Source organism: Impatiens glandulifera, chromosome 5 (assembly GCF_907164915.1).
Source record: "Impatiens glandulifera chromosome 5, dImpGla2.1, whole genome shotgun sequence".
In the NCBI taxonomy this organism is placed as follows: domain Eukaryota; kingdom Viridiplantae; phylum Streptophyta; class Magnoliopsida; order Ericales; family Balsaminaceae; genus Impatiens; species Impatiens glandulifera.
This window is the reverse complement of record NC_061866.1, coordinates 658,380-730,468: the sequence shown is the minus strand read 5'-3', so window position 1 is coordinate 730,468 and position 72,089 is coordinate 658,380. Positions and strand designations below refer to the sequence as shown.

Genomic DNA, 72,089 nt, shown 5'->3' with positions numbered 1-72,089 from the left:
ACCAAACATTGAAGCTCTAGTTTGCAGCCACTTGGCAAGCAATTAAGAATGGGGATCATAGAAATAATCAAATAGAACTCATAATTTGAACTAATTAATTAGGAGCTACTTCTAAAATTACTTCATTATGACATAATTTGAAGTCATTTATTCAAAATAATATCAAACATTTGTTTTTAGTATCTATTTGAATACAATAATTTCGTAAGTTACATATTAATATTAATCCTAATATATGATATTTTTTTTTAAAAAACGGTTAAAACTATTTAATTAAAATTTCAAAAGTAGGAGAGTCTGAAATTAAAATTAGATAAACTCTAACTATGATTAAGGTTAATAATCTAAAGACCTTAAAAAAATTAATTATTAACATTCATACATTTTAAAAAAAACAGAGATTACATAGTAAAAAAAAAAAGACTACATTCAGATGTAGTCATCCGTTTTTAATGGGAGGTCTTCCTCCCTTTTTTTTTTTTTTCATTCCTCTGACAATAAAAAAAAAGATTATATTAAAGAGAATGATAAATATTATTATTTCTCATTTTAAATTAATATATAAATGTATATACTATGAAAAACTCTATCAAGCAAATCAACTTTTAGTCTAGTATATACATAGTTACATTAATTAAATTATTCTAATAAATTTAAATGATTATAATTTGTTATGAAATTTATGAACTATTATATATATATTTTGTTAAGCATTACTTATATTGTATTTAGATTATAATTTCTAGGTTAAAATTAAATTAAATTAAATTAAATATATTAAGGGATGAAATGGAAATTACTATTTTTATGTTAACTAGCATGATTGGTTGCAATAAAAGGGACAGCTGTGTATAGTTTTTTCCCACAATTATTAGTGAAAGATTAATTAACCAAGTGTTTAACTTTAACTGTCTGCAGCATACATGTGCTTAATAATTAATTCAACTCTATATAATTAAGGTTTTTAATTACTTTATGCATGCACGCTTTAATTAACTATTGCTCACGGTCACGGGTCTACTTGCAAAGTTTATTTAGCGGATAATTAATTATGTGTTATTTGTTTTTTAAATAATTCATGAATATTAAAAAATGACAACAAATTATTTAATCACAACAAATAAACCTGACATTAGAATTAGAAAGAAAAAATAAACAAAGGTCAAAAAACACGAGACGTAATGGTGTTGTACAAACTAATTATTGAGTTTTCATAGATTATCTAGAGATGATAACTCTCAACCGACTCAGCCAACTTCTCAGAAATGAATCTTAGAAGATATCATAATAATATTATGAATATTATGCATTTGAGGATTACGCTTATTCAAATAATAGTAAGAATTAAATATTTGCATCTCTTTAATTACTTCACCTTTTTTTCTTACAATATATATTTCATTTTTATCATTTATTCAACTACATTTATATATAAAATACAAAAAAATAATTTTGGGGATTAACTATATATGTATATATAACATTTACTATCAAAATAAAACCTAGAAAAAAAACATTTTTTGATTCAGAATCTAATAAACAAATCAAAATATGATTATAAAAATAAATCACCCATAAAATTATGGTCACGAGATTCAAAATTAAGATACAATCATCACAACTAATCAAAGCACAAAAACTAGCATACAATTCATACAAAAACATATGGAGAAACCATTGAGATCGATCATACAAATCATACCCACTTACTTAAAATAAGAGAGTTTAGTTAGTAGTGAATGTACCTCTCAAAAATAATTATAACCTAGACCTACGATCCCGCTTTAGTTTTGACATCCATCAAAGTTAAGAATGTCAAGCTCATATTTATGTATGATATATGAGAAATAATAGAGAAAGAGAATTTAAGAGAATGAGTGTGAATAGGAATGATGTAGTATAATTTGACTGAAAAAATAAATCTATCTTTTCTTCCCTTAGACATCTTTTAATTTATCCAATGATGTGATATCACGATTATTCCTTCCGCAATGAGAAATGATACAGAGGAAAATTTTTGACAAAAATTTGAAAGTAATGATTTATCTAGTTTTGAGTGAATTGAAAATTTTATAGGAGAATTCTTTTATATTTTTAATGCACTCAAAATTTAACACATCATTCAGGTCAAGTTTATTATCAAAAAAAATTCTGCTCTTATTGGTGAAAATCTTTAAATTTCATTTCAAAATAATCCACCTGTAGGAAAAGTAAACCCTTTTTTTCTTCTTATATTGCTTGGTTTTATAAAATTAATTTTCTCATTTAATATTTTCATCAAATTAATAACTTAATTTTTCATAGTCTCATTTATGACAGATTATTTAAATAAACAAGACATTGTTTATAATGTTGAAGATACATTTGGGGTTTAGATTAATTATTTTGAAAGGTAAGACGTTTTTTCATTAATCCTTGCCTCGTGATGATCTAAAAAAACCGGAAAAAAACTATTAATACAAATTAAGTTGTGACATATAAGTTGTTACAAGTTAAAAAAAAAAACAAACATCATTTGAATTATCTTTTATTTTAATGTAGCTAATTAATTTGTTGTTAGAAGTAAATTTATCAATTGGGTGTGTTACTTAGTATGTACCTAGGTTACTCCATTAACGGCTCCATTTGTTTGAACTAGCTAGCTAGATTAAATATCGTTATAGTAAATGACTAAATAAAAGCAGTTTGTTATTGGATTTAATTGCCGTTTGCTTTTCTTAGGTGGCTACGACGACATTGACACAAGGGAAATTCATAGTCATTGGCCAGTGGGTATTAATTAATAATTTAATATAATTTTCTGAGGTGGACTGTCGATTTGATGTCATTCATTTTCTACAATGAAATCACAAATTAAAATACACTTTCTCTATCTCTCCTTCCATTTGTCCACTATAAATACTCGTGATTTCCCCTACCCCTTCCAAACAAACAAGTAACCATGGTTGTGTCGTCTCCTATTCCAACAAGTACCATGTCGACCCGAACCAAAAAGACAAAAGCTTTGGGAATTCCCACCATTGATCTCTCTCTCGACAAACCCATGTTGTCGGAAAAGATAGTGGAAGCCCTAGAAGAATATGGGTTTTTTAAGGTAACTAACCATGGAGTCTCCAACGAGATAATATCGGGAATGGAAAAGGAAGCAGACGATTTCTTCTCCAAACCAGATTGGGATAAGCAACTTGCTGGACCAGCCAACCCTTTTGGATATGGCTGCAAGAACATTGGCTTTCATGGTGATAAGGGTGATCTCGAGTATCTTCTTCTCCATACTAAACCTAGTATGATCTTTGAGAGATCCAAATCCATCTCCCCAAACCCTTCAAAGTTCAGGTAATATTATTTATTTATTTCTTTCTTTCTTTATTTCATACACAAAATGGGTCAAATTGGACCGCCCTGTTTCTCCATGAAATGTGGGGAGGGGGGATAGACATGACTGAATGAATTGTCAACAGTTTTGGAAATGGGTTTTATTAGTAAGTGTAGTGGATTTAGTCAAATATTTCTAGATCAATTAGTCTTTTAGCTAAGTGGACGTAATAATAATATAATCATTAAATTTATACCCTTTTATTAATTCAACATTACTATTTTTCCTTTTAGTTTCTCGCCCGGCCGGCAGGCCATTCTGCCGTCCTATTTTATATTAGTAATAATTAATTTATCTCAATTTAATTTGCTCGTAGTTGATATATCCCTTTTTCGCTTCATTGAGATTCTTTTGTCCTAAAATAATGTCTTCTTGCGTATTGATTTATTTTATGCTAATGATAAGTTTTTATTTATATTCTTTTCTTTATATTTTTTTATGAAAAAAATATTAATATTTGTTTATTAAAAATATTTAGATAAATAACTTTTAAGAGTTTTGGTTAATAGATAATAAAATAATTTAAGACAAATAGTATTATATATAAGACTATTAATTTATATAACTAATATTATGGATCAAATTTAGCCAATTATGAAAAAAAAAAACCCTTCAAATGAGTTATCTGAAATTTTGAAAATTTGAAATTATTAAAGATATTTTTAATTAATAAATTAAATTAAATGGTTATAATGATATTATGATAATGATATATAATAGATTAGTTTTTTTTTTTAATTATACATGCTTTCTTAATAATAATAATAATAATAAAGAATCCCTCGTTTAACAAATATGAAAGCTGGAAATTTGTTGTTATTAGTTTAGTTTTTATTTATTTATTATTTTTAATATAAAATATTAAAAGAACATTATCATGACATTTTTTTTAACTTAAAGACTGCCAAGTAAGAATCAAGCATGCAATCTTTTATTCTTAAGAAAGTATCATTGCCATCGAAGTAGTTTAATGAGTTACTAATACAAATATTATGAAATTATACATTTTATTATTTTATATTTCTTGAGGACAAAAGGACAAATGAAATGTACTATTTGATTTTATTTTTTTTGTTAGGCAGAAATTATTTAAATGATTTTATAAATATATATATTGATATTATCATTATTTAATCAAATAATTTATAAACAAAAATATTAAAATATTTTATATTTATTCAAATATATATTTTTATTATATTAACTCTCTCTGATTCTTTTTAAAAAAAATAAAATCATATTTTCAAAATCTCTACCAAACAAGATAATTTAAATAAACCTTTGGTTTATTCAAATAAATCCAATTCAAACAAACCATGAGAAAATAAAAATAAAATAAAAAAGGTTAAATAAGAAAATCAGCTAGCACAAACATGACCCGAACACTCATTTTGAGGCTATTATTGACTTTCTTGCATCAATTATTTACTACTAATTAATTAATTAATTATTTAATTAATTAACAACCCATAGGACCACTAAATTAAACCCACGCATTATTATGCACCAATCTTCCTACTAGCTCTATAATAAATCTTTAATTTATATATTTTTTAAACCCTTTCTTAAAGTTTAAAATATACTGGCTAAATTATCCTAAATTAAAGTAGGGATCATATTGTGGTGAGAGATCGCTATAATTTTTTCATACCAAAAATAAAATCTCTTTAAAAATAAAATAAAATATAAACACAAATTTATTTAAATAAATAAACATATATCGGATAAAAAGCAGTCAAATAAAATACACGTGCAATGCAAATGGTTTCAACTTTGATGGAAGAAATTCCTAAATTAACACGGGATTGACTAAAGTATCGGAAACCCATATAGTCAAAGTTGAAATTTGTGACCAAAATTAGTTGCTGTAATTAAAATAATAATATAGTTATTATTTGGGATCTCAAAAAAAGGTTGTTATAATAAAAATTCACTTTCCAAGTCCATTCATAAGTTGAAAATAATTAGATATAGTCTAAGTTAGCTGGAATGACCTACTTGTCTTTTATTTCTTGCTTCTTAATAGTGACACTTTTAATTATATTCCACCAACTTCTTATGTTTTTTCTAATTAAATCTAATATACTCCATTTTGGTCACCCCTATTTGTTACGAGCTTAATGTTTTACTAACACCATGAATGTTGTTTATTGTTGATGCAGATATGTGGTGAATGATTACGTGGTGGCAGTGCGACAACTCGCATGTGACATTCTTGATCTAACCGCAAAGGGTCTTCGAGTAGATGATAAATCGGTGTTTAGTCGTTTAATAAGGGATGGTGAGAGTGACTCCGTTTTTAGACTCAATTATTACCCGTCACATAAGAAATGGTCCCCTCAGACAAAACTCGATCATCTAGATTGTCATCAACGACCTACGAATTCTCGTATTGGATTTGGTGAGCATTCCGATCCCCAGATCTTGACCATCCTCCGATCAAACGATGTAGAAGGGCTTGAGATATGTTCCCGTGATGGTTTGTGGGTACCGGTCCCTCCAAGTCCATCCGAGTTTTGCGTAATAGCTGGCGATTCTTTACAGGTCAGTACAAGTTAATTATCAAACTAACAATAAATTGATGAAACTATAATGTATAACTTAATTTCTTTACTAAAAAGTTTTTTTTTTTTTTTATTGCGTTTGTGAATTAATTAAGGCTATGACAAATGGAAGGATTCCGGCCCTAAGGCATAGAGTGATTGCAACAATTTCGACAAAACCTAGATTGTCAATGATGTATTTTGGGGCGCCACCTCTCGATGCATGGATTGCTCCTCTACCGGAGATGTCTTCATTAATTTACAAGCCTAGCCTTTACAAACCATTTACATGGGGCGAGTATAAGAGAGCTGCATACTCCTTAAGACTCGGAGATTCGCGTTTAGAACTTTTCGTCAATCGCAACGTCAAGGACAAAGTTGATGCGTTTTAATTTGATCCTTACAAAGCTAGGAGCATATCAAGGTGCATGGATTGATGGTCCTTTTCTAAAGGGAAATTAATTTGTACTATAATTATTATTATTATTGTATATGTAGGTTATGCTGATGAATTCAATACAGCTTGAGTTTTTTAAAATTTTCTATTTTTAAGAGTGCGATGAGCTTGTAGTGTGGTTTTTGATTTATCCAAATTATTTCCTAGCTAGTTTGTCACTTGTCCTAGGGGTAATAAAGGGATTATATATTTACATGTAATAGCTAGTAATTTTTAATTTTTAATGTTACTGAGTAGTATCATTTTTTTGTTATAAATTATTTAGTTGCAAAATGTTAAATTTAATTAGGTTAATTAATTTACAAGTAACTATCAGAATAAGCAAAACTATATATTAAATAACTTGATAATTGATATCTTTGGTCGGGTCTATCCCATTATTACATTAGCCCAATTTACCTGTACTTTTGGGCCTCAGTCCATTGTATGTATCTATCTATTTGAGTTAGATCGAGTTAGGTCTAATCAAAATTTTAATGGTATTTGGGTTAATTCCAATGGTTTGATTCCTCAGGATTGTTTCAATTTCTATGATAGAAAATTTAAAAAAAAATACTAAATACAACATCGTTAATTCCAATTTTCTATTTTTAAGAGTGCGATGAGCTTGGGTCAATTGATATATTTAAACGTTCAATACTAAAGAACCGATATAAGCGGTTAGTTAGTGAACTCTTTAATTTTATTGATGGACGATTTTTTTGAATTTAGAGAATTTTTATAATTAGTCATAATTAGATTAAATGATCAAAGTGATATTTTAAATATTTTGACAAGTAAATTATATATAAATTTTTACTATTGATAACTTTATGTGTTTTTGAAAAAAAAAAAAAAGCTTTTTTTGATTATTATGATATTATATAATATTTATATTTTAGTTTTATTAATTTTCTTTTGTAATTTATAAATTTTTGGTGTTGAATTATATTGAGATTTCATGGAAAATTTGAAGAAATAATGATTAACCCATATCTATATATATAATGATGCTTAATTTTTAAAGTGTCCGGATTGTCGGGTCGAGAGCTGTGGTTAATTTGGATATATGTGAGAGTAAATGAATATTTGGGTCGGATTGTGGGTTGACCCGCCCAATAAACTTAAAACGGCTAAAAATAAAATTAAAAATACTATAGGTATGGTTCAATCTTGCAACCTAACAAAACAAGTACAATTTTTTAACCAATTAGGCTAATAACACTTTATATTTTTAATTCAACCCAAAATTTGATAAACGCGTGATATTTTAACAATATAAGTTCAACTTTTTAATTAACTAATATATATATAATAATGCGTAATTTTTAAAGTGTCTGGATTGCCGGGTCAAGAGCTGTGGTTAATTTGGATATATGTGAGAGTAAATAGATACTTAGGTCGGATTGTGGGTTGCCCCCCATAAAAATTTATCGTAATATTTTTTCACGATTTTTTATGTTATTACTCGTGCAAATGCACAGGATACATGCTAGTTATTAATGATGTGACAAAATTAATTAAGATTTGATTACTATATTCCATTAGCATTTCTTTTATTTATACCCTATAATGTTCTATATATATATATATATATATATATATATATAATGATGCTTAATTTTTAAAGTATCCGGATTGTCGGGTCGAGAGCTGTGGTTAATTTGAATATATGTGAGAGTAAATGGATACTTGGGTCGGATTGTGGGTTGACCCGCCCATAAACTTAAAACGGCTAAAAATAAAATTAAAAATGCTATAGGTATGGTTCAATTTTGCAACCTAACAAAACAAGTACAACTTTTTAACCAATTAGGCTAATAACACTTTATATTTCTAATTCAATCCAAAATTTGATAAACGCGTGACATTTTAACAATATAAGTTCAACTTTTTAACTAACCAATCTATATATATATAATGATGCTTAATTTTTAAAGTGTCTGGATTGCCGGGTCAAGAGCTGTTGTTAATTTGGATATATGTGAGAGTAAATAGATACTTGGGTCGGATTGTGGGTTGCCTCCCATAAAAATTTTACCGTAATATTTTTTACACGATTTTTTATATTATTACTCGTGCAAATGCACGGAATACATGCTAGTTTATACTAAAACCACAAGTTCAGTTGAATTTGGTTGGTAGACTATTTGGAGTAACCACGTAACGTTGAGTGATCTCGGTGAATCGATACATTTACTTCACAACGTTATTATTATATTATTATGACAATATTAAAAATCTTTTTTAAAGAATCAATATGATCATATAAGCGATTAGTCAACTCATTAATTTTATTGATGTAAGAACTTTGTTTGAATTTAAAGAATTCTTGTAATCAATCATAATTAGATTAAATTATCAAAGTGATAATTTAAATGTTTTGACAAGTAAATTATATAATTTTTACTTTATGTTTTTGAAAAAATAATAGTTTTTATCATTATGATATTATATAATATTTAAATTTTAATTTAACTATTTTTCTTTTATAATTTATAATTTTTTGGTGTTGAATTATATTGAAATTTCATGGACAATTTGAAGAAAATAATAATTTAACGACTAAAACCACCGGTTCGGTTGAATTGTGTTGTTGGTCGAATCATATACTATATATCTTAATTATCTTTTGGTGGACAAATTAGAGTAATCGTATAACATTGAGTGATCTCGATAGATCAATACATTTAGTACAATAATAAAAAAATCTCTTCAAAAGAACTTATGTGGTCAATCAATGAAATCATTCATTTTAATTTGATTGATGTACAATCTTTTTGTTTGAATTCAGAGAATTCTTGTAATTAGTCATAATTAGATTAAATTATCGAAGTAATATTTTAAATATTTGGACAAGTAAATTATATAATATTTACTATCCATACCTTTGTGTGTTTTTGAAAAAAATAAATAGTTATGATTATTATGATCTTATATAATATTTAGATTTTAGTTTTATTAATTTTCTTTTGTAATTATAAATTTTTGGTGTTGGATTATATTAATATTTCATTGACAATTTGAAGAAAATAATAGTTTAACCAACATTGATCTAGAGACCATTGTTGGAATCAAAGTAATGCAATACCAATCATTTTTATTACTATCATTGATGAAAACAAAGATATATAAATAAAATGTATTAACAAAGTATCAAAACAAATACACCAACTATTATACAAAATTTCAATATTATATAATTTAAAAAACATATAAAAAAAAACATATAAATCTTGTAGGAGATATGTTCAATCTTCCACTTTATATTCATGATAGTATGAGTTACTTCCCATTTATATATATAGATCCACATTTTACACTCGATTTATAATTTAAATATGGGCATATTTTAATAAAAAAAATCACAATTAATCTAAACAAATTAAAATGATTCAAAATGAATTATATCTTTTAAATTAATTTATTTTTGTTATGCAAATTAAAAAATAAAAATGAAGTCAAACGTGGTCTAAGTGCAACAGACCATTTTAACCCTAAAACAAACAACTCCTTTTATAAAGATGTAAAAGGAAAAAAGCTTATTGTTATTTTATTTTATTTTGACAAGAACGTGGAAATGGACAAGAAAAGAACAAATAAGAGAAAGATTGTGGGAGCTTTAAAGGGGATAAAGAGGAGAACATAAAAAAGAGGAAGAAGGGGGAGGAGCTCATTGACAATAGATATTGTTTTCGATCAATTGGTAACTTTTACTGTATGTATTATGGTTGCTCAATTATTCGAAACTAAAATATAATCGGGTCTCAAATTCAAATTTGTTTGTGCCATTTTCTTTTATTACTTGGTTTATGATGAGTGGTATTGTTTTCATTTCATAACTCATTTAGTTACTAAACGGATGATTCTATGCGACCAATGCAAGTTGAATAAACTCTATTTTTTTTTACCTCCACATCTTCCAAATTTTTAGTATATAATATTATTCTCTCTATTATTAATTATATATTATAAAATATATATTTTATTGTATAATATAATATTCTCTTATGGTGTGTTTGATGATGGGGAATTGGAATTGGAATTGGCATTGGAATTCTAATTCCAATTCCATGAGAATTGGCATTGAATTACAATTCAATTCCTATGTTTGGAAAAATGATAGAATTGTAATTCAATTTCAATTCATATGTTTGGGAAAATGATAGAATTGTAATTCAATTCTAATTCCAATGTTTGTAAAATAAAATATCGGTTCAAAATGTTAACTTTTAAAATATGTTTTGACGTTTTGGCACGTTTAATACGTTTTTGATATCTTTTCACATTTTCACACGTTTTTCACGTTTTAACACGTTTATCATATTTTCACACATTTTTCACGTTTTTCACACGTTTTAACACGTTTTTCACGTTTTTCAAACGTTTTTCACGTTTTTCAAATGTTTTTCACATTTTCACATGTTTTTCACGTTTTTCACACGTTTTCACACGTTTTCACACGTTTTCACGTTTTTCACACATTACAACACGTTTTTCACACGTTATTCACGTTTTCACACATTATTCACACGTTTTTTACGTTTCCACGTTTTTCATACGTTTTAACACGTTTTTCACGTTTTTTACACGTTTTCACACATTTTTCACGTTTTCAAACGTTTTCACGTTTTTTACACGTTTTAACACGTTTTTCACGTTTTCACACGTTTTCACGTTTTTCACACATTACAACACGTTTTTCACGTTTTTCACACGTTTTTCACGTTTTTCACACATTATTCACACATTTTCCACGTTTTCACGTTTTCCACACGTTTTAACACGTTTTTCACGTTTTACACGTTTTTCACGTTTTTCACGTTTTTCACACGTTTTAACACGTTTTTCACGTTTTCAAACGTTTTCACGTTTTTTACACATTTTAACACGTTTTTCACACGTTTTTCACGTTTTCACACATTTTCACACGTTTTCACACGTTTTTCACGTTTTCACATTTTTCACACGTTTTAACACGTTTTTCACGTTTTTCACGTGTTAAACGTGTTAAAACGTGTTAAACGTGTTAAACGTGTTAAATGTGTTAAAAATGTGTCAAACGTGTCAAAAACGTAAAAAAACATGTGAAACATGTCAACATGTTAAAAACGTTTTAAATGTGTTAAAAACATGAAAACGTGTCAAAAACGTGTTAAACGTTCCAAACATGTAAAAAACGTGTTAAACATGCCAAAACGTGAAAAACATGTTAAACGTGTCAAAAATGTGGTAAACGTGTCAAAAACGTAAAAAAAATGTTAAATGTGTTAAAAACGTGAAAACATGTTAAACGTGTCAAAAACGTAAAAAAATGTGTTAAATGTGTCAAAAACGTGAAAACGTGTTAAACGGGTCAAAAACGTGTTAAACATATGAAAAACTTGTTAAACGTGCCAAAACGTATTAAACGTCTCAAAAATGTGGTAAACGTGTCAAAAACGTAAAAAAATGTGTTAAATGTGTCAAAAACGTGAAAACGTGTTAAACGTGTCAAAAACGTGTTAAAAATATGAAAAACTTGTTAAACGTGCCAAAACGTGAAAAACGTGTAAAACTTGTCAAAAATGTGGTAAACGTGTCAAAAACGTAAAAAAAACGTGTTAAATGTATCAAAAACGTGAAAACGCGTTAAACATGTCAAAAACGTAACAAAACGTGTTACATGTGTCAAAAACGTGAAAACGTGTTAAACGCGTCAAAAACGTGTTAAATATGTGAAAAACTTGTTAAACGTGCCAAAACGTGCAAAATGTGCCAAAACATAAAAAACGTGTAAAACGTGTCAAAAACGTGTTAAACGTGTTAAAAACGTGAAAATTATGTTAAACGTGTCAAAAACGTGTTAAACGTGTCAAAGACGTGAAAAACGTGTTAAATGTGTCAAAAACGTGTTAAACATGTCAAGGACGTGAAAAACGTGTTAAATGTGTCAAAACGCGTTAAACGTGACAAAAACGTGTTAAACGTGCCAAAAACGTGTTAAACGTGTTAAAAACGTGAAAATCATATTAAACGTGTCAAAAACGTGTTAGACGTGTCAAGAACGTGAAAAACGTGTTAAATGTGTCAAAAACGTGTTAAACGTGCCAAAAACGTATTAAACATGCCAAAAACGTGTTAAACGTGCCAAAATATGAAAATATGTTAAACGTGTAAAAAACGTGTTAAAAACGTGTAAAACGTATTTAATGTGTGAAAAACGTGTTGAACATGTCAAAAACATGAAAAACGTGTTAATTTGGAATTACAATTCCGACCTAAAAAGATAGGAATTGAGAACTATCAAATTACACTATATTGAATTCCATTGGAATTCTAATTCCAATTCCAATTCTTAATATTAAAGTGTCTAACAAACATAAGAATTGGAATTGGACCCTCCAATTCCAATTCCAATGCCAATTCCAGGGCTATCAATCACACCCTTATATTTATTTAAATCTTTTATATTTATTTCCTTATAATTAGTTAACTTTTTCTTTCACATCATATATAATAATATTTATTTTTTACCTCTCTTCATATTATATAATAATATATATATTACTTATTTCTTTCTCTATTATATATAATATAATAATATAATAATTTTTTCTCTCTCAATGTTATATCTAATATAATAATATATTAATTTTTTCTCTCACAATTAAATATTTTATTATTTTTTATCTTTAATATTAGTTAATATTAAGCTCATTTTCTATTTATTCTTATTCACTTTTATATCACTATAGTTTATATTTTAGCCGATTTCCATATTTAATAATTTAATTTTTTTTATCATAAATTGAACTTTAATTGTGAAAATCATCTTGGAGGTTAATTTTAATGCTCTTAAATTAATTAATTTTTATTTGTTTTATTCTTATATTTATCTTCGTAATTTCTTTTCATTTTAAAATATCTAATATATTTTTTTATTATAGAAATATAATACACAATATATCACAAATGTATTATATTAAAAATGGTATTTAGAGTACAATGACTTAATTGAAAATTTTGCCTTAAAAAATGCAAGGAGGAGTATTTTTGTTGAATTGAATACTAGTTAATTGATAAATTATTATGATATATTTTATCGTTTACAACTTATTATATTAATATTTTTGTTATATACTTTGAAATATTTTTTTATACTAGTTAATATTGTTATATATTTAATTATTTTTTTATAAAATGTACAATTATAAAATTTATTTTAATTTTATAGGACCACAAAATTTGAATTTGCATGAGTCCTCTCTAACTCTTAGGAGGGCCGGGCCTGATTCCGTGAAACGATTATATCTTTTGTTTGGAACTTATGTTTTGGCATAGTGGTAAGTTGGGATAGAGTATGTAACTACGAGCAAGAGGTCTCTGTCTCTAGCTAGTTATATTTCTAATCTTTTATTTTCTTCTTTACATTATTGTTGAAACATTTATTGTGCTTCTTATTTAGTGATCGGATATTGCCAATTTATTGTTTGGAAAATCTGACATGTTTATTTTTCAAGCCAAACTCAATGAACAAGAATGACAAAGAGACAACGATGATTATGAAACATTTCCTATTGAAATAAAGCGGGTTCGCTATAATTAATACATTTGAATGAGAGAATATTTACTAATAATCAAAATAATAAAATATATTATAATAAAAATTAATTATATAACAGTAAAGAGTACAAGGGTTTTGAGGGTTTGGGTGATGTGTATGGGGTTATGTGTAAAAAGGGTTTTGGGTAATGTGAGAGTTGATGGGTTGAATATTATATTTTAAATTAATATAAATTGTATTGTCCATTACTTCCTTTACTTATTTCTTCTATATAATTTAGACGACGGGAATATTAAAAAGATATTATTTTTATCCAATTCTCGATATTACAGTTTTTCACACATGGTATCAGAGCTACACTTGCTCTTCTCTTCTCCGATCATATCATCGACCATTCTCCTTCGAACAATTGGTTTCTATCTTCCAATTGACGAAATAGAAACATGTTTCGTCGTCTGCTCCAGGGACGGACACAGAATTTCGAATTAGGGTGGGCTTGAAAAAAATTTAAGGTGAACTTAAAATAATAACGAGAAAATTTTGAAAAAACAAATATATAAAAGTAAAGTTTTACCATTTTTTTAATAATTAGATAAAAAAACAATGAATTATATTAATTTTTTTTAAAGAAATTAAGGGTAATGTTATATTTCTACCGTAAAAATAAAATAAAATAAAAAATTCGGAGTGGGTTGAAGCCCACCCGAGCCCCTACATAGATTCGTCCATAGTCTGTTCCTACTTCTTCTCCCACTATTCCAGTATTATTTGGTCCTCACGGCCCTAGATCTTCTATTCTTCCTCCAATAGAAGACTCTTGCATTATTCCATCACCCATTCTCGAAAATTGTACAATTTAGGGACTTTTGATGGATCATTCATAACCTGTTACAAACTAATTGTAAGAATTACATGGCTTGGGAGAATTCAGTCCAGATATTTAATAATGTTAAATGAAAGGAGCGTTTCATCTTATACCCTGCTCCATCCTCCACAAATAGAAAGTTTGAGACTAGGAATAGAGAAAATCACCAATTCGTGTCTTTGATTTTCAATTCTATGAACACAAACATTGGAGAAAATTACTTCATTCACTCTTAAAACACGATACTCTTGTGTTGATAACAGTTCTAAATTTTTTCAAGTAGAATTAACTCTCCACTATCTAGAACAAGGAGATAACATAAATGCATAACAGTTCTTCAGTGTTCTTGACAAGAATTGGTAAGTAGTTGATTCGTACGAGGGTATCTAAGGGAGATGTCCTATATTTGTTGATCTGCACGAAAAGAATACAGAAATGCGACACATCTACACGTACTTAGTATTGAATCCAAATTTTGAACCTATTCGATCGCAAATCATGGCGATGAAACCCATACTAAGCATTGACGAATTATTTTCTAAAATCAGTCAAGAAGAGATTCGTCTCCAAGTAATGGTGAAACCTAAGGCCTCGGTCGTCATTGCCGAACCAAACGCTCTCATTTTTGAAAGCTTGGACAATTCTATTGCACTTTTGAGTAGAAACTCCAATTTCAATTCAAAACGGGAAATCACCCGTTTTTTGATCATTGTCGAAAGCTTGGGCATCTCAAGGATCAATGTTGAATTCTCCATGGAAAGCCCTCTGATTGGAAGTCCCACTCCGACTGACAATCGAAAGGAATCGCAACATCATATTCGTCGCCATTTGGAGAGATTGTATTCAGTCGCGAGCAAATGACTCAAATAAGAAAAATATTTAGGGATCTGTCTAGTTCGAGCTCTTTGTCCACTAATGACGCGTCTGGTTAGGCTATGTTTGGCACACGATCTAATGAAGTAACTAGTGAAGCCGGTAATAGACTATTTGGAAACTGCCCTAAATGTATGCAATTCATCATATTAAATAAAAATTCAGGAAGTTGGATAATTGATTCAGGTGCTTCTGATCACATGACTGAAAATAAATTTATTTTGTTAAATTATTATCCATGTTATGTTAATTCGGGATTAAAATTTCCAATGGATCATCAATTTATATTGTTGGTATCAAATCTTATATTTCAAAGAAATTATTTCTCAAGACAGTCTTTTATGTACCACGTCATGAGTGTAATCTCCTATTAGTACGAAAACTAATTAAAGATTTAAAGTTTCATATTAATATTTTACCAAACAGTTGTGATTTTCAAGTTACGGATTTAGAGACGACGGTTGGCAAAACTAAAATGTGTTCGGGTCTCTATAACATATGTGGCAGTCTTTGTTGGGTCACCTCATTTGGCTGGGCCTAACAAATTAATAAAGCCCATTAGGGCATATTTAATTAAGGAAAAAAACACAACAGTTTTTCAGTTGATTTTTTTCTCTCTTCCTCTTCCAGTAGTTATTCCTCCATTGAAACAACAATTCCTCCATTGAAGCAGCATGTTCTTCTTCTGATTTCCTTTATCTCTTCTCCATTTGGTTAGCCATATTTAGTGATGATGATAATGTATGTGAATGACAAGTTAGAATGAGGTTAATTGATAATTTTGATTAGATTACCTCTAGGCTTGTATTGAACAACATTGTATACCCATTTGATATAGTGAATGATTTAAGTGGCCGAAGTGTCCCGTAGTTTTTACCTAATTTGGGTTTTCCACGTAAAATCTTGGTGTCTTACTCTCTGTTTCTTTGATTGTTTGATTGTTTGATGCTCAATTGAATTGACTGCCTATTTGATTATACAAAAGGGAAAAAGAATTGTTAGGCCTTTGTTGTAGCTTGTCTATTTCTGAATTGCTAAACAGGTGCTATTATTCGATTTCTCCAACAAGTGGTATCAGAGCTGAGTTCGTTTGGTGATGATTCTTGTATAATTCAAATGGAAGAATCGTTGAGTAGTAATGGAACGATGATCAAACTCACAACTACCAATTACACAATTTGGAAGTCACGGATGGAGGACTTATTGTGTAATTATGATTATGAAGACACTATTTTGAGTGATAAAGGCAAACCAGAGGCTATGACAGATGCAGATTGGAAGAAGTTGAACAAGATGATGATAGTTCTCTAGAGCCACCTGATGATCAGCATATTAGAAGATCTAGTAGGCAGCGACAACCTTCTAGTAGGTATCCTCCCAATGAGTATGTGATGTTGACTGACGGGGGAGAACTAGAAACCTATCAAGAAGTATTGTCTCATGAAAACAAGAACAAGTGGTCGGTGACAATGCAAGAAGAGATAATTTCCTTGCAAGAGAACGAGACTTATGACTTGGTGAAACTTCCGAAAGGAAAGAAGACTTTGAAGAACAAGTGGGTATTCAAGTTGAAGCACCAAGAGAATAGCCCACAACCTCGATACAAAGCAAGACTGGTTGTGAAGGGCTTTGGACAGAAAAAAGGGATTGATTTTGAAGAGATCTTCTCACCGGTTGTGAAGAGGTCATCCATTAGAGTTGTGTTAGAATTGGCTGCTAGTCAAGATTTGGAAATTGAACAACTAGATGTGAAGACTGCATTTCTCCATGGTGACTTAGAGGAAGAGATCTATATGGAACAACTCGAGGGTTTCAAAGTTAAAGGTAAAGAAGATCTTGTCTGCAGGTTGAGGAAAAGCTTGTATGGGCTTAAGCAAGCGCCTAGACAATGGTACGTGAAATTTGACTCCTTCATGGAAGTAATTGGGTACAGTAAGACTACTTCTGATCATTGTGTTTTTATCAAGAGATACGGTGTTGATGATTATGTTATTCTTCTGCTCTATGTTGATGATATGCTGATTGTTGGGCAACATATTGCGAAAATTGAGAAGCTCAAAAGGGATTTGAATAAATCTTTTACGATGAAGGATTTGGGTTCAGTGAAGCAGATCATAGGCATGGAAATCACAAGAGACAGAAAGAACAGAACACTTTAGCTATTACAGGAGAAGTACATTGAGAATGTACTTGAGAGGTTTACAATGAAAAATGCAAAACCGGTTTCAGTTCCACTTGCAGGTCATTTCAAGTTAAGTTCTAAACAGTGTCCTACAAGTAAGAAAGAGAAAGATGAAATGAAGAATGTACCTTATGCCTCCGCAGTTGGTAGTCTTATGTATGCCATGGTATGTACAAGACCGGACATAGCACACACAGTTTGTGTTGTTAGTCGGTTTCTCTCCATCCCGGGAGAAGAACATTATCTGGCTGTTAAGTGGATTCTTAGATATCTTCGAGGCTCTTCGAAAGTACGTTTATGCTTCGGAAGTGATACTCCTATTTTGGAAGCTTTTACAGATTCTGATATGGTGGGTAATGTTGATTCAAGAAAATATGTATCAGGTTTTTTGGTTACCTTTGCAGGCGGTGCTGTTTCGTGGCGGTCAAGGTTACAAAAGTGTGTTGTTTTGTCTACTACAGAAGCTGAGTATATTGCAGCTACTGAGGCATGTAAAGAGGTGTTATGGATGAAGAAGTTCCTACAAGAGTTGGGCCAAAAGCAAGAGAAGTTCACTTTGTTTTGCGACAGTCAAAGTGCCATTCATATCTTAAAGAATTCAGTTTTTCATTCGAGATCCAAACACATCGATGTGAAATATCATTGGATACGTGATGTGTTTGAGGCAAAAGAGCTGAACTTGGAGAAGATTCATACAAGTGAGAATGGTGCCGATATGTTTACGAAATCCTTGCATAAGGACAAGTTTGAAGATTGTCGGGAGAGAGCGTGTTTATTAGAGCCCACGAAGTTGCGTTGACGGGGGAGATTTGTTGGGTCAGCTCATATGGTTGGGCCTAACAAATTAATAAAGCCCATTAGGGCATATTTAATTAAGGAAAAAAAACACAACAGTTTTTCAGTTGGTTTTTTTTCTCTCTTCCTCTTCCAGCAGTTCTTCCTCCATTGAAACAGCAATTCCTCCATTGAAGCAACATGTTCTTCTTCTGATTTCCTTTATCTCTTCTCCATTTGGTTAGCCATCTTTAGTGATGATGATAATGTATGTGAATGACGAGTTAGGATGAGGTTAATTGATAATTTTGATTAGATTACCTCTAGGCTTGTATTGAACAACATTGTATACCCATTTGATATAGTGGATGATTTAAGTGGCCGAAATGTCCCGTGGTTTTACCTAATTTGGGTTTTCCACGTAAAATCTTGGTGTCTTACTCTTTGTTTTTTTGATTGTTTGATTGGTTGATGCTCAATTGAATTGGCTGCCTATTTGATTATACAAAAGGGGAAAAAGAATTGTTAGGCCTTTTGCTAAACAGGTGCTATTATTCGATTTCTCCAACAGTCTTTCACTTCTACCTTATTGTTGTTTCAATATTTTAAATAACGCTAAAACCTAGAAGCATGACTATGAGCGAAATAATAATTGGTTAAAACTCAAACAATATACAAGTGATTTTCAAAAGTCAACTTTATAAGTAGAGACTGTTTTAAAACGGGCAATGGGGATAAAGCGTGAAAGCCTTCTTCGAGTATCACTAAACTACGAACTAAAATAAAATTATAGTCAATACGTTTGTATACGTATGCCAACTTTAATTGATTTTCAAAAATTAATTGACGATTCTGTTTCAAAATAAATAATCTTTTAAATTATTATGTTTAATTAATTTAAATTAAAATATTTTTTAAAAATTAAATTGTGATTTGATCCAAATTATTAAATTATTTAAAATTAAACCCCAAAATTAATTATATTAATTAATTTGAAAAAATTATCATGAATAAATGTCATCTTTTACAAATAAAATAATGTTATATTTTAAAATAAAATTATTTATACACAAACTTATATTATAATTATTGTACCTCAATCTTTTCATGGAACCCACTTAGATGGTTTTTCGGTTACAATAAGGTAAGATATATATATTTTTTTATCAAATATGAAATATATATATATATATATATATATATATATATATATATATATATATATATATATATATATATATTATATAAGATAAGAGACATAATAATAGTTGTATATATTATTTATGAGAAAATATTTATATAAAATTAATTAAGATAAAAAAATATATATTTATATAATGAAAAATATATATATATGCGATTAAATAATAATAAATTATTAATTATGTGAGAAATTAATTATCCTAATAGTTGCTTTTATATATATATATATATATGAGGAGTGATACAGAGAGAGAATTTGGTGGGGTAATGACTTGGCATCACCTTATATAATTTTGGTGGTAAGAAATTATTTGATTTTTTCAGCGAATAAGATTATGCCAAGTCATTCCCTCACTAAATTCTCTCATCAAATTCTCTCACCTAATCATTTCTCTATATATATATATAAGAGTAAATAAATGAGGTATACTATTTTTTTTAAAATTAAAATAGGACAAATTATTTTGATGATTCTCTAATTATCTTTAACCTCTATCTTTAAAATTATTTTTTAAAATAAATTATTCCTCAAATTTTAAAAAAGTTTATAAATAATCCTCAAACTTTTAAAAATTGCTGTTAGTGGCCCTTCTGTTAATTTTATCTGTAACACGTAACGTCTATAATTAAAAAAGTGCAAATAGAGAGATGATCATTGCTCGTCTTGTTTCGCATATGATCCCTACCAAGCTCATTATCTATTTATACTGTTTTTAATTAGAGTAGTTAGGTTTTTAAAAAAGACAATAATAAAAAAAATAAAAATAAATAAATTTATAGATTGATTATGGGTAACTTTTCTAAAATTTGAGGATCAATTTTAACCCCGATAAAACTGTACCATGGTCGACCGTTTGGTTCCATTTTCAAAAGTTTTTTTTTTTTAATTTTGGGATATTAAATTATTTTTTAAAAATTCTAAAAATAAATAGAAAATGTGAAAATATTTTGATAAGTGCTTGTTTGGAATTTATTTATAAACTCTAATATTTCTAAATAGATGTTCTTCATATACATTTTCCTCTAGTCATCTTCATGAAATACATGTACCAACATTTAATTGTTAGTTAAAATTTTAATTATGTAAAAAATGTTCATATCTAGAATCGGAAGACTAACTAGTTAAATGAAACGTTATATAATTAACCAATTTTTAAATGTCAAAATTTTATACAGAAGAGACCGTGTTAAAACGGGGACGGGAGGATGTAGCACGAAAACTATTTCTCGAGTATCACCAAACTACGAATTAAAATGAAACTCTAGTTAAAAATACGTTTGTATACATAAGATTTTCTTTTATTGATTTTAAACTAAAAATTAATTGGTTACTGTATCAAATAAATAATCTTTTTAATTAATTATTTTTTATTAAACTAAATAAAAAAATTTATAAAATTATATTTTAATTTGATTATTTCAAGTCTATAAGATTATTTAAAATTTGATCATAGACTAATTATTTTAAAATAATTTAAAAAGGTCAAGATATTCTCATAAAATCTTTTAAAAATAAGTTAAAAATTTTCGAGTTAAAAATTTTCGAATCTCAAATTTTTTCAAACCATAGGTTTTTTTGAGTTACACATTTATTCGCTTTACCAAGTGGTTATACTAGAGCCATTAGGAGCATTTGTTCTTACACTTTAGGTTCACCATATTGTGCATTACTTTTCCAATTGGTTAATTTGCTTTGATAATATCTCATCTTAAGACATTGATATATTTTATTGTATATTTATTAAAGTATATTAATTTGTTTCTTCCTCCCCTTGTTATTGTAAGAACTTGATTTCTTTTTACATAACACTTGAATTTATGCACATGTCCCCTCTTCTAGTCTAGCGACAATAAGAGATAAATACTAACCCGTCCGTCAGGCGACAAGTTTTGTGCATAGTTAAATGGTTAATGTGTTTGCGTGCTACATGTTTAATCCGTTGTCCCATTTTTGAATTTATGCACATATATAACTAAAAAACTTTAAAGTTCATCAACTATCATTTGATGAGTGTTATTGACTTCCACATACATGAACATCTCTCTTATTCTACTAAAGTATAGTCTTCCATCATATCACCGTTATTTTTCATCTTATTAGCTACTATTATATACAACTCTAGTAAAGTAGTAATTTATCGTTTCGTTCTTCTTCATCTCAAGTATTTTGAATTCTCCATATAGAGTATTCATAATTGAACTTTTTATCTTTTCATTACCTCCACACTTACTCTTATAAGTCTCAAATGATTTTGGAGGTACTTTTGTCCAATATTTGTTGGACGTCACTCACATTAAAATTCATAATCTCGCTAAATTTAATTTTGACTCCACTAGTTCTTAGATGGTCCACCTAAAATCTCATATCTATTAAATCTCACATACCCTTGGAACCTGAAATCTCATATCTATTAAATCTCACATACCCTTGGAACGAAGAAATTTTTTTAATAACTTGTTATAGTGATCATAGTAGTGACAACAAATTTAAGGATTCACATTATCGTGCCCTCAACTATTTCTTCCGTCATTTGCTCAAAGCTCAGCTTATCAAGAAAAGCGAATTTGTGATAAGTATCATAAAAGAGATATGAATTTTAAGCTGATTTTAGGCTATAATATCATTAAAGAAAAAAACCTTTATAAATAACTTTAATAAATAAATGTTAAGTGTCCATTAACTGTAAAGTCAAACTAACTGTTAAATATAAATTAAATTAATTTAATAATTTAAAAAAAAATTAAAAATTAAAAAATTAATAATAATAATTGATCGTAATATAAAATTGATGGCCCAAATTGAACATACAAGAAACTTCCATTGACTTCACAGGTATTTTGGTGGAAGGTTACAACCACTTTAGTGGTATTAATTGCTCATATATTTATGAAATAATTTGACATCATATCAAGTTTTCAATACCATTAATATTCAGTATTTTTTAATATATTTATATATTTTTAATAATAAATAATTTAATTTAATAATAAACTAATAATTATTATGTCTCTCAGTTTAGAATCAACAAGCAACTGTAGCTAAAATGGATTTCTTCAACTAATAAATCAATATTATTTAAAATCAATTTTTAATGAGATTATAAATATTTAATAATTTTTGCTTTTAAAATATTATTTCACCTAATATTGTAAAGATTGTTTTTATATAGATTATATTAGATTCGAAATTGTTTAAAATTAGTGTGATTTAATTAAAAAAGTTAGAAGTAATATGAGAAATTTAAAGTGAGAAATTTATCGTTAGATTTTGTGATTTGTCTAATAAGGTAGAATTATATCTAAGTAATATCTATGGCCGTGTTTGTTTGGAGTTATTTTAAAATCATAATAAAAAAAAAATCCCCTTACTCTCTTTTTCCTCTATTATATTATTTTATTTATTAATTAAAATATTAAATTTTTTTAATTGTTATTTTTTTTTATCATTCTATATTAATATTTTTTTTTTTAAATCTTCACCATTCTCAAATTTATCATCAATCATTAATTTTTCAAATAACTAGGATAATTATAGTAACCAAAATCTGAACCAGCCTATAAGTTTAGTTTGATTTTGTATTTTATATTTTATAATTTTATATTTTGAAACAATTTTTTTATACCATTAGTATTATTATTATTTTAATCATTAAAATATTATAATCACTTAATTTATGTATTAAAATATTATTAATTTATTTTTATTAAATTTTAAATATAAAATAACATTTTAATAATTTATTACAACAATTCTCAAATAATTTTATTTTTTTTATCAAAAACCAAATTTATAATGACGGAGTATTATTGCTTCGTCGAATCGAACTAAAGAATCCCTTAAATATGATGTAAAATGCTCTTATTCTATGTTGATAAGAGATTTCATAGATAATCAGAGTTAGAAGAAAGAGAAAGAACCTGACAAGTGTTTTTATTATAAATATTAAAAGAAATATTGTTATCTAAAAAATACAGTTATATAAAATAATTTAAATTTCTTTAAATTTAAAATAAATATAAAATATTTTAATATAAAAATCAAAATTTATTATAAATATGACTGATAAAATAAAAAAGATTGTTATAATATAAATAAAACATATAAACTATGGTTGTAAGGTGTCTAGTTCTCCTTATTTTAAATATATATATATATATATATATATATATATATATATATATATATATTATAATAAAAATAAATAAAATGTACTTTAGATATGTAATTTTATATTTAGTTATAAAATATGTAATTGTATTGATGTATTTATATATATATATATATATATATTTATAATAACTAAGTTTATATTTATTTATAGTTTAAATTTTATATTGATATTTTTTTATATTTTATTTTCTCATATATATTTTTTTTTTAATTTACTTTATTAAAGAGATAAATAAATTTTATTTATAGTTATTTATAATTTTCATATAATTAAAATATATTATATTATACAATTAAAATAATTATACTATAAAATGTATCTTTAAATAAATAAGTTTACACAAAAAATTTAACAATAAAATCATAACAAATATAATATTTTTAATTGTTTATAATTAATATGTAATAACTAAAATATCATTCTCTAATATTATTAATATTATGTAATATAAAAATAAAAATAACTAAAATATTATTATAATATTTATTATATATTTTTATTTACTAATTTTATAATAATATAAATACATTTAATAAACACAAATTTTCTATATTTAATATAATATTATGAAAGATTTAGTTGAAATATATATAAATTAATATTAATGATAAGAGGGAAAATGTAAATATACATGATGAATGAAAATTATATATATATATTACTTGAACATTCAAATTGATCTCACTCAATTTGGGTTGCACCGTCATCAATTGAAAATAAAATATTTGTCACGGGAGTTGATAAAAACTGATAAGTTATGTTAGGATATATTATTTATTTAAATAATATACTCAAATCGATTTACATTTTCAATGTATTAATCACTATCCTAAAATTAATTTTAAATATATTAAACTTTTGATTTTAATAATATATTTATAACTTTTAATTTGTTAAATATTATTATTCTATTATTATTATTATTTTATGTGTATGAAATGTGAGAAGAATTAGTGTTTATAAAAATAAAATATTTTTCTTAAATTATAGTTTATATTATTTTTTATTCAACTGAAAAACTTTAAATTTTTTTATTATTATTTATCCATTCTATATAATTTTATTTTAAACAATTATTTATTATTATTGCTTACATATTTGATGTTTATCTCTTTATTTAATAAAAAAAATTATTATGGTTTTGGTATTTTTACAATTAATTATTTTAAAATTAATTTTTAATATAAATTATTGAATATATATAATTAAATATACATATAAATTATCAAATCCATCCAGTTATTATATGGTTCAAGTAATCCCCAAATATAAGAAAATCATTTATAACATATATATATATATATATATATATATATATATATATATATATATATATATATGACTAAAACAAATATTAATAAAGTTAACCAAACCTAATATAAGATAAATTATAACTAAATAGTTTGCCATATTCTATTTTACTTCAAAGGACTAATCCAATAATTATAATTGGGTAAGATTTTTAAAAAGAATTTATAGTGAGCTTAAAAGGATAAAGAGAAAATTATAGATAAAATTAATAGATAAATGTGAGTTTTGTCATTTTTTAAATTATAAAAATAAATAATAAATTAAATTAGAAAATGATGTAATCATGTAACAATTTTTGTTTTTTTGTTTGGATTGACCCTAAACTCTAAACTCTATTCTAGACCGAGCCCGTCCGATTCCAAATCGAAAAAACCGAACCTAGACTCTAGGATTCCGCTCCTAAAGCCTGTTTGGTTCCACCTTTCAAAATCCAACATTATAAAATAATTTTAGAACCTCAATCTATTTTCAAATATTCCTTAAAGGTTATAAAATGATATTTAAATGTTTTTAGGATATTTTCTAGACAAATATTTTGTCTAAAATCCCGTTTGGAATTTATTTTTAAATTTTAACACTTTTCTGATATTTTCAGAGTTTTTATTTAGTTATATCAACGCAATCGCATGTACGCCCTTTTAAATAATTTTGTACAATTATTTACGTAATCTAAACATATTTTTGTTTAGGACTCCAGACTACTAACTAAAGAAAATAAATGTTATAAATAGATCTTGTAATAGCTAGAGTTTTGCCTTTAAAAATAAAATCGTCATTTGACGGGCGCGGATGACATAGCGCGAAAGCCCTTTCTCGATTGTAACAAAAAATTGAACCCCTTATAAAGACACTAGTATAAAGTACGTTTATATACGTACATTTTATTGTTTTTTCTAAAATTATTTGACAACTCTGTTTTCAAATAAATAATCTTTAAATTAATTATATTTGATTAATTTTAAACAGGTTTTAACCAAATTGTTATTTGGTCCCTAAATTAATAAAATTATTATTTTTACATGATCAATTTTAAAAGCTCCCAAATATTCTCAAAATCTTTTAAAATAATGTTTTCTTTTAAAAGATGTCTGACACGCAAACGAAGATTGAAACGCATCGAACCTCGAGTCATCCTGTGATTCTCCTATAATGTCACTTGTCATCTTGACATGTGCTAAGCTATAGAAAATGAAATTCCTAGTATTACAAGTGTAATTTTATAGTTCTCAATTCCACTCATTTTACGTCGAAATTGTAATTGTAATTCTAATTTTTTTTATGCTTTTTTAAACAAAATAACTTATTATTTTATCATTTAAACCATTATTAAAAATTTTAATTGATAATTATTTTTTTAATTTGGGATATTAAAATATTAAATCGATGTCTTTTTTCTTTTTTAATTTCGTAAGTTAATATTTTGAACTGATATATATTTTTTAATTTTAAAAAATAAGATAGTGTAAATTTATTTTGTTTTTGAATTTAGAAAATTAATTTTGAACTTGTAAATTTTTTTTACCCTTGAACTCTTTTAATTGGATATTGTGTCAAACAAATATTTTAATAAAATAAATAATATATATATAATTTTTTTTTAATTATATATTTTTTTTCAAACATTATAATTGAGATTTAATCATAATTTTATAGTTTTTTTAAATATAAAAATTGAATGGTAATTCAATGTCAATTTTTATGGAATTGAAATTGGAATTCGAATTATAATATTAACGCAATTACAATTCCAATTCCACCCCTCCAAATATATTCTTAATTAATTTTTTTAAACACAAAATGAATATGACAATTTAATGTCAATTTGTTTCAATTTGAATTCTATTTTTGATCAAATTTATCGCAAAGAAACAATTATATGTATAATTCTTTTATATATTTTATTAAGTTATTTTACATATATGAAAAAATATAAATTAATATTATATATATAAATATAAAAATGAATGATGACATAAGAGATAATATGATGACAGAATATATATATAAATATAACATAATTATAATGAGGAAAAATATATAAATATTTATATATAAATAAATAATAAAGAGAATAAATATATAATAATATATAAATTAATTATAAAAGATAATTTATGTTATTCTATGATTTATTATGGAGAGTGCGTGAATAAATTTATAATAAAAAACAATTATGATTTTAGTAATATTTTAATTTAGATTTGACTGAATAAAAGTGATTAACATTCAAATTGATCTCACTCAATTTGGGTTGCACCGTCATCAATTGAAAATAAAATATTTGTCACGGAGTCGATAAAAACTGATAAGTTATGTTAGGATATATTATTTATTTAAATAATATACTCAAATCGATATACATTTTCAATGTATTAATCACTATCCTAAAATTAATTGTAAATATATTAAACTTTTGTTTTTAATAATATATTTATAACTTTTAATTTGTTAAATATTATTATTATATTATTATTATTTTATGTGTTTGAAATGTGAGAAGAATTAGTATTTATAAAAATAAAATATTTTTCTTAAATTATAGTTTATATAATTTTTTATTCAACTGAAAAACTTTAAATTTTTTTATTATTATTTATCCATTCTATATAATTTTATTTTAAACAATTATTTATTATTATTGCTTACATATTTGATCTTTATCTCTTTATTTAATAAAAAAATTATTATGGTTTTGGTATTTTTACAATTAATTGTTTTAAAATTAATTTTTAATATAAATTATTGAATATATAGAATTAAATATACATATAAATTATCAAATCCACCCAGTTATTATATGGTATATATATATATATATATATATATATATATATATATATATATATATATATATATATATATATATATATATATATATATATATATATATATATATATATATATATACCATATATATATATGACTAAAACAAATATTAATAAAGTTAACCAAACCTAATATAAGATAAATTATAACTAAATAGTTTACCATATTCTATTTTACTTAAAAGGACTAATCCAATAATTATAACTGGGTAAGATTTTTAAAAAGAATTTATAGTGAGCTTAAAAGGATAAAGAGAAAATTGTAGATAAAATTAATAGATAAATGTGAGTTTTGTCATTTTTTAAATTATAAAAATAAATAATAAATTAAATTAGAAAATTATGTAATCATGTAACAATTTTTGTTTTTTTGTTTGGATTGACTGGATTTGAATTGAACCCTGATAATATAGATCGGATGTAAAATCTTTATTTATTTATTATGTCTTACTTTTGGTTTGATATGTATATGAAATTCAACTTATCCACTTAATCTATTAATTATGAATGCTTGTTTTAATTGAAAAGTACTGTGATGTGACGTCAAAGATATTGGTTAAAATTATATACATCATACATTAAATACGTTACAAAAGTTAATACAAATAAATATTAGTATGAAAATAAGGAATTAATTAAATAGTCCATTCTAGTCTAGTCTAGTGCTATCCAGGCATTGCATTGTATCATTTAAAAACTTGACATATATCAGCACATATCAAAAGATCACCAAAATCATGTCTAAAGATTTCGACAATAAATTTATTATTATTAAATGAAATTACTTTATTGAACTTAGAAAAAGAAAAGTAAACAAAGAAATTTTCATAAGTTAACTCAGTTCAATAACAATAGCTTATTACAAACAATAAAAAGACAAATGTTTTATCAAATGAGAAAAACATCAACTGGGGGGATCTTACGTGTTTTTTAATGTTTATCTTGAACCTTATATGTGATTTTGTGAATTGTTTTTCTTCTAGAAATTCCTTTCTAAATATATATTTAATAATTAATTAACCCACCAATGGATGCATGTGGATGTAAGGTGAGTTATCATTTATTATACATAATTTTTTTTTATAATTTTTTATGTTTGATGTATTAACTCTATCTTTACCGGAATGTTCTGGATAAATAGAGTTCTTTCTTGAATTAAATTAAAATAATAACCCCATTAATCAAATCAAACAAGCTCTAAATGTCATCTTGTGATTATAAATTCAAATCACATGCATTCCAAAATAACAACCTTAGACAATCTCTCTCTCTCTAGCTTTGTGCCTGAAAAAAGAGTACAAGTAACGACGACGTTTCCATGACAACAGTAGCCGCCGATAACGCGTACGTTACGTTCTTGGCGGGCGATGGCGATTACATCAAGGGTGTGGTTGGTCTGGCGAAGGGGTTAAGGAAAGTCAAGTCCGTCTATCCACTTGTGGTGGCGGTTCTTCCGGACGTTCCAGAAGAACACCGCCGTGAACTTGAACAACAAGGCTGCATCGTCCGTGAAATTGAGCCGGTATATCCGCCGGAACACCAGACCGAGTTCGCCATGGCCTATTACGTAATCAACTATTCCAAACTCCGGATTTGGAAGGTAACGTTCTGGTCCCACCTTGTCGGTTTGTCGGGTTACTTACTTACATGCATGTCTAATGTCTTAAACCAAATTAGAAAGTCCAACACGTGACGATTACTTGTTTTAATTTGTGGTTGTGCGTTAGTATTTAATTATTTGATATTTTTTTTATTCGATATATATATAGTTTGTGGAGTACAAGAAGATGATGTATCTAGACGCGGACATTCAAGTTTACGAGAATATAGACCATTTGTTTGACCTAGACGATGGTTACTTTTACGCCGTGAAGGATTGTTTCTGCGAGAAAACATGGTCTCACACTCCTCAGTATAAGATCGGTTACTGCCAGCAATGTCCAGATAAGGTACCCTGGCCAACCTCTGACTGCCCCCCGCCGCCCCCTATCTACTTCAATGCCGGCATGTTCGTCTGCCACCCTAGCATCTCCACCTACCATGATCTCTTGCGCACCGTCCAGATCATCCCTCCCACTCCCTTCGCGGAGCAGGTGTATATTTATTTAAATTTAAATTTAAATCCGGGTATAAGAACTAGAACTCATAACCTAATTGGGATCAATACGCACTATTGCAGGATTTCCTGAATATATATTTCAAGGATATTTACAAGGAGATACCCCTGGTTTATAACCTGGTTATGGCTATGGTGTGGCGTCACCCGGAGAACGTGGATCTTGAGAAAGTGAAAGTGGTGCACTATTGTGCGGCGGTACGTACGTGATTGAATGGAAACGGTTGTGTTTTCTGCATCATATTATATGTATAAAAGTGATTAATTTGTGATCAAATTATATATAACAGGGTTCGAAGCCATGGAGATATACAGGAAAGGGAGAGAATATGCAGAGGGAGGATATAAAGATGCTGGTCAAGAAATGGTGGGACATTTACAACGACGATACCTTGGATTACAATTACAACAAACCGCTGCTACTTCCAGTACTACAACCTCTAACGATCGACCCAGCCGATTATGTCGTCACTACTCCGTCAGCAGCTTGAATTTACAAATTTATACCATTTCGAAAGACCAATAAATAATTAAGAAAAATAAACTATTGACATGTCAATTTGGTTAGAAATGTGAAATAAACTTTTATGTTAAAAATAATGCATTTATATACTTATATTTATATAATAAAAATAATATAATTATATGATTTAATTTTTAGGCTATCTCCAACTCAAATACTTATTCTCAAACACAAAATACAATAAACATCCCATCAAACAATAATGGGAAGAATGCCAATTTTACACATCAAGTTGTAAGAAGGTGTCAAATTTACTTATTAAGTATCAAAATAAATTTCATTAATATGTATGAACTGTTGGGCCTTTGGGTCCAGCCCAATTAGGCATTTAATAAAACAAGCAAAACCCTAAGAATGCTGCTCATTCTATCACTTCTAGAGAGAAACCATTCTGCAAAGAAGAGAAGAAACAGAGGAGAAGAAACAGAGGAAGAAGAAGAGAAGGAGGCAGTAGATCTCTTACATTTTCACCTTCAGGTTTCAATCTCTTGTTATCTTATATCTAGACTAGCTTAAGTCTGAATGAATCTGGTTTTCTCTGTTTGTATGCCTCAACTTTAGGTTTGAAGTTGAGAAGAACATTTGTATCTGTTTCTTGCTTATAGTGAAATTTGCTGGTTGGCCGTGGTTTTTTACCCTCCAGGTTGAGAGGGTTTTTCACGTAAATCTGATGTTGTTTTGTTCTGTGTTTGATCTTCTGTTTTAGACTTGGATAACCTGTGCATTTACCCATCTCACATTGCTAGATTACAGTATAAAAGTAATCTTCATTTCAAAATTCCCAACAAGTGGTATCAAAGTTGTTAGGTTTATTTTGAAGAGTGCTTTTGTAGGTTGAGATGGAAGACAATAGCACAATGATCAGGTTGACAAATAATAACTGGCAGATTTGGAAATCCAAGATGGAGGATATCCTTTACTGTAAAGACTTGTATGAGCCGGTTGAAGGAGATAGTGCAAAGCCAAAAGATATGTCTGACAGTGATTGGGCAAAATTGAACAGGAAAGCAGTTGGCACAATCAGACAGTGGCTTGATGATAGCGTGTACCACCATGTAGCAAGTGAAAAGAGTGCACATGAGTTGTGGAAGAAGCTGGAGTCATTTTATGAGCAGAAAACAGCAAGTAACAAAGCGTTTCTGATTCGAAAGTTAGTAAATCTGAAATTCAGAGAAGGTGCAGGTGTTGCTGAGCATTTAAATGATTTCCAGAGCTTGATTAATCAATTGTCAGTGATGGAGATGACCTTAGAAGATGAGTTGCAAGCTTTATTGCTCTTGGGATCATTGCCCGATAGTTGTGAGACATTGGTTGTGACAGTCAGTAATGCAACTCCGAATGGTGTTCTTACTATGAGTATAGTTACTAGCAGCTTGTTCAATGAGGAGACAAGAAGGAAGTCAACTAATACAAATAGTGCACAGGCCCTTGTTACAGAGAACAGGGGAAGAGCTGAATACCGACAACAATCAAGAGGCCATAGCAAGTCCAGAGGCAGATCAAAATCTAAGGGAAGACAATGTTATCACTGTGGTAAAGAAGGTCACATGAAGAAAAATTGTAGAGCCTGGAAAAGACTATAGAATGAAGGCAAAAATCAGAAGAAAGATGATGAAAACAGAAATACCACAGCCACAGTAACTGTAGAGGATGTAGTTATTCTTTCTTGTGAAAAGGAACAATATCTACATGTAGAAGATCACCAAGGAGTTGAGTGGATAGTTGATACAAGTGCTTGCTATCATGCTACACCGAATAAAGAGTTCTTCACCACGTACAAGGCTAGAGATCTTGGTACAGTGAAGATGGGTAATACTAGTCACTCAAGCATTGTGGGTATTAGTGACATTTATTTGCAGACAGAACAGGGGCATCGGTTAACACTGAAAGATGTGCGGCATATTCCTGATTTGCGTCTAAAATTGATATCAGGTGATGCATTGGACAAAGATGGATTCAAGCATTATCTTGATGGTGGTGAATGGAAACTCAACAAAGGATCAATGATTGTAGCAAAAGGGAAGTCGTGGCACTCATTGTACAGAACACATGTGAAGGTACTCAAAGATGATCTGAATGCAGTACAAGTTGAAAGCTCTCTAAATCTGTGGCATCAACGCCTTGGCCACATGAGTGAGAAAGGGCTGCGAATTTTGGTGAGGAAGCTGCACATCTCCTCAACCAAAGATGAGGTTCTGGATCTATGCGACTACTGCCCATTTGGTAAGCAACATCGAGTCTCTTTTAGTTAGACATCAGAAAGAAAACATGATGTGTTAGACTTGATTTATTCTAATGTGTGTGGTCCTTTTGAAGTGGAGTCATTGGGTGGAAATCGATATTTTTTAACATTTATTGATGATGCGTCTAGAAAGGTGTGGGTTTATTTTATGAGAACAAAAGACCAGATATTCAATTACTTTCAAGAGTTCCATGTCATGGTAGAAAGAGAGACAGATAGTAAGCTGAAATGTCTTCGCTCTGATAACGGAGGAGAGTATACCTCCAAGGAATTTAAAGCATACTGTACCAAATATGGTATTCGACATGAGAAGACAGTGCCTGGAACTCCGCAGCACAATGGTGTGGTTGAGAGAATGAATCGCACTATTGTAGAAAAGGTGAGATGCATGCTGAAGATGGAAAAGTTGCCAAAACAGTTTTGGGGAGAAGCAGTTCGCACAACCTGCTATCTCATAAACAGGTCACCCTCTATTCCTTTGAAGTTTAAAATACCAGAAAGTGTATGGTCTAAGAAGAATATTTCATACTCGCATCTAAGGGTATTTGATGCAAAGCATATGTGCATATTTCAAAGGAGCAAAGATCCAAGTTGGATGATAAAGCAATTCCATGTATTTTCCTTGGGTATGGAAATGAGGAATTTGGGTATAGATTATGGGACCCAGAAAAGAAGAGAATTGTTAGATGCAGAGATGTTGTGTTCTTCGAGGGTCAGAATGGGATAAATCCAGAAATCATTGAGAAGTCAGAGAGGGTTGATGAGTCCATAGAACTCATACCAATTCCTTCACATGTACAGTCAATAGTAACAGATGAAGATGAACAAAATGAAGAAGCCACTGAGGAAACCTCTGACATGAATGGTAGTAATGATGATGAGACTGTTTATGGTGTTCTTGAGCAGGGGGAGCAACATCGTCAAGAGGAGCCAGAAAAGCCCCCATTAAGAAGGTCTGAGAGAGAGCACCAACCTTCTAAAAGGTACCCTTCTTCAGAGTATATATTATTGACAGAAGAAGGAGAGCCAAAAAGTTTTCAGGAGGCACAAGTTCATAAAGACAAAGCTAAGTGGCAGAATGCAATGAAAGATGAGATGAAGTCATTGCAAGAGATGGGCACATATGAGCTGGTGGAACTTCCTAAGGGCCGAAAGGCATTGAGAAACAAATGGGTGTTCAAGCTAAAGAGAGATGAAAATGGAGAAATTATGAAGTACAAAGCTCGACTTGTTGTAAAGGGTTTTGGACAGAAACAGGGCATCGACTTTGAGGAGATTTTCTCACCAGTGGTAAAGATGACTTTCATTCGTACAGTGTTAGGTCTAGTAGCTAACTTAGACCTTGAGCTTGAGCAACTTGATGTAAAAACTGCATTTCTTCATGGTAACTTGGACGAAGAGATCTACATGGTGCAACCAGAGGGTCTTGAAGTGAAAGAAAAGGAGAACATGGTTTGCAAATTGAAGAAGAGTCTATACGGGTTGAAACAAGCTCCGAGACAGTGGTACAAGAAATTTGACTCTTTTATGATGAGTCATGGGTACCAGAGAACCAAGGCAGATCCGTGTATTTACTTCAAAAGATTTTCTAATGGAAAGTTTCTGATCCTTTTACTTTATGTTGATGATATGTTGATTGTAGGACATGATACTAAGAAAATAGAAATGTTGAAGAAGGAGATGTCCAAGACATTTGACATGAAGGACATGGGCCAAGCACGTCAGATATTGGGAATGAAAATTACTCGTGACAGAAAAGCTAAGAGACTTTGGTTGTCACAAGAGAAGTACATTGAAAGGGTGCTTGAAAGATACAACATGCAAGGAGCAAAGGAAGTAAGTTGTCCACTTCCTAGCCATTTTAAATTGAGCAAGAAGATGTGTCCATCAACAGAGAAAGAAAATGATGAAATGTCAAGTGTTCCATACTCCTCAGCTGTAGGGAGTTTGATGTATGCAATGGTTTGCACTAGGCCAGATATAGCGCATGCAGTCGGTGTGGTAAGTAGGTTCCTCTCTAATCCAGGAAAACAACATTGGGAAGCAGTGAAGTGGATTCTTAGATATCTAAGAGGCACTTCCAATTTGTGTTTGAGTTTTGGAAATGGTGAAGCTGTGTTAGAAGGTTACACAGATGCTGATATGGCTGGAGATCTAGATCACAGAAAATCCACTTCGGGTTATGTGTTTACTTTTGTAGGGGGAGCCGTGTCATGGCAATCCAAATTGCAGAAATGTGTGGCTTTATCAATAACAGAAGCAGAATACATTGCAGCAACTAAAGCTGGTAAGGAGTTATTGTGGATGATTAGATTTCTCCTAGAGCTTGGTATGCAACAAGAAGATGCAATTGTTTTCTGTGATAGCCAGAGTGCCATAGATTTGAGCAAGAATGCTACATATCATTCCAGAACTAAGCATATTGATGTGAGGTTTCATTGTTTAAGAGATGTAATAGAAAACCAGTAGATGAAGTTGAAGAAAATCCACACGGATAAGAACCCGTCAGACATGTTTACGAAGATTGTTCCAAAAGACAAGCTCGAGCTCTATTGTCGGCTTGTCAGCATGAATACCAAGTGATGACTTGAAGATCGGTGTACCTCTCTCCGTGGGCTGGAGGGGGAGATTGTTGGGCCTTTGGGTCCAGCCCAATTAGGCATTTAATAAAACAAACAAAACCCTAAGAATGTTGCTCATTCTATCACTTCTAGAGAGAGAAGCCATTCTGCAAAGAAGAGAAGAAACAGAGGAGAAGAAACAGAGGAAGAAGAAGAGAAGGAGGCAGTAGATCTCTTACATTTTCACCTTCGGGTTTCAATCTCTTGTTATCTTATATCTAGACTAGCTTAAGTCTGAATAAATCTGGTTTTCTCTATTTGTATGCCTCAACTTTGGGTTTGAAGTTGAGAAGAACATTTGTATCTGTTTCTTGCTTATAGTGAAATTTGCTGGTTGGCCACGTGGTTTTTTACCCTCCAGGTTGAGAGGGTTTTTCATGTAAATCTGGTGTTGTTTTGTTCTGTATTTGATCTTCTGTTTTAGACTTGGATAACCTGTGCATTTACCCATCTCACATTGCTAGATTACAGTATAAAAGTAATCTTCATTTCAAAATTCCCAACATGAACTTGTCAAAAAGTGTCAAATATATTTAAAATAATAGAAATGTTAAACGGCGTTCAAATTTTTGCAACATGTAATATCCACATATTTTTTGTTTTTTTGAATTGACATTACTTTAATTATTTTTTATTCAAACAAAACATTAAAATCTTTTCTTATTTATTTTCTCTCTCTTTACCTTCACAACTTACCATTTTCTTTAAATATTTCTCTCTTCATTTCTCCATCTATGAGTAATTTTATTATTAATAATAATATTTAATTGATTAATTATAAAAATTGTTCTAAAAAGTAACGAGTTATTAAGACTTCGCCACAGCGCTGACAATTTAGGATTCGACCAACAAAGACTTTACCACAACATTGACAATTTAGGATTCGATCAATGAATATTTCAACCAATGACGATGATAGTGTAGCTGAGAAAGATTTGGATTTGGGGGTTACGTCTGGGAGCTGATAAAGTTTAATAGAGTGATTATTATGAAAACTAAAATTAAAACAAGTCGGTTAAGGGAGATTTTACCTTGATTAGGCATTGTCTGCTAATGACGACAATAATTTAGGGTTCGACTAATGAAAATTTTGGTCACAACGTCTATGATTTAGGAATCGGCCAATAAAAACTTCCACCAAACTGTTTAAAGTTCAGTTAGGGAGCACTTGGAGGTTAGAAGAAGGTAAAAATCCGAAAAAACTTGGGTTAATCAAAGAGAGAAAAGTTAAAAAAAATGGAGAGTTGTGGAGGGATGAGAGAGAAAGTATAAATAAGTTTTATTTGAATGAAAAAATAATTAAAAGTAAAATAGGTGAATATTAAATGTGCCCAAATTTTTTACGCCATTTAATATTTCTGTTATTTTAAACATATTTGACATTTTTTGACAAGTTCATACATATAAATAGAATTTTGATACTTAATAAGTAAATTTGACACCTTCCTACAACTTGATGTGTAAAATTGACATTCTACCCAAACAATAATTCATCTTCAACCCAAAAACCCAAATTCAAACTCAAAAGAATATTTTTAGAATATTCCTTTTTATAATAATTGTTAATTTTTTCAATATTATCTATATATTTATCTAAAATTACAAATTGAACCCATAACTTTACAACAACTTATTAATTACTTTTAAATTCTAATTATAAATCAATTATTTATACAACTGCATAAAACAAATTAAACATTATTATTACATTTCACAAACAAAAAAAATACAACAAAACAAACCTTATTAAACCATACTTTCCACACATAAAATTAAAATATAAATATAAATAAATTAAAATATAAGTTAATCATATAAACAAATTAAAATTATCATGAATTAAATATATAGATAAAGTAAAATATAAATAAATTAAAATATAAATAAATTAAAATATAAATAAATAAAATATGTAAACAAATAAAAAATATAAATAAGTTATGCAAATTAATTAAAAACAAACTAAAATGACTGAAATAAAAGTTTGGAAAACTTTTGAGTATGTGAATAGTGTCCCTGCAAATTTGGGTTTGGAGGAGAGAGAATTTGTAGAAAAACTCAAAATGCACTTGAGTTTGGAGGTGGATTGGAGGTGATCTTATGTAGTATCATCCTTATAAGGATTTCTCAATATTTCGATGTATATATTTGACATCACCTTTTTTATTTTTGACGTTGTTTATCAACAATCGGTTAAAACTAATTTTAATTGTCGCTCAGAATAATTTGTAGAATTTTTTTCAATATTAATTTATTTGTATGAAACTTATATGAGTTTGTCTTTAAAAAACTTTTAAATTGCATGATTGTTGAGAGTTTTATTTTTGTAAATTATCTATATAATTTGACATCTAAATCATCAATTGTTTATTTTAATTTTTTATGTTATCTTATATTATATATGTAATTCTCATTTGAATTTAATTATATATATATTTAAATAATTGTTTGATAAATATGATATATTTTATAAAAAAAAATTATTCATAAATAAAAGATTCTCGATATACTAGTATATTTAAACTCTATCCAAATTCATAAATAAATATGATATTCTTAACCTAAATAACTCTAAACTAGCACATTTATAATCATATATATATTTTGAATTGGTTTGTTTTATCGAGTTGAGAGTTATGATTAATTTGGATATATATGTGAGTAAATGAATACTTGATTCGGTGGGTTAACCACATTATAAGAAAATAAGAATAAAATAAAATTAATCATTTTAGTTATTAGGAAAATAAATTGTGAATTTTATAGTTTAGACAAAATGTATAATAAGATAAAAAGGTTAGGGACTTGTTTGTATATTTGTTCTATATATCAATTGCAAAATGCCCTGATAAGATTTGAGTTCTTTTCTAAATTGATAACTGTCTTCATTCTCTACTTTTCTATTCTTTTCAATCGTATTTCCATTCCGCGCTCCGATCATTAACGAAGAGTAGATCTCTTCGTCGTTCATGGTATCAGAGCAACCATGTATTATTCACTTAACTCTAATGGCAAGCTCAAACATCGAATCACTGGTCGCGAATGAAAGTGCAAACAAAATCGCACCAATAAAGAAAAAGTACAACGTTGATCCATTAAACCTTCATGGAGCAGATAATCCAAATACTATCCTCAGCTCCATCATATTGACTAGAACAAACTATTTCTCTTGGATTAAGAGCATAAAGTTGTCTCTACAAGTTAATGTCAAACTAGGTTTTTGAGCTGGAACTTGTGCCAAACCAGAAGATGAAGATGGAGACACACAATGGATGGTGGTTGACGCCATGGTTCGCTCCTGGATTCTAAACACAATTTCAAAATAAATTAAGGCAAATTTTGAAGGAACCGTGACTACACATGACATGTGACAATAAGTTAAAGCACACTATGAAGGAAATAATGGACCGACGCAATATGGCTTAGCTCGTGACATTTCCACCATACAACAATGTAATCTTTCTACTGAGGAATATTACTCTAAAATTATGCTATATTGGAAGGACATGACTAGATTAAGTCCACTTCCAAAATGTGAATGTGATGGAAGTGATGTGGTGAACTGTTATGGCTGTCGAGCGATTAGGAAATTTATCTGCATCGATGAGAACGCAAAATTACTTCAGTTTTTGCTTGGAATGAATGAGGCTTATGAAAACGTTAAGGATGAGATCCTTAACACTGATCCTTTCCCAATAGTGCATAAGGTTTTTACTATGATTTTGAACATTGAGAAAAAGAGAGCATTGAACCTTCTTTATCAAAATTCACATTCTGCTATGAATACCGAACTAACAGAATCTACTCAAAAATCATTTAGTGTTAACTATTCTAAGCAGATTGCTATGGATAAGAAAAAGAATGCAGTATGTACTCATTGTAACATGAAAGGTCACTTCAATGATAGTTGTTTTAAATTGGTCGGCTACCCTGAACGGTGGAAACAACCGAAGGATAAAAGGAGAAATGCTGGACAAAGTCACGTACATGCAGTTGTGAATGCTCCTATGGATCAAGATGAAAACAATCGATCAATTAAAGAATTCAACCTATTCAAATATTATTGAAAAACCTTGAAGAAGAATAACTCGTACTCTTCAGGCACTACAAGAAAATAGTGGATTTGCGACGAAATTTATCGACGAAATTTTTGACGAATATATAATTTGCGACGTTTTTTTCCTATAAACAATTATTTTGTAAATATGTGTGTCACTAATACTTCGACAGATATATATTTAGTCAGAAAGTTTTTGCGATGCTTTTTCTAATATATACTTTTGCGACAATATTTCTGATTACATTTTTGACATTTTTTTCCATTCCATTTTGTTTAGTCGGTAATATTGGTGACAGTCTTTACGATGTTTTTTCTGACGAAAATTTTGACAAAATTTTCTACAAATTAATTTTTTTTATTATTTTTTAGCACATATTTTATTTTAAAATATTTTATAATTTAAATTTTTTACCAATTTTTTTTTTATATTAATCATGAATAAATTAGAGTAAATTTAAATATAAAATAAAACAACATAACATAATTAATCATTAACCATTTATTATCAATAATTCATTATCACAAAATATATTCAAATTAAACTTAAACTGTAAACCCAAAGTCATTAAAACTAAAACATATTTTGTAATAAGTCAAGCACATATCAACAACGAAAGAACTAAACTCAAGGCAACAATATTTCCATGTTGTCCCACCTTACTTGCAAAACAAAACAAAACAAAATTAAGACAACTTAGACCGATAACTACAACTTGTGAAGATATAAATTGCAACTTTTGTTTACCCTAAAAGGATAAAAAATATTAACATGTGAAATATTAGAAATCATAATATAAGAATATTAATATCACATGTATAGTGTAAACAAGTCAAACTCATCTAGTAGAAAAATGATTGTTCTAATCTGCCTGCCCTATTACTGTAAACATGTGGATAAGAATAAACCAACAAAGAGAAAAACAAGATATTTAATTTCAGAAGTAATTTTTAACATGATCATACAAACAACACAAGAATGCACCTTAACGTGGCTATCATGAACTACGAGTTTTCATCAAATGTTACCTGCAAAAATAATAAATCAATGTTAAAACAATGATTATTATGGGATGAAACTACATTCTATATGTTTGAGATCATTTTTTAGAATATTAACTCACTGTCCACACAAAGTTGGTTAGCAATTTCCTAAATGATAAAAACATAAGACAATATTATAGTCATTAGAAAACTACATAGAATAGAATGTAATTATAAATAAGAAAAGTTAAAGAGTGTAACGAGCAATCATACACAGCATGTCAATATTAAGTCTTTATCTAGGTTAATTGCATTAAATTATTGTCTCACCAGTTATCAAACTTCTATAAATTATATCTCGTAAAAAGGTGAAATTAAAGTAAAGAAGACTATGAACAATTGAGAACCCAACTATTAAGTTAGTCTATGCCAGAAGATCTACGATAAACTAAAATTTTGAAAAGCTTATTAAAAGTTGTGATGTGCCCTTGTACTTATTCATGCACTAATGATCTCCTAAGATACAGATAAATTAGGTAACTGATGAAAACACTACTGTCATTATGCTAGCAATGGTCCTTAATTTAATATTCTAAATATAAACTAAGATTACCAAGGGAGGGAAACAGTCTTCTATAGCACGACGAGGGACGAAAAAACCACCATGAGAGCAAGTATTAGAAGTCGTTAGATTCTTGCAGAACTTGTGAGGTGTGATTGATTTCTCATCTTCTTCCTTCTCACATTCTGCATCAGCATCTCCTAGTTTTTAATTCTCCTCCAACTGAATAAATAACAAAAGAAAAACGTAATTCAACTTATAAGAAGCTTTACAAAAGAATTTTCAAAAGAATTGACCTCAAAATGTTTTAAGCATTAGCCGTTACAGATACAAGTACATGATCTTAACTTACAATCAATAAATTTATATGACTATCTTATTAATTATGTTAAGAAATCACGGGATAAAATAAGGCGCGAATGAAAGTTAAGAAACATGAGAATATTATTCAGGATTTCTACATATTTTTCGACGAGTATAGTATATAAAAATATTTTGACGCCCATATTATCTATAGATATTATTTACGGATTTTTTGACTGCCATATTATCTACTAATTTTTCGAGGCCATATTATCTACTATTTATAGATATTATCTACGGATTTTTTGACGGCCCATATTATCTACGGATTTTTCGATGGCACATATTATCTATAGATATTATCTACGGATTTTTCAACACTCAATTTTATCCACGTGCTTTGCAACACAATATTCAATATATTATTTTATTTTATTTATAAATTAATTTTCTATATTAAATATTATCCGATATTAACATATTATTTTAATTTATATTATTTATAAATTAATTTTTATACATATCTATTAAATTAATTAGAGTTAACTATATATATATATATAAATTTAATTTGTTTTACTATTTAAGTAAAATTTTATTTTATTTATATATATAAATAATCTAATTAGTTATATATTTAATTTATAATTATATTAGATATTATCCACGGATTATGTTGATGATAATATTAAATCTTTTACTAATTTATTTATAAATTAATTTTATATACATAATTTATTAAATTAATTAGACTATATAAGAAAATATTTAAAAATAATTATATTTTATTATTTAAGTGAGATTTCATTTTATATTCAGAGAAAATTTTCTACGAAATTTTCTACGGTTATAGAAGTCATGACGAAGGAAACGTGGAACATAACGTCGAAAATTTGTGACGTATTTTCCATGCTAAATATTTTTTACGATTTTTTTGATTAATTATATAAATTCGACGCTATATATTTTTCATCAAAAATTTCATACAAAATATAGTATGAATTAATTTATGGATTTTACCACGGAAATTTACGTTTTAGTTTAGTGGCAATAATTGACTAGGGATAAATATATTTATTTATTGCAACGAAGTTTTCTTCAGTTATTTATATTTGCGACGGTAAATGTTAATCGTGGATTAAACCGTCGCAATATGTCGCATATGTCCGACGTTATTTATACGTCGGTAATTAATCGTCGTTAATTGAACGTTTTTTTGTAGTGGTATGTGAAAAACTTCTAATTCAAATAATAAATTGTGTAGTATGACTTTGAATCAATTAAACAACAATGAAAATAAAAAAATATGGATTGTGGATTCTAGTACAAATAGTCATATATGTTATAATAAAGCATTGATGATGCATTTTTAAATAAAATCTACAATCCTATGAAATTATACATACCAGACAACTCTATCAAAATTATTCATGAAACATGAACTGTTTTATTAAACTCTGACATTATTTTAAAAATGTGTTATTTGCTCTAGAGTTTAAACATAATTTGTTATTAGTAGCTAAGTTACTAAAAGATAACAAAATTACATGTATATTTCATGAAGACAAATGTTTATTGCAGGACTGTAAACACATGAGAATTCTAGCAACCAGAAGAGGATTTAATAACCTTTAACTATTGCACCAATCAAAATTTCATGCTTTTAACTACTTACTTACTGAAAACTGCAAGTTGAGAGATTCTTGTACTTCAAATAATATCTCTCGTGTTGAGATAAACAATGTCTGTATTGATGATTGTATGAAAACTCATATGAGTAAATTTGAATTTGATATGTTACATGCAAAATTAGGTCATCCACCTAAATCTGTTATTAAAATGATCTTTCTAAATATAAAACAAAAACTAAACCATTTTGAGTCTTTCCTATTAGCAAAAATGCAAAGGATACCATTTCAAATTAGCTTAAGTAGAGCTAAAATTGTTTTTTAACTTATACATGTTGATTTATGGCGACCATATAAAGAATCTTACATAACTAACACATCATTCATGTTAACTATCGTGGATGACCATAGTAAATGTACATGGACATACATGATGCAATATAAAACAATGGTTCATTTTCAACTAAAATCACTTATCAATTTAATAAGAAAACATTATGGAAAAGAGGTTAAATGTATTAACTTTGATAATGGCTCTAAATTTGTAAATAAAACATGCTCTAATTTGTTTCATTAATTAGGAGTTGTACATCAAAAATCTGCACCTACACACCTCAACAAAATAGTATAGTTGAAAGAAAACATAGACATTTAGCTGAAGTTTCTAGAAGTTTAATGATATATGCTGCAATGCCAAGAAAATTCTGGCCTTTTGCACTACTAACAACCATTTACCTAAAAAATAGGACACCTACAAAGTTATTAATCTGCAACACACCATTTTACATGCTTAACAAATATAAACCTAATTACAATAACCTAAAAGTATTTGGGTCTCTATGCTACTATGCTAATCTTCTTCTTAATAAATCAAAATTTCACCATAAAGGAAAGAAATGCATATTATTAGGATACCCATCTAACCAAAAAGGATACACATCATTTGAAATAAAAAAAAAAAAATTATAGTTTTTAGAGATGTTAGATTTTTTTAACACATAATGGTTTTCAAAAATCAAAACACAGAATTTGAAATAAATGATCTAAATGTAGATCATTATGAAGAAATTCATATAATGAACACGGAAAATAACTTCAAAACTTACGAAGAAAAACTCAAATATAAGAGGTAGAATTACCTAAAACTTGTACTGAAACTCAAAAGACATTTGATCAAAATCTTGAGCTAAAATTAAATGCAGAAAACAACATATATCGAGAATCCAACTCACCTATCCAAAATCAAGAAAATGATAATCAAGAAACTCAAAATAAAATGATAATCAAGAAACTCAAAATGAGGAAATACAAACAATAAGAAAAAGTAATAGACATAAGAATTCACCCAAATGGATGAACGACTATATAGAAAATGTTATAAATAATGAAAAATTAAGAGAACAAAATTTTACGCCAAAAACATATCCTTTTCAAACCAAATCAAAAGACAAAACATATATAATTTTTTTTTATCAAACATCTGATAAATAAAAATAGTTAATTAAGTAGTAGTATTAATTAACTATTTAAAATAAAAAACTAATTATGGCAAAATAGTAATGTGTAGAATAAACCAAGATCGGCTTTTGAAGATATCAGCATTTCGGAAGTTCGACTTTCGGGAGGTACGACTTTCGAAAAATATTGGCTTTCGAAAAATATCATCTTTTGGAAGTTCGGTTTTCGAAAGTTTGGCTTTCGGAAAAAATCGATTTTCAGAAGTTCGGCTTTTGGAAGTTCGGCATTTAAAATATCGCTTTTCAGAAATTCGGCATTTATAAGTTCGGCATTCGCAAGATCGACTTTTAGAAGACATTGGCATTTGGACCCAGCTTTCCAAATATCAGCATTTCAGATATCAGCATTTCAGAAAGTGCGCGTCCGATTTTCCAAATATCAGCTCTCTACAAGCGAATATGACATTCTATATTTCAGCATTTCATGAAGCGCGTCTGGTATTATCTTCATTGTTTAGCGGAAGAAATCAGCTTTACGCTACATCAGAATTTTATTTCCATTTTGGTGCAAGTCTGAGAAAAACCTTTTGATAGCAGTTGTCTGCTAACACAGTTCAGACTGTCAAAAGCACCAAAAGACAAATTATCCTTGTTGTATGCTCCTAAGAAATCATAATTCAATTAATGCCATCTTGACTTATTATAATCAAAGTACAAACAAGATCAAAAGATATCTTATCCAATGTACTTTTCTGAATCTCAACCAATCAAGATCAAGAAAGATGTCCTATCAAGCAAAATGTATCCGTTGAAGAAGCAAAACATATCTGTTAACACATGCCTATTTAAGAGAACAAAGCTCAACCGGATCAATCACCTTTTCGAACAACTTTTTCTCGAACTTCAATCGGCTGTAATACACATCTTCTGAGCAATATTTTCAAGTTTCACTAAGCATTTTAAGTGTGTTAAATTTCCAAGTATGTATTGCAATACTACATATTTTGTGTGAGTGGTGAGCATTGTAAGTTGACAGAATCCGTTTCTGTTCAACAAGAGTGTGTGCTAGGAGTTCGAAAGTAGGCAACAACTAGGTCCTGGTTATTCGACTGGGTTGTAGACGAGCGTTGTATTCAATCTTCTAGTGGATATCCTTCTCAAAGTCTGAGAAGAAGGGGTGACGTAGGAGTTTTACTTCGAACATCCATAAATCTTGTGTTGTGTCTTTTCTTCCTTATTATCCTCTAAACCGACCTTTTGTTGCTTCAAGTGGTATCAACACAAGTTATTTCTACTCTCAAGCAACCAGACATCAGCATGTCTACCGACAACAAGGCTCCAATACTCGAAAGTGAAGATTTCATTGACTGGAAGCTACGAATGCAAGTGCATCTAGCTATAATAGACGATGACATGATGTATGTTATCTCTGATGGTCCAATAAATATTGACAAGGAAAGAAGTGAGTGGACAAATGAGTACAAAAGAAGGAATAATCTTGACAACCTAACCAGAAACGTCATCTACAATACCTTGGACAGAAACATGTTTGCAAAAATCATAGCATGTTTTACTACAAAAAGAAGTATGGGAGACAATCATCCATCTCCACGAAGGAAACGAGCGAACTAAGGAAAACAAAACAATGGTGGCAACTCAAAAATTTGGAAATGTTAATATGCGCCCCGGAGAAACCATGAAAGAATTTAGTGATCGTTTCACAAGAATTGTGAATGAACTCTCACTTCTGGGAAAGACCTACAACAACAAATAGACAATCGTCAAAGCGCTAAGAGCTTTTCCTAGCGCTTGGGATGTCAAAACTATGGTGATGAGAGAATTAAGACGTCTTCATAAGATACGGCTGCATGACGTCTTTGAAAATCTAATAGCCTATGAGTTCGAGATGAACTCAAGAAATGAAGATGAGCCTTCAACTTTACCAACGACCAGAGCTCTGGTGTCCTTTGTGGAACCGGCATCTCCAGTACCTGTCAAGTCAGCTGAATAGTTCAGTGATGACGCAATGACTATGCTTGCCAAGAATTTCGAAAATTTCATGAAGAAGAATCCACCCAATAATTCCTACAACTATAACTACTCAAACGGTAATAAAGCTAACATTCGTTGTTTTAACTGTGATGCATTAGGTCATTAAAAGTCCGAGTGTCGGAAGCCAAGAAGAGATGATAGAAAGCCGACAGATCAAAAACCAAGGGAGGATTATAAACCATCCAAGCACAATAAGGAGATCCAAAAATCCTTGATAGCTGATGATGATGGAAGCAAGTAGGCTTAAAGCGATTTAGACAATGACGATGAAGAAGTCAAATGCCTTATGGCAAATGACGAAGAGGTATTTGACTTTGCTTCTGAGGAGTTCACCCGAGAAGATCTAATTATTGCACTCAATGACATGGTCATTGAGTACAAGAATCTGACTAATCTTGTATCAACTCAACCAGATAACTAAACTGATAGAACAGTTGAACTATCCTCTAAGAATGAGAAGCTCAAGGAGACAGTTAAATTGTTAACTAAGGAAAACGAAAGAACCAAGTATGTGATTGTTGTACGGACAAGATCTGGAGATGCTGTGAGCCAGATGACAAGTCATCAGAGACCTGCCAACTACAAGTTCGGTCTAGGCTATGACAACAGCAACCTAGATAAGTCATGCAAAGAGTTGAAACCCAATAAAGGCAAGTTTCCTTTAATAATCTTTTTCAATGGTACATCAACCAACAATGAAGAAAGTCATGATACAAATGAGTCGGGAATTAAAAAGGAACTGAAATACGTTGAGCCAACTAACTAGTCACGGTGGCTTAGTCCTAAGAGAAGGAAATGTCAGACGGTCGGCTAAACATGTACATGAGAAACGTCCAAAAAGGCACTCTTAAAACTTCTTTTTAAAACATGATGACTCGTCTAGAGATAGACAGGGAGATGTCAAGCCTAATGCATATAAAATTATTAAGACAAGCACTAGGAGAACTATCAAAGTAAGACAAGTATGGATTCCCAAGGGACAAATTAACCGTGGACCCAAACGTGGGATTGTGGTATTCGAAGGATTCCAGTTTCAATTTAATAAGCTATTTTGATGCAGACTATGTAGGATGTAAAGTGGACAGAAAGAGTATCAGCGGAACTTGCATGTTCCTAGGTGACCGACTCGTTTCCTGGTACAGCAAGAAGCAAACATCCATTGCAACTTCAACAGTAGAAGTAGATATCTTGCAACCGATATTTGTTGTGCTCAACTACATATTTATATATAAATATATATATATAATACCACTGTAAAATATATATATATATATAAACAAAAATATTATAAAAGCAATTATTTTATATATATTATATTATTTTTCATCACTAATTTTAAATAAATATATTTTATCTTTTATCATATATAATATTTGCTTTTATGAGTATAAATAATTTGTTAGTGAACATAAATATTAATTAATAGATAATAAATATTAAATACAAAATATATATGCATACATAAAATTCTAAAATTATTTTAACAATCTCAAGTAGTCTAGTGATTAAAGTGTTCACATTTCATAGTTAAGATCAGAGTTCGAATCCCAACAAATGTGAATTTAAAAACGAGTATTATAAATATTTGAGAGATGGTGTCACACTTTTTTAATAGTGGATAAGAGGTGAGTCACAAGATGAGGATTGATAGTTGGTTTGACTAGGTCAAGAGATGAGGATTGTTTGTCGGTCGAGGAATAAAGAGACATATAAAAAAGTGTGAGTCACAAGATGAGGATTGATTGTTGGTTTGACGAGGTGTATGAGATCAGGAGATGAGATTCGATCAGGTGGTTTATCAGTCGAGGGATAAAGAGACATATGAAAAAGTGTAGTAATAAGATGAAGATTGGTGGTTGGTTTGACCGAGGTGTGGGAGATTAGGAATGAGATTCGATCGGGTGGTTTGTCGGCCGAGGGATAAAAGATATATAAAAAAATGTGAGTCACAAGAGATCGACTAAGATTGGTAGGTGGTTTGTCGATGGGATAAAAAATGCATATGAAAATGTGTGAGTCACAAGATGATGATTGATGGTTGGTTTGAGGAGCGATAAGTGGTGTGTGAAAGTGTGTGAGGTCATGAGATGAGATGAGATTGAGATGATGATGTAGTGTGGGTGGTTTTCCTCGTGAGATGAGATGAGATGAGATGAGATGAGATTGAGATTTAGTGGGTGGTTTGCCAAAGTTAAGGTAAATATAAAAGGTCTTTAACAAATCAGATATTAGTCGTTAAAATTATATAAATGAGATGTTGATTGACCGAGTATATGAATTATTTGTTAATCAAGAGATAAATTCGATCGGGTGGTTTGTCGGTCGAGAGATAAATAAACATATAAAAAGTGTGAGTCACAATAGATCGACTAAGATTGATATATGGTTTACCGATGGGATAAAAGAGTCGTATAAAAACGTGTGAGTCACAAGATAAGGATTGATGTTGGTTTGACGAGGGATAAGTGTGTGAAAGTGTGTGAGGTCATGAGATTAGATTTAATTGAGATTTAGTGGGTGGTTTGCCGAAGTGAGAGTAAATATAAAACATCTTTAACAAATTACATATTAGTGGTTAAAATTATATGAATCAGATGTTGATTGATCGAGTATATGAATTAGATGTTGATTGATCGAGGTTGTCGATTAAGAATGGTTGTTGATTTATTGAAGTGGGGTAAGATGTCGAGTAAGATTGATGGGTGATTTATTGACGAGATAAAGAGTCATATGAAAAAATGTGAGTCACAAGAAGTCTCAATAAGATTAGTGAGTGTTTTGCCGAGGGATAAATAAACATATTAAAAAGTGCGAGTCATAAAAATATGGTCGATTGAGAGATTGGTGGTTTGTTTGACATGGGATAAAAGGTGTGTGAAAATATGTGATGTCACGAGATGAAATGTCAATTGAGATTTTGTGGTTGGTTTGCCGAAGCGAGGGTAAATATAATATTGTAAAGCACATTTAACATTATTTTAATGTATGACACAACTTTAAGTAAAATTTATGGATCGATTTACCGTATATTTGTAACTATACAGATGAACGATGTAATTGACTTAACTCTTACTAAGAAGAAATTTATATATTTTTTAATTATTTTTCAAACTCATTAATTAATTTTTATTTATTTTAGATATTTGATTGAATTTTAAAATATATATTAATATTAAAGTTTTAGATTAAATTTAATTTTTACAAATTAAATTTTAAATTAATTAAATTTAAATAATATTAATCTTAAATTAATTAAAATTGATTAATATTAATTTTATTTAAAATATTTATAGATAAATAATATTTTGTTTATATTATTTCAGTTATATAGTTATATGTAATATTTTATTTTTACCTAGGTTGATTCCACACTTTTACTCCTACTTTAAAATTTATACTTTAACTCCAAATGAGGTTATGGTGTTAGCTTCTTAATATAATAAATAAATAAAAACTTGAAATATTGATGATATATAATACCATCATATGATTCCAATCCATAAACTAAAGTGCAAATTAATATGTATATAAAAATACAATAATAGATTACAAATTCATTTTTTTCTTATAAAAACATTTTATTGAAAGAGTTAGACCAAAATATCTGGTCCTATTTGGGGAGCCACTGGCTCCTCCAAAGCAAAGAATGTAAAAAAAATGACAAGAAAACGAGCAGCAAAAACTTCGAAGCCCCCAAACTGTATCTCCCTTACAGAAAACAATTCGCAGCTAAAAACAATTGTACGTATAAAAAGAAGAAAAATGACCCAGCAGAACTGTAAAAGAACAAAAGGTAATAATCTCCACATATTAGAACTCCATACTAACAGAATCAGATAACAACTGCAAAGTCTACCATATAAATGTGAAAAACAAAACAAAAAAGTCTCATATGATGAAGTTAACAGAAGAAGAAGATTAATGAGATTGAACCAAAACATTGTAAAAAATAAACTTTCCATACATCCCAACTCTTTCTTGGCAAAATTCAGATCATCAAACTCTCTATGCCTGCATCAGCCATGTATGTAATCAATTTTTAAGCAGTGTTTTCAAATAAGTCCATTACTACTATTATTATGTTGTTTTAATGTACTCACCTTGCTTGCGATGTTGTTGGAAAGCCAGTCAAGTCCTTCATACAGCCCCTCACCAGATGTGGCACATGTGCTCTGAATGTACCTACAACATATATCACAAAAAGAGATCAGAAAAACAAACTAGCTAGCTAGCCTTATGCTTTCATGCATTCATCCTGTGGAATGATGGAGGCCCGGTTTAATTACCAGTGGCGCTGACGGAGAGAGTGAAGCCCAAGCTTATCAGTTATCTCAGCAGCATTCATTGCATTAGGAAGATCTTGCTTGTTAGCAAACACAAGCAGAACAGCATCCCTCAATTCATCCTGTGCGCATTATCAAGACATTGTATTAGTAAGTCTAGTTAATTTGCTTATCAAACATGAGTTAAGAGTAAGACCATCTTTCTTACCTCATTCAACATTCTGTGAAGCTCGTCTCTTGCTTCAACCACACGATCACGATCATTACTATCAACCACAAAGATAAGTCCCTGTGTGTTCTGGAAGTAGTGTCTCCATAGTGGTCGGATCTGGATATCATGATCATGATGATATTAGAATTTGAAAGCAAAAAAACATTGTGATTTGGAGGTTCATGTTCAAGAACACGGACCTTGTCCTGGCCTCCAACATCCCAGACTGTGAAGCTAATGTTCTTGTACTCAACAGTCTCTACATTGAATCCTGGAACCAAAATAAGTCTAATCATTAGAATTTACATATTTAACAGCTTTAGTGATGTTATGACTTGAAATGATGTAAATTACGTGAACTCACCAATGGTAGGAATGGTGGTGACTATTTCTCCCAACTTCAGCTTGTAGAGAATGGTAGTCTTACCAGCAGCATCGAGACCCACCATCAATATGCGCATCTCCTTCTTGGCAAACAGCCGACTGAAGAGCTTGGTGAAAGACAGCCCCATCTCTCAGTCTGTAAACCTCAACAATATAAAATTGTAGGATGAGAAATTTTAACAATTGTGCGGATCAAACTAGATTATTAATATATTTGTAACATGCACTATCTAGATTCTAGACCAAATCATGTTAATGACATCATGTTATCATATGATATTAGAACAGATCTCATGACAAAATCAATCAGATCGCAACACAATCAATATAATCATCTAATCAAGCAAGGCCAAAACAAACAATTTTCCACAGTGGAATTAAACATAATGAAGTGCTTCTCTCAAAACAATAACTGTCTAGTGTATAACAGCATAAATAATAACAGCTCAATGATGGATCTGTAAGACTAGGTGTGAACAAGATCTGAAGCGGAAAAAACAAAGATATGTTATCAATCAAATGGATTAGAGATCTCTAACTCTGGATCGATCTTAAACACCGAAATCTCACATCACATCGTCAAACAACTTCGATTTGCAAAATTATACAGATCGGATTCAAATGCGGTTTTGATCAATTTGAATGATGTGCATATACAATTAAGAAGAAGAATATTGATTGATTACCGGAGTAAGAGAATCAGGCCGGCCGTGAATGTTCTGTAGGTTGAAGATGTGCTCTATCTCCAGATCACGGAAACAAACAATGGTTGAAAAGTGCGAACCAAGGTGACCTTTATACAAAGATATGCACCTTATACGGACTTCTATTATATTACAGGGGCCTTATTTATTTTTTATTATTTTTACATATCAGAAATGATCAATCTGCCTTTATTAATTAAATTCAAAATATTCCCGGTTCTTTTTTTTTATTATTTCAAAATTGTTCAAGGTGTTCTTACAAGAGAATCTAATTTTTAAAAGAAAAGAAAATTCATAGACCTAAATAATTAAAATATCATTTTATAAAAATAAATAAAATAGAAGTAAATTGATAATATTGATAAAATGATTGATGATATACAAATATTTTTTTAGATTTAATCTAGAAAACCCTTCACCCAAAAATGCTCTCTTATCCTTCAATATAAATGGATATCATGCCAAAGAATGCCAAATGAGATTATTATTATTATTTTGGTTTTGTAGGTAATACTCGTGTATATTATGTATACATAAAAATGAGTTGTATCAATGATTTAGCGACGATTAACTCGAAGGGCCTGCATCCGAGCAGCTATTTCGTCGTAATCAGGAAGGTTTGGATGAACATGACTTGTACTTGTCTTGAATGAATTCTCACTCGATCTTGTTTCCATTGCTGATGATGAGGATGACATCCTCAATTGTTCCTTCTTATAAGGAGGTTGCTCTGGCGGTTCCAGTTCCACTTCAGTTCGATGCTGAAACGACATTAATTTCTGCTTCTGCACAGGTTTTGGATCATTTACAGTTGGTCTTTCTTCCACCATTCTTGTTTTAGTCCTCCAAAAAAGAGGAGTAGTCTCAACTCGATTGTTTTGGCCAGAGCCAGAAACTTGTGATGATGACGGATGTTCCTCCGTTTCGCTTTCGTCGGAGTCAAAATATGTTGTTTTAGGTTGTAGTCTCGTCGGAGGAGGAGTCTTGTTGACTTGCTTGAAGCTGGATTCTCTTTTGGGTAATATTACTGCATTAAAATCTTCGCCACTATCAGAATCAGATGCAGTTACTGGATCATCTCTCTGGATTGACGGTTTCACATTATCGATTTTTGCAGTCGGAGATGTGTAAGGCGGTATCCTAGACTTGTAATGTTTGAAACCACCTCTTAAGTTTTCAAAATTCAATCTTTTTTCACTCGTTGGTTCTTCTAATTCAATCTTGTCATCATCATTATCAGATGAAGAATCTACTCTTATGGATGTAGGAGGATTATATCTAGAATTGTTATCTGTTTCATCCCCTTCAGAATCATCAAAAGTCACTGGCGGCGTAACATCATGATAGCTCTTTGAGGAATATGATCGTTCTGGGGGCGTAACGTCATGATAGCTCTTTGACGAATATGTTCGTTCTGGGGGCGTAACATCATGATAGCTCTTTGAGGAAGATGTTCTTTCTGGTTTTGGGCTATCGTCTTTCCGTTCCACATCAAACTCATAATCGTAGTCAACATCTGAACCTGAATCATCGAAAACTGCAGATGTCTTATTCAAAGAGATTTTCCTTGTCAATCTTTCTTCATCGTAATAGTCAAAATTCTCGGATCGTGAACTAGAAGACTGTTTCTCTAAATTCTGCTCCGAAAAGAAAGAATTCTTTGGTGAATATCTTTCTGCATTATGGAAATCATTCTGATATCTATCATCAATTGAAGAAGCCTTGGACTTTAAAGAATCCGAACGACTAGGACCCCTATGAATTCTGCTATCATTTTTCAACAAGGAATTCCTGCGTTGAAAAGAAAGATTCTCCGAGTTTCTGTCATCCCTCCTTCGATCTTCATCATTTTGGGAATCGCTTAACCTAGATTTATGTGAATCTGTCGAAGGCTGTCTGGAAAACTTTCCTTGGCTGGCAAACTCTGCCGCTTCTCTAGCAGCCCTACAAGCTATGTCAGCAGATTCGGCGGCAGCCATAGCTGCCGCAGCTGCATTCTCAAATTCCATGTTCCGATTCTTCATACTAGGCGAGAAGACTTCTTCATGGACAGAATAAGGATGTTTGAAAGATGTCTTCACATGTTCATGATTAAATCTCTCGTTTGCATTATTATTATTACTACCTGCATTCATACTGTAATGACTTTGAAAAGTAGGCGGCGTTGCAGTCTGGACTGGAGGAGTAGGAGTAGGAGGTGGCGGTGGCTCTGTCTTAATCTCCGCCTTCACAAATGAAGTTGGACCCTTCTATTGAAAAAAACATGTATAATAAGATTTCACAATCAAATATTCAAAAGTGAAATCTTGATGAAATTAAACTTACCAGTAAATCTTGAGAAGGTTTTGGGTCGAGCAATACAGGTTCCCACTTGACACCATGTTCGTCTGCAATTTCTTTCAGAAACTTCAACTTTGCTTGTCCATCAGTGGCATTTGCAGACAATTTCTCAACCAACTGAATCAGAAAAGAGTTTATTACAGAATCTATATATATATATATATATAAGAAAAGATTGATAATTGTCTTTTAAACTTACCAAACGGCTAACACCACAATCAGGCCGGAGCTCGACAGCAGCAGTAACAAATTCTTTACTATACTTTGCAGTGAATTGCTTACGAATATCTTGAAGTTCAGTTACATCTGAACATCGAGGTGATGCAAATATTACACTAGTAATTGCTTCCTTCATGTCAATGGGGCAGTTTCTGATCAAAACCAAACAAACACAATCATCTTTCTGCTAACAAATTTGTGTACGAAATGCCACAAATGCTCTGTTAACAACACAAACAAATAAAGAAAGAATCAATATGATAAAGAATTTTACTTCTGAGATTCAATGATTTGCAACCGAGCAGCAATAAGTTCACAGTATATCTCAAGAAGATCATAAGCTGCCACCAACTTAACCTCATGAATTACATTCTCAACCTGATATCAAATTCATTAAGCAATCACAACCCAACAATATATAATTAATAATCTTAAGAACATGAAGAATATATAGAATACCCGAATTCGAGCAGTTTGCTCTTGCCCTGATTCCAACAATTGAGCAAGTTCTTTCTTCAACTGCTTCACTTGCACGTCTTTCCTGTTCTTCAACAGCTTTAACCGAGCCGATGCTAGCTTCAACGACGTCTTGCTGCAACCAATTCCAAATCCGTAAGAACATATTGATTGCAATCAAACAAAATCAAAATCAATTAAACAAAACCCTAAACCTGAAAACTGGTGATTGAGGCGATAAACGGAGACAAATATAGCTTACAATAAGATATTATAAAAAGTTAGAAGATAGAGAATTCACCATTTAGCCGGTTTGAAACTACGATGAAGCATTTGAAGAGATAATACAAAAAACTGAGGAATCAAATCAAACTATCGTATTCTTTCGATAGCTTGAGAAAGACGATGATGAATTATAAAGAGAAGATTGAATGGAGGGATGAATCGTCAAAAGTCAAATCTCCATCGGAAAATGAAACACGCAATTTAATAATCAAAGATCAAACACGCTCTATGAATGAATCCGCTAGGAAAAGACCGATCGTCTACTTTCTATTTTTATTTTTGGAAAAAAGCTCACTTAGACGTATGTACTTGTACAACTAGCTCATTTAGACGTATCTACTAATAAAAGATCATTTAAACATATGTATTATCAAAAATTGGCTCATTTAGCCTCTTTTAGTAACCATGGTTAACTTTTATTTTTAAATTTATATATTTATTAATTAAATATTAATATATTTTCTCTCTCATCCCTTTTCATTTATTACTAATAAATGAACTCTCTATTTTTTTAAATCTTTTTTATTATTTTTATATGAGCATTTATTATTGATTATTTTAATTTTATTTTATATATATGAGTATTAATCATTAATTATTTTAACTTTATATTTTTTTTTCTTATATGTTTTTCTTATATTCACATAGATTATTAATTATTTTAAAATTGTTTGGTCCCAACAATGATTGAATATAACAATGAAAATCATTTCAACAATAAAAATCATTTCAACAATGAAAATCATTTCAACAATGAAAATCCTTTCAACAATAAAAATTCTTCAACACAAAAATAAATTAATTAAGAATTAAAAATTGAATAAACCCAAAAAAATAATAATCAAATATTAGATAAAACAATGCACTACTATAAGTAGTGAATAAAAATTAAATAAAAAATCATTAATTTCATTTTTGTTTATATTAAATTAAATAAGAAAAAATTATTAAAAAAAATATTCCAGTAAAATATAAAATTTATAAATAAATTGTTAAATATTTTTCAAAAATGAGAATTTAAACAATATGAGAAATAAAAACAAATAAAGAAAAGGAAAATAACATATAAAAGAGAAATTAATATTAAAATAATAAAATAAATTAAGAATAAAATAAATTACCTGATTTAATTAATGAAAAAGAAGGAGAGAGAAAATATATTAATATGTAATTAATAAATATATAAATTTAAAAATAAAAGTTAACCATGGTTATTAAAGGAGGCTAAATGAGCCAATTTTTGATAGTACATATGTTTAAATGATCTTTTATTAGTACATACGTCTAAATGAGCTAGTTTTACAAGTACATACGTCTAAGCGAGCTTTTTTCCTTTATTTTTTATTTATTACTTTCATAATTAAATATTTATTCAATTACAAAATAAACTATTAAATCAAAATCCCTAAACAAATCATCAATAGGGTGAATGGAACAATGTTAAAGCTGTAAAATAAAATATGTTTTAACATTAATTCCAATGAAAACAGTTATTAATATTTTATTATTATTATTTATTCAACCATTATTAATTAATTAATAGAGAAATTACTGAAAAATCTTAAGAAAACTAAGACATTAAATATCTTTATTTAATCTTTAAAATATTAATAATTTTAAATTTTATTATTATTATCTTACCATCTTATTATCAAATTAAATACCTAATGTATCCATTAAAATATCTTTATATAATCTTTAAAATAATTATTTGGTCGTAATATCTTAACGGGTTATTCGCTTTCTTGTTTAGACCGTTTATACCATTTTTAAATTTTTTATTAATAATTTAACATTTTATAAACTATAAAATAAGATTATTTAAATAATGTAAAATAAACCATGTAAATAATCTGGCTTAAGTTGAAATTAGACATGTGAATAATTTTTATTCTAGAAAATAAATTCTGTACAACAAAAAAACAAGACATAATATTTTAGTCAACTTTGAATTATTTGAGATGACTTATTATAGTCAACTATTTATTATTTGTTTTAAGCATTCTTATGTAAAAGTATTTAAATAATTAACTATTATCTATCATGACATGTATCTTCTTAATTATTTTTTTTTCTTCTAATTAAATCCTTTTTTATTAAATATTAATACTTTGAGGTTTTACAAATAATACAACTTTTCATAATTTATATTAAACAAAATTATTTAAATAACTTCAAATTAATTATTTATATAATTCAAATCTGAAAAAAAAAATCAATCAATTATTTTTTTTTATGATATTTTAGTCAACTTTGAATAAGCTTTATGATGCATTTCTTAATACATAAATATTTTTAAAATTCTAAATAATTTTATTTTCTTATAAAATTTATTATGATTAAGTAGTCATGGCCTTGATAGAATTTGTGAGAAAAAATTATATAATATATTAAAAATATTTAATTTATAAACATTAATTATATATATTAATATAATAATAATATTATATAATATTAAATTTTTAATAATATTTTAATAATATTATATAATATTTAATTTTTAATAATATAATATATTTAAATGCGATAGATAAAAATAAAATAATTTTATATATATAAACGCGTGATGTTTTCTTTGTTAAAAGAAATTTGTAATGCCGATATTGTGGAATGATAGCCACGGATTGTGGAAGTGAGCTTCGTACCTACCGTGTCAATACAAAATGTAATAATAAAACAATATAAATATATATATATATATATATATATATATATATATATATATATATATATATATATATATATATATATATATATATATATATATATATAACATATTTATTATCTCATACATAAAATCTGGTTAAAACTTGTTATTAACTTTTATAACGGAATATGACAGGAGCGTAGACAGTAAAAAATAGAGATTTTAATGTGGTTAATTAAAATAATTTGGTTCTAAAATGAGTTTATATAACACTCTTAGATGCATTTGTCGTTATGGGATGACCCAGATTCATTCGTCGATGTTGGATATTCCAGATGCATTATTCGATGTCGGATGATCAATATGTATTTAGGACCATATGCATTCATCAATGCTGGATGACCCGGATGCACTAGTCATTGTCGGATGTGTGCACGACAATAAATGTCGTCAATCTTGTAAATTTGGGCTTACTAATAGTTAACATTAACATTTTGCATTTTGCTCGATTTTTGAAATTATGAGGAGAATTAGTTTTAACGTGATCAAAAATTTAAAGTAGAAAACGATAATGTGTAAACGACTTCATAATTTATCACCCCGTAAAATCTGGGAGAGATTTTGATATTTAATGAGAATTCGTCATATACCTATTTAATGTTTTTCGATTTTAGTTTAATTAAACCCTACGACTTGAGATTCGCATACTAATTTTTATAAAAGAAGGAATACCTTGGACATATGAATGTCAATTTAAGAGATGCTTTTATGGGTTCGGCGTTTAATTACACGTGGGAAAGAGTTTTTAAATAAGTTAGGTTCCACAATGTCCCGAAAGTCTTTACTAATTAAATTTCATTATTTTTAAAAAATATTTACACTTTACATTTTAGTTATTTCCATTATTAACATGTAAGTGCCAAGCTATGGATGAGATTGTAAATTGTGCATAAAGTGAAGAATTTGAAATACAATGATTAAAGACAACCTAGAGCCTATGAAAATAATTCCTCACTTAAAGTTTTCCTAAATGTCAAGAGACTGGGGCATTTTATGAGGCATTTTATTGATTAAGATTTAGTTAGCTTATGTCTATTTGAATTTTAGAATTGATTGAAGTGAGTTGTTCATGTTGTGAAGTATTTTTGTATTTGACTTTTTTTTTTTTTTTTTTGTGTGTGTGTTAATGGTGTTTTTATTAAATTTATATTTTGAGTTTAAGAAAACTAATGGAAAATCTCTATGTTATTGTTGATGATTGATTTTTAAAATTTGGTTCAATTTTATGTTAGTTTAAAAAAAAAAATTCTAACCTAGGATCACATAAGCCTTAAACTACATTTTAAAATCAAACAAAACCTAAGATTAAGAAAAGAAAACGAACAAATAAAATTTTAATCAATACGTTTGTACAAAATTTATGTATGCTTAGGACCGAAAGAATAATCGGTAAAATGAAACATTATACAAACCGATTTCAAAAGTCAAATTTATAAGTAAAGACCGTTTTTAAAACGGGTACAGAGAATAAAGCGCGAAAGCCTTTTCCCAAGTATTACCAAACTACGAACTGAAAAAAAAAAACTTTGGTTAATAAGTTTGTACACGTATGTCAATTTTATTGATTTTTCAAAAATCAATTTGCGACTCTATTTCAAAAAATTAATCTTTTAAATTAACTAGAAGTTCCATGTGCGATGCACACGGATAAAAATATATTGTTACAACGTCCCGCGTTTATCAAATTTGGTATTGAATTAAAAATATAAAATGTTATTAGCCCAGTTGGTTAAAGAGTTGTACTTGTTTTGTTAGGTTGCGAGTTTAAAACATACCTATAGCATTATTAAAATTAACACTTTTAAAATTAAGCATCATTATATATATATATATATATATATATATATATATATATATATATATATATATATTAGTTAGTTAAAAATGTCCCGCGTTCATCAAATTTGGTGTTGAATTTAAAATATAAAGTGTTATTAGCCTAGTTGGTTAAATAGTTGTACTTGTTTTGTTAGGTTGCGAGTTCGAAACATACCTATAGTATTTTTAAATTTATTTTTAACCGTTTTAAGTTTATTGGCAGGTCAAACCAGAATCCAAATATTCATTTACTCTCACATATATATCCAAATTAATCACAGCTCTCGACCTGACAATCCAGACACTTTTAAAATTAAGCATCATTATATATATATATATATATATTATTTAGTTAAAAATGTCTCGCGTTCATCAAATTTGGTGTTGACTTGAAAATATAAAGTGTTATTAGCCTAGTTGGTTAAAGAGTTTACTTGTTTCGTTAAGTTGCGAGTTTGAAACATACCTATAACATTTTTAATTTTATTTTTAACTGTTTTAAGTTTATGGGCGGGTCAAACCAGAATCCGACTCAAATATCCATTTACTCTCACATATATATCTAAATTAACCACAGCTCTCGACCTAGCAATCCAAACACTTTTAAAATTAAGCATCATTATATATATATATAGATTAGTTAGTTAAAAATGTTCCGCGTTCATCAAATTTGGTGTTGAATTTAAAATATAAAATGTTATTAGCCTAGTTGGTTAAAGAGTTGTACTTATTTTGTTATGTTCGAAACATATCTATAGTTTTTTTAATTTTATTTTTAACCGTTTTAAATTTATGGGCAGGTCAAACTAGAATCCGACCCAAATATCCATTACTTTCACATATATATTCAAATTAATCACAGCTCTCGACCTGGCAATCCGGACACTTTTAAAATTAAGCATCATTATATATATATATATATATATATATATATATATATATATATATATATATATATATATATATATATATATATATATATATATATATATATATATTATGTTCAACTAATTTAAACAAACGAATTTTTAAAAATCAAATTGTAATTTGATTACACAAATCATCGAATTATTTAAAATTGAACCCCGAATTAATTATTTTTAATAGTTGTCAAGTATCATTTAAAAGTCTTTCAAATAATTTATATTTTAAAAGAAAATTCTTGACACACAAACTGATGTTAAAATTCTTGAACCTCGAGTTTTTCTACGAAACCAAACTAAAGGGTTTTTCCGGGGATTACACTACTGGACATATAAATACTACCACCATCTACTCGTTTGAAAGATTCGAACCACTCTCTTCCTTGACAAATATGATACGAGGCTCCATAATTAATAATCTATGCATTAACTTGATTAGTGTGTTCATCCACTACTAAATTAATATTATTAATAGATGATGAATTATCTTCTACAATAGCCATAAAATCAAAACCAAATTTATATGGATTTTTTTTAAAAAGACATTAGTTCTTTTAATGTTCTTTCTCTTTGTAGTAATTACAAACATCATTTACCTTAGGACCCTTTGAAGTAAACGATTTATCATATTTATTCTATTTTCCTAGATTGTTACCTCCGCTAGTAAATAATCTCGAAGGTTGACTGTCTATAATTGTACCAGCCGCCATTTGGCGCAAATCCCTTAAATGAAGGGAAGACTTGACGTCTTCCAGATTTAATGTATCATTATCAATAATGAAAGACTAGACAAAGTTTTCATATGATGAAGGCAAATATACTACAAAATTAAGGCAACATTTTCGTCATCAACCATAACATCGATATTTCTTAATTTTAACATAATAGAAATTTGCATACCTTCCTGTATTCGCATGGTGAAAAAACGTTGTTTCAAAAACAACTTGTTGGTGAATGACTTCGTCATTTAAAATCTCTCCAACTTCAACCATAAAACACTGACCTTATCCTCCTTTGAAAGATCGATGATGATGTCATCTACAAGGCACAACATTATTGTTGAATATGCATTCTTCTCCAGAATGATCATCTCAACGGTTATATATGCCCCTGCCAATATTTTTAGCGCCCCCGTAGGCCCTTCTCTTTCAGCAAAACTTGCATCGCATCTTGATCTGTCATAAGTTAAAAATGTTTTTCACTGTGAACTTGTTAATTTTAATGTTTACTGCTTCCATCTCAATTAAGAAAGAAAAAAACAACCGACTTAACTTGGCTCTGTACCAGTTTGTCAAAACGAAATGCGTGAGAATAACATAAACAATAAAATGACATACCAAGATAAAACTTAGCTACGTCCATCTAGAAGAGAGATTGTTATTGAGAAGATTGTTAAATAGATAACAACATAACAAATTAAAGTTATAATACGAGTTTATATAACACTCCGTCCCTTTAAATTCTAATACAATACTCTATTAAATAAATAATTGGATCCGATATTAAAAAACGAAACTATTCAAATCTATTAACAATAACTTAAATATTTTTGGATCTAAGTCTATTTTGTACCAAATTTGATAAAAAATAATATTGACCAAAAAATAATATTTTGTCAATAATTTCATCTAAAGAGTTTATGTCTACAAATTCATTTTTATTTTCTTCCAATTTTACCTAAATCTTTTTTAATTATAATTTTTATTCTAAATATAAACATAATTACTTTCATTTTTCATACAAATTTCAAAAATGATTATTATAATAATTGTGATTCTAGAATGACAGTGATTTTATTATTTCATTTTAATATACCAATTATTTTTTAACCCATCATTTAAATTATTATATTTTATTTGATATATAAATTTACTATTAAATTAAGATCTCATTTTTTTTACCATATAGCGAATTTTGACAAACAAAAATAAAAATAGTATACTAAAAATATTCCATAGAAAAGTATAATAAAAGGGCTATTCTAGGATATTTTTTGTTATTGAACATTTTATTTAACAAATCAAAATCTGCACAAAGTACAAGTTGACAAGGGCTTAACTGAGGGAGGTGGTTTTTGGATTTTATTTGGTTTTTATTATAAATTCAATATATCTTCGACTATTTAATTAATCTTTTTATCTATTAAAATAATTTTTTACTTTTTTTAGTATAAATTAATTAATAAAAATGTAGAGGGAGGAAGAGTAATTTGATAAAAAAAAAAATTAAAAATCAAATTTTATTAAAATTTTATTAAAACAAAGATTTAAAAAAAAAAACTTCCTCAAACGAGTTCAAAACCTGCCAAGAAAATTATTAGAACATTCCAATAAAATATTAAGCAGTCTAGATCAAGTACATGTAATCAGTCAATATAATCTTCATTTCTTTCATTATTATAATTACCATCAAGTTTTGAACTATTTCAAATAAAATGTTCCAAATACTTGTAAATCCCAGATAGATACCAGATTCAACAAAAGAAAAAAACAAAACACATCATCTCTGTTTCCTCCTATTCTCAGAATTAAGAAACAATTGGGAGAATTATGTGACACAATCTGATTTGTTGAAAAAATAACAAATTTTGTCTCTTACTCTCCACATCTTTTATTTTTTTTTTTTCAATTAGTGATGTGTAAACTCCTGGCACTATCACCCTTCTAAATGAAAATAAATAAAATGTGCAGATCAATGCAATTTGACATTCTGAACCTTCTGCTGTCCAATCAACAAAGAATTGATAAAAAAAAAAAACAAATTATATGCAATCATCGAATTTCTACTTGCTGCGATATACCCATTAACGATCAATCTCTTTTCTAAGATCGTCTGAGCCTGATGGCCAAATCCATTCCTTGCCTCATCGAGGGAAAAAACATATGTATGAACAATCTTTCGAAAATTTAGCTTTTCCCTTCTTATGTACATTATTTATGCACCTCTTAAAGGAACCACATCTGTTGTTCAATAAGGAGTGTTCTGAAATGTATCATCATTCAAATTCCAAAATAGCTCGTTTACACATAAATTGTGAATAAAATGTGAAGGTGAACCTCACATTTTATGTGTAAAATAACTATTTTTGAAGGACACATCTGAAGGCACACCTTAAGAAATAACATATCATCTTGTGACACTTATACTAATTTATCTATCTTATTATCAACTAAATAACTAATTTAACAATTAAAATATCTTTTATTTAAACTTTTTAAATAAATAAAATTTCATTAAATATTAATAATTTTAAAATTTTCATCAATAACCTAACTTTTATAACTATAAACTAAGATTTTTCAAATAATCTGAAAAGAGATTTGTGACTCCATTTAGAGATTTGTTTGCTAACTATAAAGAGATTGAACATGGTTTTGTGTCTATGGCAAATTCGAAAAATTACAATGTGTTAGAAATAAGTGATGTATGCCTAAGGTTTTCTTTTGGTTTTGTGTTTACTTTGAAGAATGTGAGACATGTTCTTGATTTGCGTTATAATTTGTTGTCTTGTGCATCTCTTGAGAATGAATGCACCACAACGGTAAACAACAAATGCGGAATTTATCCTTCGTTTGACAACACTTTCCCAAACCGTTTAAACCTGTGAGGAAGCTAACAAATAGGTATGCAAAATGCAATCAACACAGCCCTAAAACAGTGAGTAACACACCAAACAAGAACACACAAACAACACAGAATTTTAGCGTGGAAAACCCCTCAATGGGTAAAAACCACGGGACACCTAGTGCCGCTTAAAATCCACTATCACCAGCAAGAGAGCAATACAAAAGTCTTCTCTAGACAATACTAGAGGCATACAAATTCATAATACCCTTGGAAACATGCACATCAAGGATATAGAAACAATCAAAGAACAAGAAAGGAAGAATATCACCAAAAACAACTGCTACTGTTCCGGCAATGAAACTCCGACCTCCAGACCTCAGAATCCGATCTCCACCGTCCAGAATGTTGGCCCAGAAGTTGTGAAGCTGATGTCCAAAAATTAGAACGATCCAACGGTGCAAACTCCGGCAATCATCAAAATACTAAGGCTACTGAAATTGAAGTTTTTCCCCTCTTTTCTTTCTTGATTTTCTCTCTCTTTTTTTTGCTCTTATTTCTTGCAAAAGAAGATTTCTCCCCTTTTATATTACTCCCAAATAAGTGAATTAGTGGGTGCCCAAGATAGGCCTATTTGCTGGACTTTTCCTCATGGACTAAGGAAACAAAAAACCCAACAAATCTCCCCTTTTTCCTAACTATGAGGAAGGGTTCGCCATCCCGGCGATCGAACAACACACCTTCAACTTTTCCCTTGCCAATGCCTTTGTCAACATATCGGAACCATTATCATCAGTGTGAACTTTATCAAGTTCAAACAACCCATCTTCAAGAGATTCTCTAATCCAATGATACCGCACATCAATATGTTTCATTCGCTTATGAAACATGGAATTCTTAGCAAGGTGTATTGCACTTTGATTATCACAAAGAATCACGTAGCGTTGTTTCTTGAAGCCAAGCTCCTGCAGAAATCTTTTCAACCACAATAGTTCTTTGCAAGCTTCCGTTGCTGCCATATACTCAGCCTCTGTTGTCGATAAGGCCACACACTTTTGCAATCTTGATTGCCATGAAACAGCTCCCCCTGCAAATGTCATCAAATATCCAGAAGTGGATTTCATGTTATTCTTATTTCTAGCCATATCAGAATCTGTGTATCCCATAAGCACCGGCTTTTCATTTCCAAATGTGATACCCAGTTTGGAAGTACCGCGCAGATATCTGAGAATCCATTTAACTGCTTCCCAATGCTTCCTGCCAGGATTTGACAGAAACCGACTAACAACACCAACTGCATGAGCTATATCCGGCCTTGTGCATACCATAGCATACATCAAGCTACCAACCGCTGAGGCATATGGAACCTTATCCATATCTTCAATGTCCTCCTTTGAAGTAGGACAATCTTTACCTGTTAGATTAAAGTTGGTAGTAAGAGGAGAACTAACCACTTTAGCTTTGTCCATGTTGAACCTACAATGCACCTTCTCAATGTATCGCTCTTGTGACATATGCAACTTCTTGGCAGCTCTATCTCGAGTGATCCGTACCCCAAGAATCTGTTTCACTGGCCCCAAGTCTTTCATTGCAAAAGACTTGATCAACTGCTGTTTCAACTTAGCAATTCTTCCTGCATTCTTGCCAACGATAATCATGTCATCAACATAAAGCAATAAAATGATGAAATCATCATCAACAAACCTCTAAAAGAAAACGCAATGATCTGAAGTAGTCTTTCGGTAGCCTTGCTCCCCCATAACAGACTCAAACTTCTTATACCACTGTCTCGGTGCCTGCTTCAGCCCATATAGACTTTTCTGAAGTCTACACACATAGTCTTCTTTACCTTCTACCTGAAACCCTTCAGACTGCTCCATATAGATTTATTTATCCAATTCACTGTGAAGGAAAGCAGTCTTGACATCCATCCGCTCAACCTCAAGATCAAGACTGACCGCTAAACCGAGAACCACCCGAATAGAACCCATCTTCACAACCGGAGAGAAAATCTCATCGAAAGCATTACCTTTTTTCTGGCTGAATCCTTTGACCACCAATCTAGCTTTGTATCTGGGTTGTGAGGTGAACTCATCAGTCTTCATCTTATAAACCCACTTGTTCTTCAATGCTCTCTTGCCTTTAGGCAACTTCACCAACTCATAAGTATTGTTCTTATACAAGGAATCTATCTCATCTTGCATAGCTTCAGCCCATTCTTTCTTGTGCTCATCTTCTATAGCTTCTGCATAACACTCAGGCTCCCCCTCGTCAGTGAGAAGAACATACTCATTTGCAGAATAACGTACAGAAGGATGACAATCTCTCGTAGACCGTCTGAGTGGAACACATGGTGGCATGTCTGGAACTGGTAACTCTGGATGAACAACTTCATCTACATCTTGCTCTTGAGCATCAACATCATCAGTACCATGGTCATCAATAGGAACATCATCTCCAACCTGTGTGTCAACATGTTGTAGAGGAACTGGACCCAAATCAATAAGATCATCACTATGTCGAGGAACTGTCTCTATCTTCTCAACATCCTTAAAAATCTGATCTTCAATAAACACAACATCCCGACTTCGAACAAGCTTCTTCTGAACTGGATCATAAAGCCTGTATCCAAACTCATCATCGCCATAGCCGAGGAAAAAGCTTAGACTTCACATCAAGCTTTGACCTTTCATCTTTGGGAATATGCACAAATGCCTTGCATCCAAAGACTCGCAAGTGACTGTAAGAAACATCTTTTCCGCTCCAAACCCTGTTAGGAACATCAAACTGTAAAGGAACACAAGGGGTTAGATTAATAACATGTACTGTCGTGTTCAACGCTTCACCCCAAAAGGAACGCGGCAACCCTGAATGTGAAAGCAAACATCTGACTCTCTCTCAACCAATGTTCTGTTCATCCGCTCTGCTAAGCCATTCAACTGTGGTGTCTTTGGAGGAGTCTTTTGATGCCGAATATCATGCTCTCTACAGTAAGCATCAAATGGCCCAATGTATTCACCTCCATTGTCTGTCCGAATACACTTGAGCTTTTTTCCAGTCTCTCTCTCAACTGAGGCATGAAACTACTTAAACACATCTAAAACTTGATCTTTAGACTTCAAAGTATAAAGCCATATCTTCCGGGAGTGATCATCAATGAATGTGACAAAATATGAGCAACCACCAAGTGTTTTTGTCTTCATAGGACCACAAACATCAGAATGAACAAGATCAAGTATGTTCTCTCTTCTGTAGGGAGGATGGCTCTTGAAGGAAACTCTGTTTTGTTTACTTGCAAGACAATGAGAACACCTCTTCAACTGAACATCATTTACACCTGATAACACTTCCTTCTTTGACAACAAAGCCATGCCCTTTTCACTCATATGACCAAGTCTCTTATGCCATATCTCAATCATGTCAGCATTCTCCACAGTATTAACAATGCTCTTGGAGATCTTTGGTTGTACCACATACAACTTTGAGCACCTTTTACCTCTTGCCACGATCAAAGAACCACGAGTGAGTTTCCACAAATCATTACCAAAGTAGTTGTTGTACCCATCATCATCAAGTAAACCTGTAGAAATCAAATTTAATCTCATATCCGGGACATGTTTTACATTTTGTAAAACAAATCCATCCCAGTATCAAACTTCAAACAGACTTCTCCAATGCCAACAACCTTTGATAGCCCACTATTACCCATCTTGACATCCCCAAAATCACCTGGAGTGTAAGATGAATAAAAATCTCTTCGTGATGTAACATGACACGAAGCTCCACTGTCAATCACCCAACTCGCCTCATCATGTGCAAAGTTCACCAAATTATCATCACAACAAACAAAGAAATCATTAGTGATAGTATTCACTTCAACCTTGTCACTGCCATCGTCATCTTTCCGTTGATTGTTGTTTTGGTTGTTGTAGTTTTTCTTCTTGTTCTCTTTCTTTGCCTGTCTGCAGAACTTTACTGTGTGCCCCTTTTTACCACAATAGTAACACTCAATATTAGCATACTTCCTTTTACCGGAGCTTCTAGTACCACGCTGATTTCCTTTGTTACCCGAACTTCTACTCTGACTTCTCCCCCGCTTTTCAAAGACCAAGACATCTGATTGTGAAGAGGAACCCTGTGACTTTCTTCTCATCTCTTCATTCATAACACTGCCCTTAGCCAATTCCATGGTGATAATATCATCCGGTGCAGAGTTGGACAAGGATGCCTTAAAAGTCTCCCAAGAATCCGGTAATGTACCAAGTAGCCATAGACCTTGAATCTCATCATCAAACTTGATACCCATTCCTGAAAGCTGATTTACAATGCCCTGAAACACATTTAAGTGATCTGTAACAGGAGTGCCATCTTTGTACTGTAACTTGATCAATTGCTTAATCAAGAACAGTTTATTGTTCCCAGTCTTCCGAGCATACAATTGTTCAAGCTTGTTCCACAAAGTACGAGCATGTGTCTCCCCAATAATATGATTCAGCACATTATCCTCCACCCATTGCCGAATATATCCACAAACCTGTCTATGCAAAATAGTCCATTCTGCATCAGTTTTATTCTCAGGTTTATCAGTAGTAAAAACAGGTAAGTAATAATCTTTCACATATAGGAGATCTTCCATTTTTGCCTTCCAAACATGATAATTAGAACCATTCAAATTAATCATCCTACTTGTATTAGTTTCCATCGTTCAAACAGTTCAATTCAAAAATAAGCAACCAAGGCTCTGATACCACTTTGATGGAAATGCACCACAACGGTAAACAACAAATGCGGAATTTATCCTTCGTTTGGCAACACTTTCCCAAACCGTTTAAACCTGTGAGGAAACTAACAAATAGGTATGCAAAAGGCAATCAACACAGCCCTAAAACAGTGAGTAACACACCAAACAAGAACACACAAACAACACAGAATTTTAGCGTGGAAAACCTCTCAATGGGTAAAAACCACGGGATACCTAGTGCCGCTTAAAATCCACTATCACCAGCAAGAGAGCAATACAAAAGTCTTCTCTAGACAATACTAGAGGCATACAAATTCATAATACCATTGGAAACATGCACATCAAGGATATAGAAACAATCAAAGAACAAGAAAGGAATAATATCACCAAAAACAACTGCTACTGTTCCGGCAATGAAACTCCGACCTCCAGACCTCAGAATCCGATCTCCACCGTCCAGAATGTTGGCCCAGAAGTTGTGAAGCTTCTGTCCAAAAATTAGAACGATCCAACGGTGCAAACTCCGGAAATCATCAAAATACTAAGGCTGCTAAAATTGAAGTTTTTCCCCTCTTTTCTTTTTTGATTTTCTCTCTCTTTTTTTTGCTCTTATTTCTTGCAAAAGAAGATTTCTCCCCTTTTATATTACTCCCAAATAAGTGAATTAGTGGGGGTCCAAGATAGGCCTATTTGCTGGGCTTTTCTTCATGGACTAAGGAAACAAAAAACCTAACAATAATCTGAAAAGAGATTTGTGACTCCATTTAGAGATTTGTTTGCTAACTATAAAGAGATTGAACATGGTTTTGTGTCTATGGCAAATTCGAAAAATTACAATGTGTTAGAAATAAGTGATGTATGCCTAAGGTTTTCTTTTGGTTTTGTGTTTATTTTGAAGAATGTGAGACATGTTCTTGATTTGCGTTATAATTTGTTGTCTTGTGCATCTCTTGAGAATGATGGTTTAGAGGGAAAGTGAGGGAAAAGTGTTATGAAAATTTTACGTGCGTCTCTTGTACAATTTGTATGTGTGTCATGCTGAGACTGCTTGTGAACTTTGTGATTGGTGATAAATATATTCTGACATAATAGATTAAGTCACATAAGTAACAAAGTTCTAGAAATTTTGCATAAAGGTGGTCACTTTGATAGTGATAAATTGTTCCCATCCTCTTATATGAATAATGTGTTATAGGAAAGCACCATATTTAATTATTTTTGAAATTAAAAATTTTAATTAATTCTTGCAACGTTTATTATAATATTTTTTTATTCTATAATGACAATAATTTTTATTACTTTATTTAAATATACCAATTATTTTTAACCCATTATTTAAACTATTATATTTGATATATAAATTTACTTTTTAAATTAGGATCTCATTTTTTTTTACAATATAGCGAATTTTGAAAAATAAATAAATTATAATTTCATAATATTCCATAGAAAAAAAAATAATAAAAAGAGGGCTAATCTAGGATATTTTCACTTTTGAACATTTTACTTAACAAATCAAAATCTGCACAAACTACAAGTTGACATTTCTTTAATATTCATACGTGATCCTGAGTTTGTTTTATATATGTAGGTTTGTCTACCTCATATAATTTTCTGTATGTTTACCTGCCAAAAAAATTATTAGAACATTCCAATAAATTATTAGGCAGGCTAGACCAAGTCCATGTAATCAGTCAATATAATCTTCATTTCTTCAATATTATAATTACCATGAACTCTTTTCAAATAAAATCTTCCAAGTAATTGTAAATCCAACCAAAAGAAGAAAACAAAACAAATAATATGTTCCCCCTTTTCTCAGAATTGGATGGTAATAAATGAAAAATAAATAAAATGTGCAGATCAGACCAATTTGACATTCTGAACCTTCTGTTGTTCAATCAACAAAGAATTGATAAAAAAAAAAAATATGCAATCATCGAATTGCTACTTTCTGCCATATACCATTAAAGATCAATCTTTAGATCACTGAGCATGATGGCCAAATCCATTCCTTGCCTCATCGTGGGAATAACCACGTCGTAAGAACAATCTTTCGAAAATCCAGCTTTTCCTGTCTTTTGTACTTTATTTATGCACCTCTTGAAACTCTTGTGGCACTTGACACTATCTAATCCTGAAATGTCAAACGAGTCACATGTATCTAACAGATTCATACCGAACGATTTTCAAATTTATTATTACATCACCACTTGGAAACACTTGTTTTTTTATTTATGTTTGGATCCAGATACAGATCAACCATTTCACATGTTGCCTGATGGTCGAAATGCTGAAATTTATTATGTTTATGTATGTATTTGGATCTGAATAAGGGGGGCGATTTTATCACCATTACAGTCATTTTATTCATGTATCAAAGCTGACAAAGATATGGACATAATTTGAACTACCATTTTGCAGAAAATTATCATGGATGATGATGATTTGACTCAATTCAAGTCCAAAAGGATACAAATCTCATGTAGCAAAGGAAATGATTTAGAATCAGATATCTCAAAGGAAAACTTAATGCGAAAATCCTATAATTTACCATGTAATGAGAATTTCAGAAAATAATCAAGTTCCCTAACAGGTTACACTTCACATGATTTTGCTTAGAGCTACTGTTTGTTTGTTCAGTGATTTAGAAGAATTTCAAATTCAAGGAAGATCAATGAGGATGGCACAAAAGTTATGCACATCATGAATATAGTGTAGAATCAAATGGACGGAAATGATTCTGAATCAATTTCTGTAGGAATTGGAATACCTTTTTCTCCGACGCAATCATCATGAATCT

The 72,089-nt window shown here is 29.6% G+C and overlaps 5 protein-coding genes across 5 annotated transcripts in view; 2 read left to right on the top strand and 3 right to left on the bottom strand.

Moving 5' to 3' along the window:
- Positions 1–2,941: 2,941 nt before the first annotated feature.
- Positions 2,942–6,318, top strand: LOC124940351 (gibberellin 2-beta-dioxygenase 2). Its single transcript, XM_047480864.1, has 3 exons — positions 2,942–3,336; positions 5,539–5,920; positions 6,036–6,318. The coding sequence occupies exons 1-3, from the start codon at positions 2,942–2,944 to the stop codon at positions 6,309–6,311; spliced, it is 1,053 nt and encodes a 350-aa protein (XP_047336820.1). The 3' UTR covers positions 6,312–6,318.
- Positions 6,319–29,424: 23,106 nt separating this feature from the next.
- LOC124937774 (galactinol synthase 1-like) lies at positions 29,425–30,713 on the top strand. Its single transcript, XM_047478092.1, has 4 exons — positions 29,425–29,706; positions 29,876–30,199; positions 30,286–30,420; positions 30,513–30,713. The coding sequence occupies exons 1-4, from the start codon at positions 29,425–29,427 to the stop codon at positions 30,711–30,713; spliced, it is 942 nt and encodes a 313-aa protein (XP_047334048.1).
- A 19,715-nt stretch (positions 30,714–50,428) lies between these two features.
- Positions 50,429–52,373, bottom strand: LOC124940135 (ADP-ribosylation factor). Its single transcript, XM_047480619.1, has 7 exons — positions 52,216–52,373; positions 51,510–51,665; positions 51,346–51,416; positions 51,143–51,262; positions 50,938–51,056; positions 50,752–50,833; positions 50,429–50,662 (listed from the first exon to the last, which is right to left on the bottom strand). The coding sequence occupies exons 2-7, from the start codon at positions 51,655–51,657 to the stop codon at positions 50,657–50,659; spliced, it is 546 nt and encodes a 181-aa protein (XP_047336575.1). The 5' UTR covers positions 51,658–51,665; positions 52,216–52,373; the 3' UTR covers positions 50,429–50,656.
- Positions 52,374–52,702: 329 nt separating this feature from the next.
- Positions 52,703–55,745, bottom strand: LOC124937472. The gene is made up of 6 exons (XM_047477741.1): positions 55,550–55,745; positions 55,252–55,384; positions 55,067–55,170; positions 54,773–54,944; positions 54,559–54,690; positions 52,703–54,482 (listed from the first exon to the last, which is right to left on the bottom strand). Exons 1-6 carry the CDS (start codon positions 55,579–55,581, stop codon positions 52,791–52,793), a joined length of 2,265 nt encoding a protein of 754 aa, XP_047333697.1. The 5' UTR covers positions 55,582–55,745; the 3' UTR covers positions 52,703–52,790.
- A 15,226-nt stretch (positions 55,746–70,971) lies between these two features.
- Positions 70,972–72,089, bottom strand: part of LOC124940195 (probable phospholipase A2 homolog 1) — a 1,649-nt gene continuing 531 nt past the window's right edge. The window contains exons 3-4 of the mRNA XM_047480681.1: positions 72,060–72,089; positions 70,972–71,423 (exon numbers count right to left, since the gene is read on the bottom strand). The exon at positions 72,060–72,089 is cut by the window's right edge and continues 90 nt beyond it. Of these exons, the coding sequence (XP_047336637.1) occupies positions 71,254–71,423; positions 72,060–72,089 (200 nt within the window). The 3' untranslated portion in view covers positions 70,972–71,253. The remainder of the gene's footprint in view (positions 71,424–72,059) is intronic.

Bases quoted from the DNA above. Each gene is read 5' to 3' on its own strand.
- LOC124940351 (XM_047480864.1), top strand. From the start codon at position 2,942: ATGGTTGTGTCGTCTCCTATTCCAACAAGTACCATGTCGACCCGAACC. The intron at 3,337-5,538 runs GTAATATTATTT...TTGTTGATGCAG, and splicing joins CCAAACCCTTCAAAGTTCAG to ATATGTGGTGAATGATTACG. The intron at 5,921-6,035 runs GTCAGTACAAGT...GAATTAATTAAG, and splicing joins TAGCTGGCGATTCTTTACAG to GCTATGACAAATGGAAGGAT.
- LOC124937774 (XM_047478092.1), top strand. From the start codon at position 29,425: ATGACAACAGTAGCCGCCGATAACGCGTACGTTACGTTCTTGGCGGGC. The intron at 30,200-30,285 runs GTGTATATTTAT...GCACTATTGCAG, and splicing joins CCACTCCCTTCGCGGAGCAG to GATTTCCTGAATATATATTT. The intron at 30,421-30,512 runs GTACGTACGTGA...TATATATAACAG, and splicing joins TGGTGCACTATTGTGCGGCG to GGTTCGAAGCCATGGAGATA.
- LOC124940135 (XM_047480619.1), bottom strand. From the start codon at position 51,657: ATGGGGCTGTCTTTCACCAAGCTCTTCAGTCGGCTGTTTGCCAAGAAG. The intron at 51,417-51,509 runs GTGAGTTCACGT...TTTTGGTTCCAG, and splicing joins CACCACCATTCCTACCATTG to GATTCAATGTAGAGACTGTT. The intron at 51,263-51,345 runs GTCCGTGTTCTT...CATGATATCCAG, and splicing joins ATGTTGGAGGCCAGGACAAG to ATCCGACCACTATGGAGACA.
- LOC124937472 (XM_047477741.1), bottom strand. From the start codon at position 55,581: ATGCTTCATCGTAGTTTCAAACCGGCTAAATG. The intron at 55,171-55,251 runs GTATTCTATATA...ATTTGATATCAG, and splicing joins AGCAAACTGCTCGAATTCGG to GTTGAGAATGTAATTCATGA. The intron at 54,691-54,772 runs GTAAGTTTAAAA...TTTCTGATTCAG, and splicing joins ATTGTGGTGTTAGCCGTTTG to TTGGTTGAGAAATTGTCTGC.